General features: G+C 38.7%; 1 protein-coding gene across 1 annotated transcript; it reads right to left on the bottom strand.

The window, feature by feature from the left end:
• Positions 1-20,040: 20,040 nt before the first annotated feature.
• Positions 20,041-46,449, bottom strand: LOC132095581 (uncharacterized; the record flags this gene model as incomplete). Its single annotated transcript, XM_059500714.1, has 9 exons — positions 20,041-20,153; positions 25,453-25,592; positions 25,686-25,986; positions 31,552-31,732; positions 37,017-37,100; positions 37,404-37,492; positions 45,233-45,372; positions 45,466-45,764; positions 46,441-46,449. Coding segments are annotated over 9 exons (1,356 nt in total), but the record flags the coding sequence as incomplete, so codon positions are not given.
• Positions 46,450-72,089: the final 25,640 nt, after the last annotated feature.

Here is a 72,089-nt window from a genome sequence, read left to right as displayed (position 1 = left end):
AGGCCTGTAAATACCGGTATTCTAACTACCCCTGTACATCTTGAGAACAGATTTGAAGCATTAATGAATGCGGGTGAGGAATCCCCAAATGTGATTAAACATCTATTGGATCAGCCAGCAGCTAACACCGCTACTAACAGACACTCAAGGACGAGCAGACAGCGGCTTTCAGCTCAGAGCGCAGCCGAGCCAAGGACTCTGATAGTGGGTGACTCTGTTATCAGAAACATTAGTAGCAGGACTACAACAACATGCTGCCTTCCTCAAGCAACGGTCTCTGATGTGAACAAGGAACTTAAGAACATTCTGATGAAGCACAAGATTGCAAATCGAATCATCATCCATGTGGGAAAGAATGATATTCGGAAAGAGCAGCCAGACCTCCTTAAGAAGGACTTCAGTGAACTCTTTGAAACACTTTGAAGTTCAGTCGTTCATCAGTGGACCACTCCCAGCAAGGGGAACAAATATGTTTTCACGGATGCATGGGCTGAACAAATGGCTACAAAGATCTTGCAGTACAAAAGGAGTGAATTTCATAGACAACTTCAAACTTTTCTGGGGCAGTAGACAACAGTTTAAACCGGATGGCCTCCACCCAAACAAACTTGGTGCTAGAGTGCTTAAGGACAATATCTACTTCTCCCTCCATCGTCCTTCAGCAGAGTGTGTCAATCCATTCATCAGAGTGTGTCAATCCATTCAGCACACACACACACACACCGGGTAAGAGTCATCATGTGGTTGACATATCCCACAAGGACACTGATAACACCATACAGCCAAAAGAAGTACTGCGGACGGACACCATCCCGGCTGAGCCCTGCCCACAGAGCTCCTCACAGACAGACCGTGATAAATCAAAACAGCTACAAGATTCAGCACCCAAGGCTTTCTGGATAACAGCCAGGGAAGCCAGGACAACATATCACAGCCACTGGAAACACCAGAGACACACCCTCTCTCCCCGGACACATAATCCCTCTCTCCAGCATCTCAACTTCTGTGCTTCTCACAGAAAATGGAGGAATTGGTGTAAGCGGGGACTAAACTCTCTCACTCATTCGCTGCTAGTCCTCAGATAACAAAAAAACGGCAGGCCCCCCAACCACCAAAGCCTGTGTGCCCTGTTCCTGTGAGAGTTCACCGACCGCTGCCACAATGCCAGGGCCCTAACCCTCTATCTGCTGAAGGTGAACCAAAAACAACTGATAACAGCTCTCAGTGATATGTGTTGGGTCCCCGCTATAATAGCAGCAACATTCACAAATTGGGAACCCAGTGTGCCTGTAGCTTTCTCTATTTCAATTTTATCACGTGATAGAAAGTCTAAAGCCTTCTCAAGCCGAAGGGCAAACTCATCTAATCTGCGGCCTATTATGCATCAAATTAAGATGTAAAAAAATAAATAAAATAAAAAATAAGGCACTTCAGTGTCTATAACTTTAAATATTTTTTGAGCATTATCAAATATGGTTGATAAAAAGTACAGCCCAAAGGTTCTTCTTTCCAAAGACACCAAAATTATTTGTGTAACACACTGAAGTAAGGAAATGTTAAAATTTTAAGTTAGGTAGAGCATTTTCAACTGCGAGTCCCATATTGGGGGGTCTTTAACCTCTTGTCTAGATGATATTTGTCCTTTCTTCTCCAGGACATCACGGGCTGCCCCTTCTAACCCCTCATTATCCGATGTTCTTCGTTAGCACCAGACCAAACTCAAGGCAGCAGAGAGAAAATGGTGCAAATCAAAAGATCTGTCAGGATGTATTAGTCTTTGCTTTCATATTTCTCTGCTGAAGCCCATACTGTAAAATCTTCATACTTCCACAACAAGATCAACAGCGCTCCAAACACAAGTAATCTCTTCATTAAATTATCTCCTCTGTCCCCCTCCACCACTTCGACAACAGATGATGATTTTGCCACATTCTTCACAGACAAAACCAGAATGATAAGTAGTCAGTGCCCACCCCTCCACACACTCAGGACTTCAAACCAACCACACCCACTGATAAAACTCCCATCTTCTCCTTCTGTCCCCTCACTGAAACAGAAATATCAAAATTTCGAATATCCAGCAATCTTAGAACATGCCCTGTACATTGAGGGAATTAATTAGTAAATCGTGCACACGATTTAGCCTTATATTTTTTCCTGTGTGTCATGTACGGGTCTCTGTAATCAACACATCTCTCCTCACAGGCACCTTCCCCACTGCATTCAAGCTGGCTTGGGTAATCCCACTGCTCAAAAAATCTACATTAAACACTTCTCTTACAGATATCTACAGACCTGTCTCTCTTTATCAATTCATAGCGAAAACCATCGAAAGAGGGCTGTTGTTTTCAACCAGATATCATTAGGTTTCAGGAGTGGCTATTCAACAGAGACTGCGCTACTGTCAGTCACAGAATCCCCCCTGATTGCAAAAGCGTATTACAAATCATCACTTCTTATTCTGGTGGAAGATTTTCCTGTCAGGATGGACTCACCATGTGATGTTGGATCTGGTGTTAATTACCTGATCTGAGAGGATCTGATTCATCTGGAGACAAGATTTCATTGCTGAGTATTGAATGAGATCAACCTACCAATATTCAGGTGTCAGTTAAATCAAAATAAAACTATTTAAAAACAGTTTTGTTAATTAAAATAAATGGTAACAAAAATGGTATAAGTAGCAGTGCTATATGGCTGCTGTAGGTAATGTAGGTACTGCTGTAGGTAATCATATTTGTGCTGATATTCAGCCATATCGCACAGCTACAATTGTGATATTGTGTATATACAACAGTTTGACGGCACAAGTGTGTAAATGAAAAAGAGACAACTAGAGTATCTTTAGATCATCCTTACAAGGGAGTGGTCTTCAATACATGCAGTTATGCTCATTGAATATAAACACACCACTCAGATAATTTTATACTGTATATTTAATACATAACAGTATTTCACTAGCTAGCACCATGCCACAAACAAGCTATGAAACTGTTAATTGAATAGGGAGTTGAGGAAGAGTAGAAAGAGGATGAAGGGGTTGAAGGAATGGGATGAAGGGGTAGAGGGAATTGGATGATGGTCAGGTTGATCATGGCATCTAGAATTGATGGCTCAGAGAGACTCAGGGTGGAGGTACCATCTCGAACATATATTTAGGCCAGACAATTAGAACCCCCCGATACAACCTCATAGAAAGATAATGTGGGATAAGGTTGACTAAATGGATGAGAAAGGGAGTGAAGGGTGGGTTTGAGAAAACAAGACTAGCAGTATGGTATGAGGTGGCTTGATATATATGGAGGTTTCAGGAAGTCAGGTGATTGTTTGGGGCATGCCCCTGCTCCTGAACATCTGTTAACCAATTAACTCCATTTGACTAGCTAAGACCACGTTACAAACAAGCTATGAAACTGTTAATTGAAGAGGGAGTTGGGGAAGAGTAGAAAGAGGATGAAGGGGTCAAGGGAATGGGATGATGGTCATATTGATCAGAGCATCTAGAATTGATGACTCAGGGTGGGAGTACCATCTCTAGCATATATTTAGTCCAGACAATTAGGATCCCCAGAATTAGGACACAATTAGGAAGTTGGAAAGAGCTGATTTAAGCGTAAGCTTGGAATACCTGATCTTAAGGAGAGGATGCAGAGGCAGAATAGTTCAGTTGCAGGTTCTTGTTTTTGTAAGCCTTTATTAGTACTAATGTGTGGAATGAGAGAAGCTGGGCAATTGTAGCCAGTGGTTATTCATAGGAATAGTTGATCCCTCACAGGTAGGTTTAGAAATGCGCATGGGGATCTTAGGAAGGAATGAGAGTAAGATATTGTGAATGGAATAGGGATATGGAATATGAATTATTCCATGAATTATTCGGACCATTCACCCCCCAATGGATGATTTATGACTATGGGATATATTTCATTATGCTGTGGAGACTGCTCTTGACTGTGGATTGTGGGAACTGAATTCCGGAGGCTGTTCAGAATCAACCCAGCAGCCACCATATTAACTGCTTAAGTCTATTTAGGTTGTTGAATCACTGTACAATTGGATGCAACCGGGACTGCAGCTGCCATTAGAAGCATCCCGGTTGTTGTAGAAACAGTCAGCGGTCTCAGACATGCGCTTAGGACTGCGCATGCGCACTGACTGATCTAGCCTGAATAAGTTGTGCTGTTGTTAGCTGCAGGCTTTTCCAACTGAATTGGTGTCGTGGTGGTGCGGTTAGGCGCGGGCTCGTCTGCTGAAGTGCTTCCGTGGTGGTGCTGTTGTTAGCTGCGGGTTCGTCAACCTGAGGTGCCACCGTGGTGGTGTAGGTAGCTGTGGGATCATCTGCCTTAGGCGCCGCCGTGGTGGTGCGGTTAGCTGCGTGCTCATCCGCATGTGGCACTGCTGTGGTGGTGCTGTTGTTAGCTACAGGATTGTCCGCCTGAGATTCCGCCATGGTGGTGCGGTTAGCTGCGGGCTCGTCCGCATGATGCACTGCCGTGGTGGTGTGTTTAGCTGTGGGCTTGTCCAGATGGTTATCCAGACCAGATGGTGGATCAGCACCTAGAAAGGACCTCTACATCCCTGAAAGGTAAAGTAAGAAATTACTGCTCATTTTTAGGTAAATTAATTACAGTTACTTATAAAGTATTTGTGTTACATACAGTAAATAATTTCAACAGTTCTGAAATCAATATTGAATTTGAAATCTAAATTTACCGTCTAAAGATAAAATGTAATGCAGCATCTTTAACCCTCTGCGTATTTTCCAGAATTTTCCTGATTCACAAATAAACCTTTAATACTCAGATACAGATAAGACTAAAATCAATCTAATGTAAAAAGGGGTTACTTTTATTTGTGTACACTGAAAATAACAACTAAACATTGTGCTTTTGTGAAATACAGAAGACACACAGGGAGCACTTTCTGCCGTCTAGGTCTCTGTGAGCAACTTTCTACACATCACAAACTCAGTGAATATTTGATGGAAAGATATAAGAAATATGTATATAAAAAGCTTGTGTCTACATTTTAATGAATTCAAATCGAAAATGAATATTCTCTGATTATGTATGAAACTAAAGCGAAGTACAGTCTTTCCCGTTTCCAGGGGTGGACTGGCCACCTGGACATTCTGGAAAAGTCCATCCAACGGCTGTCGGCCTGCTGGTTCATCATCAAAGAAAAAGTGTCAGATAAAGTGACGTTGACAGCCGACAAAAGGGGGTGCTAATGCATTCTTATTTTGCTTTTAAGAGACCGAATCTGCTGTATACGGCCAGCAATGTCTTTAGTACTTCCCGCTGGATAATTTTAGATTCGGATGATCAATTTTCAAATATTTGAAATTTAAGTCACATAAAGATTGCTTTCAGTTTATAATGTTCATACTATCTCCAACCAGTAGAGGTCGCTAGTTTCCAGCCGCTCCCCATATTTATTTCAGCGTAATAATATCTGCACTCTAATGTAAACATTCACTAACATTAGCAAATAATGAAAAACTGACAATAAATACAGCATTTTCCAGTCAAGATGGTAAACAGATTAGCTCTTTTTTTTTTTTTTTTTTTTTTTTTTTTTTTACAAGTTCAAGGGGATACTTATATGTTTGGAGTGTTTGGAAACCTGTTATTTAAATTGCCATCACATCACTATGCACAGACAATGAGGAAGCCAGAGTTGCACTTGCCTCAAATATCAAAATTAAAATGCATTGTCATCAAAAGCTTTTTGCCAAATGCATGACAGAACTGTTTGGACTGAACTATGCTCTTAGGGTTTCCACTGGTCCTTAAAAGACTTCAGTTAAATCGTTTCAATTTAAGGCCATGTAAACGTTTATATGATACAGCAAGTCTTAATTATTAGAGGTCTTAAATTTGGGGACAGAAAGACAACAATTGCAATATAGATTAGTGTGTAGGTTACATTTCAAAAGGCTATGATTTCACTGAACAAAGTTGAGTACTGCACGTTTTAATGTCATGCACGCTGCTAGTCTGCTAGTTCTGAAAGTGACACCTGCTGGCAGAGAACAAATTTGCTTTTTCAATAAGCCCGTCTACTATTTTTGCTACATATTTTTTAATGTGAACCGGTGGTTCGACAGAAAGCTAATGCATTATAAAAATCTAAACAATTAAGACACTAAGATATATTTATGTATATTTATTTAGTTTAATATAATAACTGTGTAATAATAGCTCAATTGTTTAAATTAATATAATAACTGATACTTTTGACTCTTTCCTTTTCTTAAAAATTGTTTAAAGGCTGAAATGTGAAGTGCAGGTCTAAAATGGTCTTTAAAGCTCTTACATTTTTTTTTTTATCCTGCATTTATCTGGTAATTTTATGGTACCATTTGAAATAATAAGAATTATTATTTTTATTATTATTAGTATTATTATTAATAAGCCCTTTTTAACTGTCCTCTTAAGTTGTTTTGAGAATTCTTTGTAGGACACTACAAACATTCGTTTGTTGCAAATTTACAGACAATGCAATTGAGATGTTTATTTGTTGGGGTGATATTGCTGTCAAATGACAAACAAAGTTTCCCTTCTCAATTAGCTTAACTGCACAAGATTTATAGTTAATAAGTTCTTTAAAAAATTACTTTATACTTGAATACTTTAACATACTTTAATTTCCCCCAATAATAAGGAAATTTAGTAAAATGATGTACTGTACATGAACTAACTACGCGCAGTTGTATTTTATTAACCAACATTAACAAAGATTATTAAATACCATAAGTTGTGTATTAGTTAATGTCAGTTTATGCATGTTAACTAATGGGACATTAGTTACTACTTTTTACCTTTCAAGTTTTCTGAACTCCCCTGAATGGAAAAGACACCTGTTACAAAAAAATTTTTTTTTCCATTGCTTTCTGGGATGTCCATCAAGTTTGTGTTGTATTTGATTCTTTAAGTATTTTTTATAAGAATAGCTAAACAGCATCTATAATTGTACATCATCTGACTGATGTGTGTAATTTATACTCAACCAAAAGTAAGAACAGATAAGAGAGTCCCTCCATCTTGTTTATTAAAGACCATTAACCAGATACCTGTGATGGTCAGATATGACAAGGGCATCCATCCCTGCTTTTATTTGTGTTTCTCTTATAAGCTTTTTCTCCACCCTTAGGAAGTTCTGACTGACAGCTTGCTGAATATATTTCACACATCATAGATCCTCCAAGATTGCTTTTCTCAGAACACCTCTCAGGTCAAGTCTGATTTACTAAACAAATCTTGAAAAATGCAAATGAAGATGAGGACTTTAAGGATTTTTAGTTTGTTTGTTTTTGTTTTTTGTTGTTATTATTATTATTTATTTTTTTCTCTGGCGCCTAAATAAATAAATAAATAAAAATACATGACTGGTACTTAAAGTTTATTTTCACACAGTTTTTCTTCATCTAAAATAATTATATACAAGTTAAAGAAAACATCATCATCCTTGGAAAGTTTCACCGCTCCATGAGTTTCATTATTAGTGTTAATTCAAAATAAGATCAGATCCTAAAAGGAATCATCTAAAATAAGTTGAATCAACATAACTATCTTGTGTTGTCCAATGTGAGGCAGTTTTCTTCTTGAGCATCTTTTATCATTAAAGTGGTTTACTCTGAATGAGAAAAAAGTAGCATAAATTAATAAATTGTAAAATATCATAAAATCAATATTTCGAACATCTGAATGAAAGCAATGGTATAAATAAAAGAGAAAATCATGTGCCATAAAAAGAGATTCAAAAGAAAAAAGAAAAAAGGAAAAGATTTATATATCACTGGCAGCTTGACATGGACATTAAAGGTCCCATATTGTACACTTTTCTGGAGTTTTATTTAGGCTTTGATGTCCTTAACAATATATATTTACGGTATAATTACCAAAAACCATCTTATTATATTTTTACAGCTCCTTTCTCAGGAGGTCTGCTAAGAACAGGTCGGTTTTAGCCTGTCTAATTAATATTCATGAGCCTCTCTTCTGATTTTTTTAATTCTCTGATGTATATATTTTCTTGAATGTTTGTTTATCAGACACTAGATTATCAACAACAACATCTGGACAAATGACAATGTAGACAATGTAATCAACATTTCTTTACACTAACCAATTATTCTCTTTTCATGTTTTGTCCATTTTAAACCCCTTTTTATTGCTTTGTCAGGTGCGTCCAGGAGATTGTGTTTTAGTCTCTGGTGGAAAATTGTTCAATCATTGAAGATTCACTGAAAAAAGAGGGATTTATGAGGTAAACTTAAGATTTTCACTGATCTGATATCGTGTAGAACAGGTAAAACTCAATAGAAAACACATTACAATATGGATGGGCCAGTGGAAATTCTCAGAACAATGCAAATCACCAGGAACATAGTGTGAAAGTACAGCTGTACAAAGTTGTTTTTGTACTTGCTTTTGTTCTTTATTGCAGCTCCAGATGAACTCCCCAAACCTTTAGGGCATCTCTCCTGATTTCCATTCCATCAGTCTGATCGCTGATCATTTCCATGTTGTTTTGTGTGTATTTGAATCAAGTAGAATGTAAATCAAGAGCTCCACAGGAGTCCACCATCTGCTCAAACCTCAAACAAAGACCTGTCACTTCATACAGATCTCACACGGTACACTTGTTTGGCTGTTTTGCCTCAAACAAAGACATAAGCACCACTGTGAGCTATTAGTGTCCAGAAACACACTTTTTTGTGACATGGATCAACTGGAATGTTTTCCTTCAACAATATTTTCCTTTTTATTTTTCTTCTTTTGTGAGGTCAATCACCCAACATTCCAAATATGTATATAGATTTAACAAACAAACTAATAAACATTTCATTTTTTTTCTTTTTCTTTTTTTCTTTTTTTTTTTTAAAGGGGGCATCGGATGCTCATTTTTCACAAGTTGGTATGATTCAAGATTAAAGACTTTTATTTGTCACATACACAATTATATAGAGCATATATAACCAGCAGTGAAATGAGAGTCAGGTCCGCTCCATGGACAGTGCAATTATTAAGAATACAACACAGATGAAAATATACATAAATATAGCTATGAAAGATTGAAATAAAAGTAAACAATAAAAATAAGAATAAAATATAAAAAAGATGTATACTGTAGAATTAAATATAGAATGGAAATAATGTGCATGAAAGTAAACTGTAGTCTTAAATATTAAGATACACAGGGATGTACAATGTGCATATGTGCATTATACTGTACAGTAGTCTTAAATACTAAGGTACACTGGAATATACAAGAGGCAAATGGGGAAACAGGTTGACACTTTCAGTGTGTCAATGTGAGGCCGTGAATGATGAATATCTTACTAATAAGTGAATGTTAAGTGGAGACATGAAGATGTTAAGAGGCTGTTTTGAGTTCAAGAGCCTGATGGCCTGGGGGAAGAAACTCCTCCTGAGTCTCTTAGTTTTTGCCATCAGGCTACTGAAGCGCTTACCAGATGGCAGCAAAGTGAAAAGATGGTTTCTGGGGTGAATAGAGTCCTTGATGGTTTTAACAGCTCTGTTTCTGCAGCGTTTGAGGTAGATGTCCTGCAGAGAGGGGAAAGCAGACCCGGAGATGCGCTCAGCTAAGCGCACAACTCTCTGCAGGGCTTTGCAGCCTTGACTGGAGCTGTTCCCATACCACACTGAGATACACTGAGTCACACTTTCTATGGCCCATGAATAGAAAGTTTTCAGGATTGCTGGTGAGACCCTGAATTTCCTCAGCTGCCGCAGATGGTACAGTCTTTGCCTGGCTTTATTAACCTGTGTTTGAATGTGAGTTGTCCAAGTCAGGTCCTCGGAGATGTTTACACCGAGGTACTTGAAGCTGCTCACCCTCTCCACAGGGGTCCCGCTGATCATAAGAGGAATATAGGGCTGCTGCTGTCTCTTCCTGAAGTCCACAATCAGCTCTTTAGTTTTGCTCACATTCAGAGAGAGACAGTTGTCCTGGCACCATGATGTTAATTTCTCTACCTCATCAAAGTATGCGGTCTCATTATTGTTGGAAATGAGTCCCAGAACCACAGTATCATCAAAATCATCAGCATCAGCACAGTATCATCAGCAAATTTGATTATAGATGTGGAGCTGTGCGAAGACACGCATTCATGTGTATAGAGAGAGTAGAGCAGGATTCTTTAGGGTCTTCATGAAATGTCTGCAACATACTTTGGTTAAAATTCCCCAATGGCTGTGTAAATCCTTTTTACCATGTCAAAAACACCTCCATTCACAGAGCTCAAATATATGAGACTGAAACAAAATATTTGATCAAAGTTAGTACTATTAAAGAAATCTGATCTATGATTTGAAGCAGGGCCACCCAGAGACCTTTGCGCTCTCATACAGAAAGTCCAAAACAGATTCATAGAAGTAATAACACATAGAGACAGAGTGACACGAGTCATAATCTGAAAACCACACCCACCGGGAGGAAAACAATCCAATTCTCCCCATTGACTTTTCATTGCAGGAAACTGCCTACTTGTAATTTTTCTGACTTTTAACAAAAAAAAAAACATTACGATGTCTAAAAGCTACTATGTGACAAGGTGTACAGTAAATAAGCTAAAAAAAAACAGAACTACATTTTTATAAGCTGTTGACCCAAAAAACTAGCATTTAAGGACAATGGCACAATGTGTCATATTACTCTGAGAACTGCGCCCACTGGATGCAAATTGTTACCGGCAACAGGAAACATTCATTATCTGTAACCATGCCAAAGGATTATTTCACCACCCTTTGTGAACATCAGAGGAGGAGATATATATAGGAGCGTTCTGAACAAAACTGTAAACACCCAATAGATGAACTATTAGCTTAATAATAAAGTGAATTACACTAGTCAAGACGTGTTGTAATGAATGCGTGGATAACGGTTTCGAAATTCTTGAGAGAGAGAAAAGTTTTAACCAGGACCACTGCTGGCAAAATGGATGCCCTAAGCAGGATTGTATTGTTGTGCCCCTCTTCCATAAATATTACAAAAATAAAATAAAACACCTACTATAGGGGTCAAAATATAACTTTAATAAAATAAAAAAAGTAAATAAATAAATTGTATTATTTACAAATTACAATTGTAGCTCTCTTACCTATGGCTATGACTTTATTAATACAGTTGTCTAATTTATTTTGTAGTCTCAAGCATTCATAAATCATGCAAAAGAAAAATAAGCATTTTTGAAAGAACCATGGTTTATTTTTGCAAATAGTTTTTGCAAGAACGATGATTTTTGGTGTTATTCTTGTTAAAACCATGGCTAATTTTTGTAAGGGAACATGTAAAGTCAGACAATATTATGCAATGGTGGTGGCAAAATTATTTCTGACATTAATACACGTTATTAATGTCAACAGCCAAAAAATGTTTCACAGGATTGTACCTGGCAGTGATGCTTGGGCTTCAATTTTACATATAACAAATGATCTACAATTTATTTAATTAAATATAAAAAGAGCAGCCAGTCCTCCCTGCATTTAGATGATTGTGGAAAGCTAAAGAAAGAACAGTTTTGCTAAATAAGTTCAGAGAAGGGATTAAAATCCCCCACTTTGGTACAGGTTTCTGTCATGAACATGAAATCCAGTTCCCGTGAGGTAAACTAGTTACTTGAAATAAAAGTCTTGGTTACCACAGACCGCACGCTGAGTAAGGTCATACAGAGTGACAGACGGCAAGTCAAATACCATCTTGAAAAAAAGTCTAGTTACAAAAGTGATTTAGTCAAGAGGAGAATAAATGACAGACCGGAGCGATATTAGGCATCTTCCGTAATCTCAAGCTTCTACTTACTGTCGTATGTGCATTCATTCCTGCTGATGACATATTCGTAGCGTAAACTCCGAAACTAGTGAGAATATGCTCATATGTCTCGTGTGAACCGATGTTTGTTTACAGGAGCAAAGGAAGTAAAGTTTCCTTACTTTAGCAAAGGAAAACCAGTCTCCTCTTAGCTAACATCGAAATCCTCCCACATTTTTCTTTACAAATCTTCGTGTATCAGTAAGCGGAAGCTAGAGATCACTGTTTATAAAGTTTTAAATATGGATATTTTTCTTACAAAAATGCAATGATTCAATACAGTAGGCCTTTATTCACCCATCCCACTTTCTATTTTATTTTTTTTAATAATAAAGTTACAATTACATAATAATATTTCTACTTCAATTAGTTTTTTATATAAACATAGTATTGGCTGTCATTAACATTAACATAAATTAAACATTGAGGAACAGTAAAATTTATACTGAATATGTTATTTGGAGCATATATTTAACAAAATGCCCTCTTTTTTTTAAGAATCAACATCCTTCTTTAAAAATGACTACCCGCCAGCGCTCTGCCCCGTTCTTCCCTGAGGTTCATGATGAGCTGACAAAGTCATGGCGCGCCCCCTACTCGGCCCGCCTACGCACTTCCTCTCAGTAGACGGCTCTCAGGAGAAGGGCTATGAGCAATTGCCGCCCCTGGACGAGGCCGTGGCTGCTCACCTCTGCCCCCCGGGGGGGTGATTCCCACCTTGGTAGAGCTGGACGACGCTCAGGTCCTCCGCACCGAAGTGATGATGCTGTTAAGGAAGGCAGCCATAGAGATAGTTCCTCCCTCAGAAAGCGGATCGGGGGGCTACAGCCGTTATTTCCTTGTCCCCAAAAAAGATGGCGGTTTCAGATCCATCTTAGACCTCAGACACCTGAACCCCCCCATTAAACGGAAGTTCAGGATGTTGACATTGAAGCAGATCCTCACGCAGATTTGCCCCGAGGACTGGTTCTTCTCGCTGGACCTGAAAGACGCTTACTTTCACATCCAGATAGCCCCCCATCACAGACGATTATTGAGATTCGCGTTCAAGGGTGTGGCTTACCAATATACAGTCCTTCCCTTTGGGCTGTCTCTAGCTCCCCGCACTTTCACGAAGTGCATGGACGAAGCGCTTTCCCCTCTGAGACAGATAGGAATCCGCATTCTGAACTATCTCAACGACTGGCTCATTCTAGCCCAGTCACGAACCGAGCTAGACCACAACAGATCCGTGCTCCTGAGCCACTTAGAGTGCCTAGGACTCAGGGTCAATTTCGCCAAGAGCTCACTGCTCCCCAGCCAACGTATTACGTTCTTGGGAGCGGTTTTCGACTCAGTCAATATGAGGGCGGTCATATCACCAGAGTGCGCTCTGGTACTTTAGCAGCTCACCGCCTCTGTCGGGAACAAAGCCTGTATATATATATATATATATATATATATATATATATATATATATATATATATTTGCAGTTACCATGGCTACAAGAACGATGATTTGTGGTGTTATTGTTAAACCATGGGTAATTTTCGTAAGGGAACTTGAAAAAAAAAAAATTCACAGGAATGTGCCTGAAAGTGATAAACGGGCCTCATTTTTCCCTAAATGTTTTATAATTTATTTTAATATATATTAAAAATGTATAAGGTGTGCATTGTAAATGAACACATTACAATTGTTTTATGACTGCAAGTCTTTCTCCTCAAATACTATTGAGCTTCAAATTTGTGTTTGAGCCCATGTGAAAAAGTAGCACAATTTACATATGATTTACAGTTTATTTTAATAAATATCAAACATTCAATTCAATTGTTCATTATAGCTGACAACAGCGTTCGAATTGGGTGGGGGCAAGTGGGGGGGGGGATCCGGGGCCCCCCATAAGCATCAAGGACCCCCCATAAGGCCCAAAAAAAATGACCTTGGGGGCTCCCCTGGTTTTCATTAAAACTAAAATAGAAACAATATTTGACATAGCCCTATCTATTTTTTTAATCAAAATATTGCGCTGCCGCTCCCATAAAAAGCTACTTCAAATTAGATGTGCGTCTGAAAATACGCTCAAGTGCCACACACACTGTTTTCTGAAGGAATTTACAGCCTGCGGGCGCGACATCACTCTGTGATTGGCTGACAGGGTAACCCTTCCTCGTTATTTTACCTCACGATGACGGTAAGATATTTATTTGTTTTATGTTTGTTTGGTACACCTAATTTACTGCTAGTGAATAAGTGTTTATCTTAGAATCGGACAGTCACTTTTATTATAATCTTGGTCTGTCAATTGTTTATTTTTTTTATTTTATGATGCTAGCTCACTATCAGATTGTTAGTTGTAAATTAGCCATATAACGTAATTCTGAGGAAAAAAAGTAGCATTACACCCATTCTGAATTAAAAATTATTTTAAATCTATTAACCTTAAGGCCGCGTGTCCACCAAAGAGTTTTTCCCCGCAGCTAGCGTATTTTTTTCAGTTGTTCTCAATGGGAGCGCGGCGTTTTTTAAAATGCCATGAGCTTGCCAAGCGATTAGTGTCTTATTCGCGGTGAGCATTGGGCTTTTTTTCTCTTTTTTGAAGTTGAAGAATGTGCTCATCACTGTCACTTTCTAGTCAGCTGACCAATCAGAGTGCAGGAGGGGCATGCCAAATTACACACCAATCAACTGCCACAACTGTTATTTGTTACATCGACGTGTCAATAAGCGCAGCAACGAGAAAAATGGAATATAAATTAATATTGCTGGTTTCTGAGCATCCAGAGCATTTAAGTAAGAAAAAAAATTATTTACCAAATCAGATACAAGTAACAGTTTAGCGGTTATTCTGTATCATAGCAACCAAAGCGTCTCAACCACTGATCTATAATATAGATATCATATATAGATCAGTGGTCTCAACTGAAACAACGCAGCCCACAAAAAGCGCTCTCAAGCGCTCACAGGGGGGCGTTTTCAGCAGAGCGAATGGTGCCTAAAAACGCTTTGGTGGACACAGGGCCTAACTGCTCAAAAACAGTGTTAATTTAATTAAGGCCATTATTACTGATGAACATGTTCATCAGGTGAAGGCTTTTTTTGTGTCAACGATGACAAAGCAAGGTTGCTAGCTCTCACAAATTGAAGGCAAGAGCTTTGACACAATTCGAACACTGGCTGACACCTACATGAACAATTACAGTTGTTTTTATGACTGTAAGTCATTCTCCTCAAATGCTACTGTCGTTAGAAAAGTGTATACCAATATCACATGTAAATTTAGAGACGGCCCCTAAATTTGAGACTCTCGAACGTCCAGCGTCAAGCCAACTTAATTTTTTCATAGTTTTCTTTTCTCTGCGCCGGATTGGTGATGTCCTTTACCCAGACACAGATGTCCATCCATCAATTATGAACATTCAGCTGCAAACATGAGGTGCGAGCGGTCGCGAGCGGGGATGGGAGAATGGTGCAGGTTAAAACCTGATGATTACATTATTTTAAATGAGTCCACCCCCCAAGATTACTGTTATAAACACGAGCCGTGTCTAAAAGGCAAAAGGGGGAGGTGTTGCTTCAATTTATAACAACGTTTTCAGGATTTCTCAGAGGGAAGGCTTCAAGTATAACTCGTTTGAAGTAATGGTGCTTAATATAACATTATCCAGAGAAACAAATATTAATGATAAATCCCCTGTTATGTTTGTACTGGCTACTGTATACAGGCCACCAGGGCACAATACAGACTTTATTAATGAGTTTGGTGATTTTACATCCGAGTTAGTTCTGGCTGCAGAGAAAGTTTTAATAGTTGGTGATTTTAATATCCATGTTGATAATGAAAAAGATGCATTGGGATCAGCATTTATAGACATTCTGAACTCTATTGGTGTTAGACAACACGTTTCAGGACCTACTCATTGTCGAAATCATACTCTAGACATACTGTCACATGGAATTGATGTTGATGGTGTTGAAATTATGCAGCCAAGTGATGATATCTCAGATCATTATTTAGTTTTGTGCAAACTTCATACAGCCAAAATTGTAAATTGTAAAATACTTCTTGTTACAAGTATGGTAAAACCATCACTTCTACCACAAAAGACTGCTTTTTAAGTTATCTTACTGATGTATCCAAATTCCTTAGCATATCCAAAACCTCAGAACAACTTGATTTAACTTAACTTTTATTATCCAAATCCGTTTAGGTAAACCGGAACCGGAAACACTTCCCATAACACCCTATGTACTTGCTACATCATTAGAAGAATGGCATCTACGCTAATATTTGTCTGTTTCTCTCTTGTTCCGAGGTCACCGTAGCCACCAGATCCAGTCTGTATCCAAATCAGAGGGTCACTGCAATCACCCGGATCCAGTACGTATCCAGACCAGATGCTGGATCAGCACCTAGAAAGGACCTCTACATCCCTGAAAGACAGTGGAGACCAGGACAACTAGAGCCCCAGATATACATCCCCTGTAAAGACCTTGTCTCAGAGGAGCACCAGGACAAGACCACAGGAAACAGATGATTCTTCTGCACAATCTGACTTTGCTGCAGCCTGGAATTGAACTACTGGTTTCGTCTGGTCAGAGGAGAACTGGCCCCCCAACTGAGCCTGGTTTCTCCCAAGATTTTTTTCTCCATTCTGTCACCGATGGAGTTTCGGTTCCTTGCCGCTGTCGCCTCTGGCTTGCTTAGTTGGGGACACTTCATCTACAGCGATATCGTTGACTTGATTGCAAATAAATGCACAGACACTATTTAACTGAACAGAGATGACATAACTGAATCCAATGATGAACTGCCTTTAACTATCATTTTTGCATTATTGACACTGTTTTCCTAATGAATGTTGTTCAGTTGCTTTGACGCAATGTATTTTGTTTAAAGCGCTATATAAATAAAGGTGACATTGACATTGACATTAACAAAAACTATGGACTCTCTCTTGTCTAGCACTTTAAAATACAGTTGCTCTTTTACGCTTAAGGAAGGTTAAGGAAAACAGTTTGACACCATGGTATAATGAGCATACTCGCACCCTAAAGAGAGCAGGCCGAAAAATGGAGCGCAGCTGGAGGAAAACAAAACTAGAGGTATTTCATATTGCTTGGCGGGAAAGTAACCTATCCTACAGAAAAGCATTAAAAACTGCTAGATCCGATTAATTTCCTTCTCTTTTAGAAGAAAACAAACATAAACCCAGGTATTTATTCAATACAGTGGCTAAATTAACGAAAAAAAAGCCTCAACAAGTTTTGAAATTTCCCAACATCACAGCAGTAATGACTTTATGAACTACTTTACTTCTAAAATCGATACTATTAGAGATAAAATTGCAACCATTCAGCAGTCAGCTACAGTATCGCATCAGACAGTGTACTATAGACCCCCTGAGGAACAGTTCCACTTATTCTCTACTATAGGAGAGGAAGAATTGTATAAAATTGTTAAATCATCTAAACCAACAGCATGTATGTTAGACCCTATACCATCTAAGCTCCTAAAAGAGGTGCTTCCACAAGTCATAGATCCTCTTCTGACTATTATAAATTCCTCATTGTCATTAGGATATGTCCCCCAAACCTTCAAACTGGCTGTTATTAAGCCTCTCATCAAAAAAACCACAACTTGACCCCAAAGAACTAGTTAATTATAGACCAATCTCGGATCTCCCTTTTCTGTCCAAAATACTAGAAAAGGTGGTATCCTCACAATTATATTCCTTCTTAGAGAAAAATGGTATATGTAAGGATTTCCAGTCAGGATTTAGACCGTATCATAGTACTGAGACTGCTCTCCTTAGAGTTACAAATGATCTGCTCTTATCATCTGATAGTGGGTGTATCTCTCTATTAGTTTTATTGGATCTTAGTGCTGCGTTTGACACAATTGACCACAACATTATTTTGTATAGATTTGAACACTTTGTTGGCATCAGTGGAAGTGCATTAGCATGGTTTAAATCGTACTTATATGACCGCCATCAGTTCGTAGCAGTGAATGAAGATGTATCATATCGATCACAAGTGCAGTATGGAGTACCTCGAGGCTCAGTACTTGGGCCGCTACTCTTCACGCTTTATTATTACCCTTGGGAGATATCATCAGGAAACTTGGTGTTAGCTTTCACTGTTATGCTGATGATACTCAGCTCTATATTTCTTCACGGCCCGGTGAAACACACCAATTTGAAAAACTAATGGAATGCATAATCGATATAAAAAACTGGATGATGAGTAATTTCTTACTGTAACTTCTCTTACTGTATTTCTTACTGCTAAATTCTGAAAAAACAGAGGTGTTAATTATAGGACCTAAAAACTCTGAATATAATAACCTAGAACACTGTCTAAGACTTGATGGCTGCTCTGTCAATTCTTCGTCATCAGTTAGGAACCTGGGTGTGCTATTTGGTCGCAGTTTTTCCTTAGAAAGCCACGTTTCTAGCATTTGTAAACTGCATTTTTCCATCTCAAAAATATATCTAAATTACGGTCTATGCTCTCAATGTCAAATGCAGAAATGTTAATCCATGCATTTATGACCTCAAGGTTAGATTATTGTAATGCTTTATTGGGTGGTTGTTCTGCACGCTTAGTAAACAAACTACAGCTAGTCCAAAATGCAGCAGCAAGAGTTCTTACTAGAACCAGGAAGTATGACCATATTAGCCCGGTCCTGTCAGCAATGCACTGGCTCCCTATCAAACATTGTATAGATTTTAAAATATTGCTGTGTGTCAATATTGCTTTATTAGAGATTTATTAGAGATTGCTAGATATTAACTTATTATATGTATTTTATTATATGGGGAAGTCATGGCCTAATGGTTAGAGAGTCGGACATGCAATCGAAAGGTTGTGAGTTCATGTCTCGGACTGGCAGGAATTGTAGGTGGGGGGAGTGCATGTACAGTTCTCTCTCCACCTTCAATACCACGACTTAGGTGCCCTTGAGCAAGGCACTGGGCCCCCAACTGCTCCCTGGGCGCCGCAGCATAAACGGCTGCCCACTGCTCCGGGTGTGTGTTCACAGTGTGTGTGTGTGTTCACTGCTCTGTGTGTGTGCACTTTGGATGGGTTAAAAGCAGAGCACGAATTCTGAGTATGGGTCACCATTCTTGGCTGTATGTCACGTCATGTCACTTAGACTGTCAAGATTAAAAATCTGTATGTAAGTGTCTAGACAAAGTCACAGAAAGCTCCAACTATGAAGGATGTACTGTAGCTTGTCAAACAGACACACAGAAAGGTACTGTAGTTTACTATGCAAAACTGTTATCCAATCACAGCAGTGGGTATTTACTTCCACATCTTCAGTGTGGCATGCCAATAAAAACTGAGCATTTCTTGAGAAAATAGCATATTGCTTATTGATTTGGATGTTTTTAAATGTAAAAACCACACAAAAGTCATACATTTCAAACAACAGAATCAAATAATAAAAAAGCCAGTTCATAACTCTTTAATGGTACAAACAATCAAGGCAAATGTTATTTCTCATGTCATGATCGCTTTAAGTGTTGAAAAGTGTTTAATGGGCTGGTGCTTTTTGCTTCATGCTTTTTTAAAATGCATTTGTGAGAACATTTGATGCATTTTTTTGGCAAATCTAGCAGTTAAACCTCAATGCTAAAACATCCTAACATTTTTTCACTCATATTTAGGTGTACATATCTTAATAAATGCAAAATGAATATATGTAACTATTTTTGAGAAATTAATATAAATTGTTAGCCTAATGTAATAATCTAATGTAATAATTCAGATATCTTTAACTAAGAATGAATTGCATTAAATAAAATTTCACTTCAAAGAAGAACAAACAGGAGATTGTTCCAGTACAGTCATGTTCTTCTGGAAGACTTTCCCGTTGGGTTGCGTCCTCAATGTCAGTATGATGTCCTGATCGCTCAGCGTCTGATTTAACTAAACACAGAAACAGTCTTCAGTTACTCACTGGATAAATCCCACACAGACAAGTTTGAGGCATTTCAGCTCAAAATGAGCATATTTTACTTTACAAATCTTACAGAAAGATCACAATTTGTCAAAACATTGTGTTTTGTCTTTACATAAAGACTGACTGAGGTGGGTTTTTGTTCACACTGGTGGGGAAATCTGATCTGATTTTCTTAAATCTTATTTTTTAGAATGATGTCTAAACTGACCTGATGTTTTCTGTTTGCTGTATGTTCAACAATCAATTTTAGTCAGATGAGTATTAGAAAAACCACCTTGTTTAAGACGAGCGCCTTCAGTTCAGCTTCATCCACATTCTCAGCAGCTTTCACCTGCACTCGGATCATCTGTTTCTTCCTACTGACTGTGGGAAAAAACATATATGTTACTTAGTTTTACTATATCTTGCATAATGAACATATAAATCAGGGATTCATGAAGATTTGTGTAACTTTTGTTACATTTACATTTAGTCATTTTGCAGAAGATTTTATCCCAATCGACTGGCAATTGAGGAATAAATAAAAGTGATTTAAAGAATTTGCCACTGATGATTCAAACACGCAGCAAGATATGCAACACAATGCATGAAAAAACAGTATAAGTCATTATAATCAGTACTTATGTCTCTTCTGAATGCAACCAATGCCTCGTTTGTAATGGGTTTTTACTGGTTTTGTCTTATCGCACATCACGGGACACACATCACAATATGGTAAGGGCCATAACATTTCCGTCACACACTTGAGGTATTCAGCCAATCACAATGCACTGGATTGCTGGCCACACCTCACTTTTCAGAATGATGAGCTTTGTAAAAATCGACATGTTTCAGAAAGGCAGCCAATAGAGGAGCAACAATAATTTACAGCCCGTGGAGATATATAATTATATATATATTATTATTATTATTATTATTTTTACTTTAAACCGCGTAAACACATTACATTACTTCAAATATACAAAATAATTATATTTTTAGCAATGTCATATGACCCTTTTAATAATTGTTTGTAGATCTGTTGTTTAAATTATTAATTGCTGCTAGGAAGGAAAATTTAGTTTTCTACTTTTTATTGTCACTGTACTTTGTATTTCTGATTGCACTTACTGGTAATTATAATAATTGCTATCGGCTAAGAAGAAGCCTGTGAGCTGTCCACACAGTCGTCATCAATGGAAAAACCTCACACCACTAATCCTAACCATTGCGTATCATATATAATCCAAACCAAAGTCAATTTTTGCATGTAAATAGAATGCCAAATAGAAACAGAATTTGTGATATTGATTCGCATTTTCATAATTTATGATATAGAACAGCATAGATTTTTATTTTAAGAGAATCATACACTCTGGCGGGCCACAGAAAATTATGTGGTGGGCCGGAATAGGCCCGCAGACCTTGAGTTTGACACATGTGCATTAGATGGTGTCGAGAGACAACCGGAATGTTTTGGAATGATAGAGGTAGAAGAGAGAACAGAAAAGGACAGTGTGTATAGGAAAGATTAAAAATATACTTAAGTGTCTTGCCCGTTTCGTTGCTCGGTGAAGTTGCGAAGGTAAAGTCGCAGGTCTTCACACAAGGAGGGCTGAACGCTTCCCCTGATGCTTCCGCATCAACGCACAGACATCAGATAAATCCACAGTCTAAGACACTAAAGTGCAATTCCTCAAATCGAAACTACAGTTCGCACTTTAATGCCAGAAGGGCACAATGCAAATTACACAGGCTCCTTCTTAGCTGAGGGCAATTATTAAAATTACCAGTAAGTGCAATCAAAAATACAAATGCCAACAAAAATGCAAAGTACTGTAGAAATAGGCAGGAAATGAAATATTTCTTCCTAGCATCATAATTCAAATAGCAGATCTATAAACAAGTATTACGCAAAACAATCAAGCGCAGTTGTCAGTCTCTTCTGTTGACTAATCACTTGTAAATATTTAAGATTTACAACTTTTACATTTTTACAAGACTTAAGACAGATTTGGGTAACACTTTAAAATACTGTTTCTTACTGCATAACTGATAAGGAATTATTGAATAACGAACAGGTAATTATGCATTAAAACTTAACTCATAACAGTTAACTACTGAGGAAGATGTGTTAACTAATCAGTATGTAATATAATTTTATGATTGTGTTAAGTAACAGTTAGCTAATCAATAACTAATTATATCTCCTGAAGAACTACTATTAATTACCTCCTAGTTAAGTTTCAAGAAATATAACTATGAAATAACTACTACTGAACAGTACTTGAGTAAAAGTACAGAGACCCCAATAAAATGAGCCCGTGACATGAGTCTTGTCACGGCATATACCACCCACCAGTATCTTGAAGAGTTGCATCACCATCTAAGAGCAGCCTTTGCCTTTACCCAACAACAACTACAGAAAAGTGCAGAAGGACGCAAAGCCTATTATGACCAGAAGGCCTCTCACCAAGAACTCAACATCGGAGACAAAGTGTGGTACTACAGTTTTGTGCAGTCACAACAATCGGGTCCGAGTCGTCTGTCTAAAGAAGTTCCTGCCTCTCTGGACAGGACCCCATGAAATCGTGGAAAAGCTCTCACCTGCCCACATTGTCCACCAAAAATGTAAGATTAATAAGGGAATTAAGATCAATATAACTCAAAGGGGATTGAATTACAGTGAATAAGAACCGAATTAGTATGCAAATTATTCAGGATTAATATTTAACACTTTACCAACTATTCATCCACCGATAAATTGAGATTAGGGTATTTTATCAATTCTGGACAAAATATTATCCCGTGGCCTATGGTAATAATATCATGAAATTACGAAAACTGATTATGAGCAAGGTAACAGAATCTACAGTTTAAGGCAGTAACTTATAAGCACACAGCACAAGACACTGGTATGTAAAATCAAACAAGGCTTTATTGAACTACTCTAATACACACAAACTAAACTAACGAAAACACACAAACATTCATTCAAACAGTGACAGAGAAAAGTGATGTTATTAACAGAGGGTGAATGGAGTCCCAAGTGTCTAGCGTTAGACACTATTTCTTGACCGCAACCTGAGAGAATCAATCTACTAGCACTTTAATCTTAGTTCGTTTTCTTAATAAGATTTGCACCAGTTCAGCCAGAATTAGGAGATATTGTGTACTTGTGTTTGGACGCTCCTGTGGGCGCGTGTTGCTGGACATTACTGGAGAGGAAATCTCTGGCGTTGATTGGCTGGCAGTCGGTAGATGGTGCGTTCTGAGGGACAGCACTCGATGGTGAGTGGTTGGTTGGCTCTGCCGGGTGGCGCTTCGTTCGCAAGACTTCCTGGATTGTGGGTTGCTATGCAAAGGAGTTTCCTCTGGAGCGAATCTGAGAAGGTTTTCTTTGACGAAGTTCAATGAAGGATCTTATGGAAGAATTGATGAGTTTTGAGTGAGCTCTTGGTGATTTGAAGAGTACACGCTGGATGATGGAAAGGTCAGCACAAAACATAGGCAAGAGCCAAAGTCACTGCAAAAAGCAAGGCAAAAAGCAAGCATAGCTGCTTGTCATGGGGTTATAAGCGTGTCCATCTGACCCGTCCTTCCTAGTGTGACTGCCAATAGGATATTGTCTTGGGCGGGAACTACGCCCCGTTCTCCGGTTCTTGCATGTAATTAGTGTAATGTCCACGTGATCGCGTGTGTCCAAACTCCTGATCATTTAGTTAAACGCTTTAATAAGCAAACTTAATAGTTTAAATATGGTGCATCCTACACACATCTTATTTTCCGCACTATAAGGCGCACTTAAAAGCCTTTAATTTTCTCAAAAAACGAAAGTGCGCCTTATAATCCGGAGCGCCTTATATATGGATCAAGGCACTCTGTCAAAATGTTGACATTCCTATTAGCACAGTTCCATCTAGTGGATGCATAACACAAACCCCGTCAAACGTTTGACTGCAGTATCTTCTATTCTATACGCCTTATAATCCGGTGCGCCCTATATATGAAAACAGTTCTAAAATAGGCCATTCATTGAAGGTGCGCCTTATAATCCAGTGTGCCTTAGTGCGGAAAATACGGTACATCTAAATTATAGAAATCATTTACCATGTTTAATTTAACCAAAATTTATCAAGTAGGTACCAAAATACATATACTTCCCATAGTTGAGGTGGAAGTAAATAAGGATTTAGCCGTGATAAGTGTTTAACACACAAAATTAACTTGAGTAATATAAAGCATGCATAATACAGAGAATACACATGTATGAGGCAACTTCTAGTGATTAGTTCCTATAACTGAGGTAGAAAACCATACGAATAGGCTGTAATGAAAGTTAAACACACAGAAAGAATTCCACAGGTTATATAAAGCATGCATTATACTTAAGATATATGTGAGGTAAATACTGGTAATCAATTCAGCTTATTGGAAGCAATTTTGAGATTGTTGTTTGTATTAACCTACAAGTGGGTTAATTTCAGTCTATTGGTTTTGGAGACAAAGTCTCTGGAATTTACAGCTGCAGAAAGGAGGTGTTCCCTGGTTTAAGGTTTGTGCTGATTCTGGGCCATAGGAATGCCTTAGCATCCTTTGTTTCCTGATAAGGCTGGGGATTTATGCATTGGGGTCACCACGGGGTTTCTTGGTCATTTGGTTTTAAGTTTGGGGAACAAAGAGTAATCTTTTCCTGCTGTCCTGACGTCGCTGGTATGAGATTAGACAGGCACAAAAAGGGAAGGGGGGGGGGGGGGGGGGGCTGACATCTCCTTTAGCCATCTTAGCACCATGACTGTGTTTTATGATGCACTAATGGTTCTATGGGGAATTGTTCCGAATTGTGGAATGCGGTGTTGGGTTCATTTAATGAAATGGACTGTTCAAGGATAATCCTACACTATAATGGAAATTAAATATGCATTTTGTTTGCTTATAAATGTTTAACTTTTAATTATAAAATGTTTGTTAAATTAGTTTAAATGTGGGCAGTATACAAGTTCAAATCGAAAAATGTTCTCATCTGAAATAAAGATCATAAATGTTGTGTCGTGTATTCTACAAAGATTATGATTACCTTTATAGTTTTTTTAGAGTGTATGTTTGATTTGAGTCAACATGATGTAGTAATTATTATTTACTAATAGCTTTACTTTAGAATACTGTTTCAGGTTCTAAGTAATTCCTGCAGCATTATCTGATAATTCTTTATTTATTATTGAAGGGTTCACTATAATTTCACTTTAGAATAGGCCTACTCTTTCAGGTTCAAAATAATTCCTGCAGAATTATTTGATATTTTATTTATTTTTTTATTACTAATGGGTTCCCAATATTTTCACTTTAGAATACTGTCTCAGCTTCTAAGTAATTCTTGCAGAATTATCTAATAATTCTTTATTAAATACTAATGGGTTCCCGATATTTTCACTTTAGAATAGGACTACTTTTTCAGGTTTGAAATAAGTCTTGCAGAATTATAATTATTTAATAATAATTCTTTATTAATTAATATTTGTTTACCTGTATTTTCACTTTCCCTCAGTCCTTGCCTTACATACAGGAATTGAATGAATGGTTCATGTGGTATGCGCTGAGGAGGCACACATACAGTACTGTATATAAAATATGAAAACTAAGGTAAGTTATTGCAAGGCACAGGAGTGGTCGTGTCAGAAATTACCTGTTCCATAAACCTCCACCTCACACAGCACGAGATACTCCTGGATATTAGGAAGGTACATGTTCACATAACGACCTTCCATTCCACCACAAGAGAAACTGAAAGAACTGCCTGCTGGGACAAGTGAAGTGACACCACATCTACAGAGAGAAAGAGAGAAACCACGACACAATCAGCTGACCTGCTCAAATCCAGTTCTCCTGACACGTTCATAACTGTTTTCATTGCTTCACCTGGGATTGTTGTTGCCGTTGTTTTCCAGAGAGTTTCCGATGCGGATCTCTATTCCAGTCGTTCGCTCCGGACAGCAGTCGCCTCTGTTGGTGACGGTCACGTTGTAAATGGAGTAATAATCCAGCAAGTCCAGCCTCCACCACGGGCTGAGCTCGTATGCTGTGTGGGAGCAGTATGTATAGGTTTCGGCTGGATGGGGTGTACCTGAAGGAGAGTATCTGATGCCATCAATGGCGTTTGCAGCTCCACAGGTTGAATATGTGGTCGACTGTACAGCCTTTCCTTTTAATGCCAAATTCTCTAAAAACATTTAAAGAGACAGAGGATCAAGACTCAAATGTGTGAAGTTTCAGTACATTTCATTTGGGTGAAAATAATAGCTTTTAACCCAAAACACTCAATTCCATTTACTACAACATTCAAGTCTGAAGTTAATATTTTGAATGGATCTGTGCTGACATTAACTAACAACAAGCAGTTGTATTTTCATTAACCAAAATTAATAAAGATTAATAAATGCTATAAGTTGTGTATGAGTTAATGTTAGTTAATGCATGTTAACTAATGGGACATTAGTTACTACTTTTTACCTTCCAAGTTTTCTGAACTCCCCTGAATGGAAAAGACACCTGTTACAAAAACAAAATATTTCCATTGCTTTCTGTGATGTGGATTAAGTTTTTGTTGCATTTGATTCTTTAAAAATGTTCATAAAGAATATCTATACAGCATCTATAGTTGTACATCATCTGACTGATGTGTGTCATTTATACTCACCCAAAAGTAAGAACAGATAAGAGAGTCCCTCCATCTTGTTTGTTAAAGATCATTAACCAGATACCTGTGAATGTCAGATATGACAAGAGCATCCATCCCTGCTTTTATTTGTGTTTCTTAGAGTAGCTTGAGTCTCCACCCTTAGGACATTCTGACTGGCAGCTTGCTGAATATATTTCACACATCATAGATCCTCCAAGATTGCTTTTCTCAGAACACCTCTCAGGTCAAGTCTGATTTACTAAACAAATCTGGCAAAATGCAAATGAAGATGAGGACTTTAAGGATTATTTTTAATAAATTAAATAAATAAAAAGAAGTGACTGGTACTTAAGGTTCATTTTTATAGTTTTTCTTCATCTTAATGCATAGTATGCAAGTGGAAGAAAACATAATCATGCTTGGAAAGTTCCACCTCTCCATGAGTTTTATTATTAGTGTTAGTTCAAAATAAGATCAGCTCCTAAAAGGAATCATCTAAAATAAGTTGAATCAACATAACTATCTTGTGTTGTTCAATGTGAGTTTTTTTTTTCTTCTTGAGCATCTTTTATCATTCAAGTAGTTTATTCTGAATGAGAAAAAAATGATTGTTGTAAAGTGTCATACAATCAATATGTGGGACATCTGAATGAAAACAATGATATAAATAGATGAGGAATCATGTGCAATAAAGAAGAAATTCAGAATAAGGATGCTTGTTTAAAAAATAATAAAAAAAATAAGGAAAATATTTAATTGTATTTATCATTGGCAGCTTGACATGGACAGTAAAATATGCAATGTGGAGGGAAATTATTTTAGAAAAAGTTTTTCCACAAGGTCAAACATTTCAGGTTTTACAATTCTTGTAGGAATTTGTTATCTTTAAATAATTCCGTAGAAAGCTAATTTGTCAGCTTTAACTTGTACACTGAGTCATTTAGTGTGATGATTAAAATACCCTAATAAATCATCAATGCACAAAAATTTTCAGCTGATTACAGCATTTCTTAAATTCTGTGATATATATTTATTCTGTCTTGAATGTTTGTTTATCAGACACAAGATTATCAACAACATCTGAAAAAATGACAATGTAGACAATGTGATCAACATTTGTTTACACTAACCAATTATTCATGTGGATTTCGGCATACTGATACCTATTTCTGATGGGTAGACATAGTTCCTGTATAAAAGACTATATCTATAACCTTTTCAGGTGAATGTAGTGTTATGGTTCTCAATCGCGATCACGTTACAACAAGATGACGCAGTCCGTCTATCAAATCCGTCAAAAGTGTACAAACAGAAAAATGTACCACTCGGTAGATGCTAATACTTCTGACCGAAGGGGTGTACACATAGACCTATGCTTTAATGTCAAGCGGGAATGTTGAATGAAACGAATACGACGAGTAAAATGTGAACATTGTCATCAGCTATCTGAAAAACAGGTCTAAATCTAGTGCCGTAAGAAAAAAAAACAAACACAAAAAAGAACGCAACTTTTATAAGAATATACCCAAATGGTCACGATCAGGGATTTCCACATTCATATGCTGATTTTCTTAGTGATTCGGTTACACAGGTATTCTGTGTGCACAACATTACTTTATTTTTATATATAGTGTCGAAGTTTAACAACCTCAAACCTGAGTTTCTAATTTTGAGCGCAATGATGAGATGTGTTTCAGTTGAAAGTGTTAAACTGCACTGAAAAAAACAATATGGTATTTACTTAAAATATAGTGCATCATTTTTGCATCCCTTTCCTTAAGTAAATGTAACATGCAATTTTAAGCAGTGTTATCTTAAAATCTTTAAATCTTTAGTTGACAATCATAACATATTTGAGTATCCCAATGAACAAATGTATTAGTTGGTGTAACACAATATTTTAAGTAGATTTTACTAATACATTTATTTATAAATGTAACTAAAAGTAATAAATTTAAGTTATTTCTACAGTAAAAGTCTTGCTAACACCATTATCAAATTTAAACTCATTTAGATTGATAATTTTAAGTTTTTGTAGGTACTGCTCAATACTTAAATTAGTTATATATAACAATGAGTGAAAGTCATGACAGACGACTGGTGAATATTAAATGAAATATATATATATATACTGTATATATATATATATATATATATATATTTTTTTTACAAATGCAAAAACAATTTTAAAAATGAAAATACAGATACGGTAAAAATACTGAACAGTAAGCATCAACATGCTTTTTTATATTTGCAGTGTTGTATGTGTGTGTGGTATATATTACACGATGTTTGCGTGTGTGTTTGAGTGCTGTGAAGTGCTGAGTATGTAATGTGCGGTGTTGTATGCTTTTTGACTTGCATGTGTGAGTTTTACAACGTACTGTGGCGATAAAAATGCATTACAGTTTGTATCGATTGCTAACCCACAATTCGTGAAACAATTCACCATTTTCTCACATTTATAAACACAGCCTCAAAACTACACACCAACTTGTGCAAACTTCAAACTTCCAGGTCAAAATCAAACAGTTTAGTCAAAACATGTTTTCTTTTGTCAGACTCAAACTTTGACCACAGACGATACACAAACCTGATGTTCAAAGTTTCAAAACACTGATACAAAGACCTACTTTTGGGAAATAGGAATCCTTTTGGTAGTCAGTGATTCTTACGGTATACAACATAAATAGAAGGATGCGGATACAGTAAAATACAACTATAAACTTTAAGAAAAGTTAACTTTCATTACACTAGTGTAAAGTGATCTTACAGTAAAAAAAAAGCACTACGTAAAAAGGCTGAAGGCCAAACAACTGATGGAAAACACATCGTTGGGGAAATACAGCCGGTTAAATATATTGTTTTAAATAAAGAATATAATATGGATAGTAAGGATACTTTTAATATAAAATAGAACTACACCCATTAGATTTACAGGTGGTCATTTTAATATTTTATTTTTGCTTTTAAATGGAGGTATTTTGGAATGGCTAAATAGAGGCCCTGCAAAATGTCTTTCCTGCTCTGTGTCTGAAAGTACCATAGATATGTGTAAGATTTATGACTGTAGCAAAGCACAGTTCTCAAATTGCATCTCTAGGATGCATGGGTCCACAAAGCCAACTGTCCTGAACCATCTTTAATGGCCGAATACAATCGAGGGTCTTTCTCTGAAAGAATTCTTCTAAAAGATCAATCAACTTCATCTAAACTTCACAGTCTATGCTGTGACAAACAAAGCTCCTCAGCATACATTTAAAGCAAAATCAATATTTTTAGTTTTATTTTTAAAACATACAGAAAGACTTTGGCATCATGTTTCATTGTGTGTGTGTGTGTGTGTGTGTGTGTGTGTGTGTGTGTGTGTGTGTGTGAGAGAGAGAGAGAGAGAGAGAGAGGGATGGTATTAAAACTTTGAAGATCATGTTAAAAATAAGAACTTTAAAGAATCTAAAATGATTAATGCATAACGCATCTAATATAATATAATCATATGATATAATATGATATAAATTATTATTTATTATATAATATATAAATAAAATACATATTTTAGGTAATATATATTATCATTTTGTTGAATTAAGAAACAACGGACATCAGATGTAGTGGGGGTACTGATTATTTAAACATTACATTAATGTTAGCTTTGAAATAATGTACCCCATTGACTTCATATGGTCTGGAGCGGTCTGGATTTCCATATTCTTTAACCCCTGGAGTCTGAGTGGGTTTTGGGGGACTGGAGATATTTTGGCATCCCCCAGACATTGGTGTTTTTCATTATCCTAAAACGTATTAATGACTAAAGTCTGAATATCCATAAATATATGAGCAGCATGATTGTGATTGTACAGTACATGTCTGTAATTTTGAGAAGGCAGCGTTTATGATCACCCCAGACTCACCAGTGGGAGCCATTTCACCATCATATCATCAAAAATCCACCGGAGGAAGCCATTTCACTAAAAGCAGTTAGCAACCGGGAAAATGGTGCTAAGATAGAACCGTGTATTCCTAACCGGGAGCGCTTAAAGCGCTTTACGTCACATTGCATAATTTATGAATATAGTGTTAAAAATATCTCTATCAGCAGATAGAATAAAACAGCATATCATAGTTTATGAATATAGTCACTAACAGCGGATAAAATACAGATGCATGTTTTATTACAGGAATGAAATTTAATATGGTTTAAAGACACCATAACATCATAGACTGTAAAAAATAGCATAACATAATTTGATCAATTAATAGAGTAGTTAAAATATCTCTATCAGCGGATAAAATAAAACAGCATATCATGAAATTATAAAATACTCACTTTTATCCATTGTCTTGGAGAGTCGTCTGGAAAGTTTTTGGGCAAGCGATTGTCTTGGAGACTCGTCCGAGAAAGTTTTTTGGTACGAGTGATGGTTTGAACGCATCAAATTGCATTTTTTGTAAAGGCGACCGTGTGAAAGAAATCGGTGTTGAGTGACCGCTAGCTGTCATCCTTGTTCTATGAATGAATCTGTTCAATACGTGGGAAAAAGAGCAGGGATCAGCTGTGTCACCATAAATTCGTGAGCACAAGAGATGCTAGACGGGGACCAACTGTAATTCATAGATGGAACCGTCAGAAAACTGTCAAAAACATGGTACTCCTGCATGAGATACGATGGTTTTAATTAACAACATCTTTAAAGATATTATGATTGTGTAGTAAATTCAGACGAGAGTGAACGGTGGCTTGCAAACACACACACACACACACACAGGGAGCAGCGCGGGTCAGAAAAGGTGATGTGAAAACACCTCCTTCAGCTCTCTAAAAAATGAATGGATTTTGTTTATCTGAAACAATCGGTTTCAGTATATTTTTTATAACCATTTCATTTATAACCTTTTAAAGAACAGAATGTTTTTTCAACCTTAGTTAAATTGCTTTAGATTATGTATATTATATAAATTATAAAAAGGATAGGATGTTTTACATATGAATGTGAAATAACTAAAATGTTTTTTCAACCTTTAATTGTTTTAGATTATATAAATTATAGAATGTTTTATATATAAATGTGAAATAACTGAATGTCACATATATGAAATAACCGATACCATTTATATACTGCTCAGGAATGTAATGGGAGTGTATGTCAGACAGAGAGGACTCGCATGCAGCCAACCACACACGCACACGCACACACACACATAACCACACACACACCCATATAACTGTGACAAAGTTCAAACAACCGGCAAAAACATCTGTTCTCTTCATATAGCGCAAAACTACCCATCAAAACTATGATTTAGGACTAACTAGGTCAATAGGGCAAAAGCTTCTGTCAAAACCACATGATCGATGCGTGGGAAGGGGTCAATAGGTTAACCCCATGAACTCATTCGGAAAGTTTAACCCATCCATCAAAAGGTCACCGGAAGTTCAACCTGTCAAAAGGTCAAAGGTCAAAGTCGTAAATCATCTTGACACAAAGTGCATGGTAAGAACTACTTATAATAACCTAGAACACTGTCTAAGACTTGATGGCTGCTCTGTCAATTCTTCGTCATCAGTTAGGAACCTAGGTGTGCTATTTGATCGCAATCTTTCCTTAGAAAGCCACGTTTCTAGCATTTGTAAAACTGCATTTTTCCATCTCAAAAATACAGTGGGCTCGAAAGTTTGGGCACCCTTTGCAGAATCTGTGAAAATGCGAGTAATTTTCAGAAAATAAGAGAGATCATACTAAATGCATGTTATATTTTATTTGGTACTGTCCCGAGTAAGATATTGTACATAAATGATATTAACATTTAGTCCAAAAGACAAAAAAAATGCTGAAATGATTAAAATAACCCCCTCAAAAGTTTGGGAAACCTTGGTTCTTAATACTGTGTTCTGTTACCTGATGAACCTCGACTGTCTTTCGGTTTTGTGATGGTTGTGCATGAGTCCCTTGTTTGTTCTGAACAGTTAAACTGAGAACTGTTCTTCAGAAACATCTTTAAGGTCCTGCAGATTCTTCAGTTTTCCAGCATCTTTGCATATTTGAACCCTTTCCAGTAGTGACTGTATGATTTTGAGATGCATCTTTTCAGACTGAGGACATTTGAGGGACTCAAACACAACTATTTAAAAAGATTCAAACATTCACTGATGCTACAGAAGGAAACAAGATGCATTAAGGGGTGAAAACTTTTGGAATTTGAAGATCAAGGTAAATTGTACTTAATTTGTGTACCGGGAAACATACAAGTATCTTCTGTTGCTTACGAAGGGCAGAACTAAATGGAAAAAAATTATATTTCAACAAAATGAGCCAAATTTGGCCATCTTCATCGTGTTCAAAAGTTTTCACCCCCAGCTCTTAATGTGTCTTGTTTCCTTCTGGAGCATCAGTGAATGTTTGAATCTTTTTAAATAGTTGTGTTTGAGTCCCTCAAATGTCCTCAGTGTGATTGGATGTATCTCAAAATCATAAAGTCACTGCTTGAAAGGGTTCAAATATGCAAAGATGCTGGAAAACTGAAGAATCTGCAGGACCTTAAAGATTTTTCTGAAGAACGCTGCTCAGTTTAACTGTTCAGAACAAACAAGGGACTCATGCACAACCATCACAAAACAGAAAGATAGTCGTGGATCATCAGGTGACCACACACAGTATTAAGAACCAAGGGTTCCCAAACTTTTGAGTGGGGTTATTTTAATAATTTCAGCATTTTTTTGGCTTGTGGACTAAATGTTAATATCTTTTATGTACAATATCTTACTCAGGACAGTACTAAATAAAATATAACATGCATTTAGTATGATCTCTCTTATTTTCAGAAAATTACTCACATTTTCACAGATTCTGCAAAGGGTGCCCAAACATTCGAGCCCCACTGTATATCGAAATTACGGCCTATGCTCTCAATGTCAAATGCAGGAATGTTAATCCATGCATTTATGACCTCAAGGTTAGATTATTGTAATGCTTTATTGGGGGGTTGTTCTGCACGCTTAGTAAACAAACTACAGCTAGTCCAAAATGCAGCAGCAAGAGTTCTTACTAGAACCAGGAAGTATGACCATATTAGCCCGGTCCTGTCAACACTGCACTGGCTCCCTATCAAACATCGCATAGATTTTAAAATATTGCTGTGTGTCAATATTGCTTTATTAGAGATTTATTAGAGATTGCTAGATATGAACTCATTATATGTATTTTATTATATGGGGAAGTCGTGGCCTAATGGTTAGAGAGTCTGACTTGCAATTGAAAGGTTGTGAGTTCAAGTCTCGGGCTGGCAGGAATTGTAGGTGGGGGGAGTGCATGTACAGTTCTCTCTCCACCTTCAATACCACGACATAGGTGCCCTTGAGCAAGGCACTGGGCCCCCAACTGCTCCCTGGGCGCCGCAGCATAAACGGCTGCCCACTGCTCCGGGTGTGTGTTCACAGTGTGTGTGTGTGCACTTTGGATGGGTCAGAGCCATATAGAGAGAGAGTTGCGACAACTCCATTGAATCCAATGGAACGCTTTTTTTTACAGCAATGGCGGCTCGTGGAGCCTCTCAATAGTTCCTGGAAGTAGCAGCAAACCGATGCCGTGCTGTAGAGATGCAGCAGAACAAACCGTTTGAGACGCACTTTTAAAAGGTAAGACGTTTAAATAATACGATTGTAAATTATTAGTACATCTTAATAACAATAAACTGTAAGTTAAAACCTTCTAGTAGATTAGAACTCATTAAATGAGTAGATTTAAGGGATGTTATCAGATAACTAACAGATTAGGCTAGGATTGTAGCTGAATAAAGTTAGGAACGAACACCCTATTAATTGTAAAATCTGTTCTCTTAATTCAGTTTCATCCATCGTGTTTGGAATTAGAGAAAAGGAGTCTAAACATTTTTTTTTTTATGCTGGGTGGGGAAAGTTAGCTAACGTTACATAGCCTATTAGTTCAATATTAACGTTTGACCGCATGTGACAGCGGTAACTGGAAGTGGTAAAATGAGGTTATAAAGTTTGTTCCTTATTACACGTATTAAATAATTTAATTCCTTAATAATAAAATGCACCCTATTGATATAAATTTAGAGTGAATTGAGTTTGCAAAAACATGGGTGGAGTGTTTTTAGTCATTGTGATTCATTGACTATTGCCTGTCTATATTATATAACCTATCTATATTATAATACTACTGTATTATATACTTAAACTTGTTAGTGTATAAAGGTAACATACTGTAACATTCTGTGGGTGCTGGTAGGTGGAGGATTAGTGTTGCCACTGGACTGTTCTGTGATGGAGCATCAGTGATGATGCAGGTCAGGAGTGCTGAGGGGACCTTTTTTTTTTTTTTTTTTGAGAGCTGCATTTTCATTCTTTATTTTTCTTAGTGCTGCCTTTGCATTGTTTGATATTTTCTTTTCTTGTCTCTTTAATTTTTTTAATAGACCCAGGTAACTGGCTGATGGTTCACTGGAATGCTGACTGAGTAGTGTCAGCTGTCCCTGTCTCTCCTCTCTAGCCATGTCCTCTATTTCTTCACTGTCACTTTCCCTTCTCTAAGTGTCCTCATTCATTTTTTCCACAACCTTTGAAACTGAATACATGGAATTGCTAATTTTAAATATTGAAAATATCACATCACTTCAAAATTAGAAATATTACTTCAACTAGTACGAGTTTGTACTTATTATATATGTATCACCTGAAATAATATAGCTGTAATCAGCAGCGATTTGCTGTATGTTTACAGGTCTAGGGGTGCATCATGGAGCAGGGGCACTCCTCTTTTTGACCACAAAGGTTGTCAGAATAGCATCTGGTCTCAGCCTACTCTTTAATTTTTTGGTCATGACAAATTGGTTTTCCTCAAAATGTGCCTGCAGAGTGACTTGAATTAATTAAATGCACAGTTATAGGTAACACTGATGACTCCCTGCAATGTCTTAGCTCCCTGGGTTTAAATAAATTTAAGTATAATTACCTAACAATTTTTTGTTGTCGTTGTAATTTTTATTTATATTTAGATTGCTGCTGCTGACTTGATCCAACCATTATTTTCTCCTCTCCATGTCAGCGGGGAAGCCATACATTCGCACACCTTCCTCTGACCGAGTGGAGCATCCCCATGCAGCACAGCAAACCATGGTGGAGACTATGCAAGGACAGCATGAAAGAAAGGACACATACAAAATGCTTGGAATGCTATTAAATTTATAAAAAAATGTATTCATGAATTGCTGTAAATAGTTAATTGCATTTATTTCAATAAAAATACAAAGAAAAAGTCATCTCGTAATATATAATTACAATTTAAAATAACTGTTTTCTATTTTAAAATGTAATCTACTCATGTGATTCCAAGCTGAATTTGCAGCATCAATACTTTCGAATGGCAGTGTACATGTTTGTATACGAGTATGCCTGAATATATTGTGTATATGAATAAGTACATAATTATATTAATATATGTAATTGTAAGAATTGTAAACAATAAGCTTCATTTTTCATTTACTTAAAATGCTTATTACTGCTGCTAACAGTATAGTGCAGTGCAAGCTGAAAATCAACTGTCACCAGGCTGTCTCTGTACTATCTGAAAGTCATCAATATGACATTAGTTAACATGAGATCAGTGAAAAAAGAACAATATGTAACTTAAAAAGGCAATCGCAACCCGTGCTTATACAACTTAACGTTAGCCTGAAATAAGTTTTTAAAATAACGGTAAGTTAATTGAACACTAATCCTCAAAAATTTCCTGATTTGATATTTTAAAAACAACATCGCTATAACTACATATTCATGCTACATACATATGTCGGTGTGTTGTATAAATATATAAAATAAATGCATTTATTGACTCCTTATTACCAGAAATCGCAGTTTTGTCACTCTACTCTATAAGTTTGAATGGCCGCCAACGCACTTCCTAGAACTATCTGAAGTCTACATGAATCACGTGACAACCAAACATTTCGAACTTCCGTGTCGCAACTCTCTCTCTCTATGGCTCTGGGATGGGTTAAATGCAGATCACAAATTCTGAGCATTTCTTGAGAAAATAGCATATTGCTTATTGATTTGGATGTTTTTAAATGTAAAAACCACACAAAAGTCATACATTTCAAACAACAGAATCAAATAATAAAAAAGCCAGTTCATAACTCTTTAATGGTACAAACAATCAAGGCAAATGTTATTTCTCGAGTCATGATCCCTTTTAGTGCTGAAAAGTGTTTAATGGGCTGGTGCTTTTTGCTTCATGCTTTTGTAAAATGCATTTGTGAGAACATTTGATGCATTTTTTTAATCCTCCCAAATGCCGTTATTTATTCTTAAAGGCAAATCTAGCAGTTAAACCTCAATGCTAAAACATCCTAACATTTTTTCACTCATATTTAGGTGTACATATCTTAATAAATGCAAAATGAATATATGTAACTATTTTTGAGAAATTACTATAAACTGTTAGCCTAATGTAATAATCTAATGTAATAATTCAGATATCTTTAACTAAGAATGAATTGCATTAAATAACATTTCACTTCAAAGAAGAACAAACAGGAGATTGTTTCAGTACAGTCCTGTTCTTCTGGAAGACTTTCCCGTTGGGTTGCGTCCTCCATGTCAGTATGACGTCCTGATCGCTCAGCGTCTGATTTAACTAAACACAGAAACACAGAAAAGTCTTCAGTTACTCAGTGGATAAATCCCACACAGACAAGTTTGGGGCATTTCAGCTCAAAATGAGCATCTTTTACTTTACAAATCACATTTTGTCAAAACATTGTGTTTTGTCTTTACATAAAGACTGACTGAGGTGGGTTTTTGTTCACACTGGTGGGGAAATCTGATCTGATTTTATTAAATCTTATTTTTTTAGAATGATGTCTAAACTGACCTGATGTTTTCTGTTTGCTGTATGTTCAACAATCAATTTTAGTCAGATGAGTATTAGAAAAACCACCTTGTTTAAGACGAGCTCCTTCAGTTCAGCTTCATCCACATTCTCAGCAGCTTTCACCTGCACTCGGGTCACCTGCTTCTTCCTACTGACTGTGGGAAAAACATATATGTTACTTAGTTTTACTATATCTTGCATAATGAACATATAAATCAGGGATTCATGAACTTTTGTGTAACTTTTGTTACATTTACATTTAGTCATTTTGCAGAAGCTTTTATCCCAATCGACTTGCAATTTAGGAATAAATAAAAGTGATTTAAAGAATTTGCCACTGATGATTCAAACATGAGTTTTGAGCAGTGTAGAGTAGCACTTGTTTGTTATTTCTCCAATCATAAATGCAGATATGGGTTTTATGTTTACGCAGCAAGATATGCAACACAATGCGTGAAAAAAACAGTATAAGCCATTATAATCAGTACTTATGTCTCTTCTGAATGCAACCAATGCCTCGTTTGTAATGGGTTTTTACTGGTTTTGTCTTATCGCACATCACGGGACACACATCACAATATGGTAAGGGCCATAACATTTCCGTCACACACTTGAGGTATTCAGCCAATCACAATGCACTGGATTGCTGGCCACACCTCACTTTTCAGAATGATGAGCTTTGTAAAAATCGACATGTTTCAGAAAGGCAGCCAATAGAGGAGCAACAATAATTTACAGCCCGTGGAGCTGTAATTAAATTATTAATTGCTGCTAGGAAGGAAAATTTTCTACTTTTTATTGTCACTGTACTTTGTATTTTTGATTGCACTTACTGGTAATTATAATAATTGCTATCAGCTAAGAAGAAGCCTGTGAGCTGTCCACACAGTCGTCATCAATGGAAAAACCTCACACCACTAATCCTAACCATTGCGTATCATATATAATCCAAACCAAAGTCAATTTCTGCATGTAAATAGAATGCCAAATAGAAACAGAAACTTGTGTTATTGATTCGCATTTTCATAATATATGATATAGAACAGCATAGATTTTTATTTTAAGAGAATCATACATTCTGGCGGGCCACAGAAAATTATGTGGTGGGCCGGAATAGGCCCGCAGACCTTGAGTTTGGCACATGTGCATTAGATGGTGTCGAGAGACAACCGGAATGTTTTGGAATGATAGAGGTAGAAGAGAGAACAGAAAAGGACAGTGTGTATAGGAAAGATTAAAAATATACTTAAGTGTCTTGCCCGTTTCGTTGCTCGGTGAAGTTGCGAAGGTAAAGTCGCAGGTCTTCACACAAGGAGGGCTGAACGCTTCCCCTGATGCTTCCGCATCAACGCACAGACATCAGATAAATCCACAGTCTAAGACACTAAAGTGCAATTCCTCAAATCGAAACTACAGTTCGCACTTTAATGCCAGAAGGGCACAATGCAAATTACACAGGCTCCTTCTTAGCCGAGGGCAATTATTAAAATTACCAGTAAGTGCAATAAAAAATACAAATGCCAACAAAAATGCAAAGTACTGTAGAAATAGGCAGGAAATGAAATATTCCTTCCTAGCATCATAATTCAAATAGCAGATCTATAAACAAGTATTACGCAAAACAATCAAGCGCAGTTGTCAGTCTCTTCTGTTGACTAATCACTTGTAAATATTTAAGATTTACAACTTTTCAATTTTTACAAGACTTAAGACATATTTGGGTAACACTTTAAAATACTGTTTCTTACTGCATAACTGATAAGGAATTATTGAATAACGAACAGGTAATTATGCATTAAAACTTAACTCATAACAGTTAACTACTGAGGAAGATGTGTTAACTAATCAGTATGTAATATAATTTTATGATTGTGTTAAGTAACAGTTAGCTAATCAATAACTAATTATACCTCCTGAAGAACTACTATTAATTACCTCCTAGTTAAGTTTCAAGAAATATAACTAAGAAATAACTACTACTGAACAGTACTTCAGTAAAAGTACAGAGACACCAATAAAATGAGCCTGTGACATGAAAGTGAAAGTGACGTGACATTCAGCCAAGTATGGTGACCCATACTCAGAATTCGTGCTCTGCATTTAACCCATCCGAAATGCACACACACAGAGCAGTGAACACACACACACACTGTGAGCACACACCCAGAGCAGTGGGCAGCCATTTATGCTGCGGCGCCCGGGGAGCAGTTGGGGGTTCGATGCCTTGCTCAAGGGCACCTAAGTCATGGTATTGAAGGTGGAGAGAGAACTGTACATGCACTCCCCCCACCCACAATTCCTGCCGGCCCGGGACTTGAACTCACAACCTTTCGATTGGGAGTCCGACTCTCTAACCATTAGGCCACGACTTCCCCCAAAGTCCCCAAAAGTCCCCAAAAGGCTGACATGAGCCTTGTCATGGCATATACCACCCACCAGTATCTTGAAGAGTTGCATCACCATCTAAGAACAGCCTTTGCCTCTACGCAACAACAACTACAGAAAAGTGCAGAAGGCCTCTCACCAAGAACTCAACATCGCTCAACATGCGCCCGTGGATGATTCATGCATCTACTGTGGGCGTATGAACATGGCAGCGCTGCGATCGCGTCTCTCACTCCTCAAGGGGAGTGCAGCAGACCCCTCTGTCGCCACCCGTCCCAGTTTCTCTGGCTCGAGCAGAGGACCGCCGGCTGGCGCTCTGGGAGATCTGAGGGTTACAGTGAGAGCTTCTCCGCCGGGCCACGCCCCACTGACCTCTCACTCCTCCCGCAGTACCTGTCCCGTGCAGCTGCCGATTGATTCTGCTGGGCCGTCTCACGGCGGTCCCAGCGTGTCTTTTGGTGCGCCGCCCGAAGATCAGATGTCGATCGCTGCATCGGGGGATGGGTTATCGACCTCTGAGGATGAGGATTCGGCGGGGCTGCCCCCCTCGGGTGTTGTCGCTGCTGCCGAATCTGACTTGGAGTTGTCGGCCATGCTTTCCCGGGCAGCTGTGAGTATCGGGCTGGAGGTGACTACACCGCCCAGTCCCGAGCCCTCGCGGCTGGATGATTGGTTTCTCGGCGCGGGACACGGCTCACAACCTCGTTCTGCTCCGGTGCCTTTCTTCCCAGAGGTGCATGAAGAGGTGACGAAGTCGTGGACGGCCCCTTTCACGGCCAGAAGCCGCTCGTCTCCCTCTTCCATCCTCACCACCCTCGATGGCGGGGCAGCCAGGGGGTACGTGGATGTTCCTCAGGTGGAGAGAGCGGTTGCGGTGCACCTGTGCCCACAAAACGCCGCCACTTGGAGGAATCGTCCGCGTCTCCCGTCCAAGGCCTGTAAACTGTCGGCCGCGCTCGCTACCAAGGCTTACAGTGCCGCGGGCCAAGCTGCCTCCACCCTGCATGCCATGGCTATCCTGCAGGTACACCAAGCCAAGGCGGGGAAGAGCAAGCTCTCCCCTGTGCGGAGAATCTCTTATCTCGGTATGAAGTTAGACTCGGTGAGTATGACGGCACGTCTCACCAGCGGGCGTGACCAGTCAGTGCTGAACTGAGTTCCTTCAGAGGCAGGGGAATGGCGACTCCATCCCCAGACGGTCCAGCTGATCTGGAGTCAATTCGGGGAAGCCCAGGTAGACCTGTTTGCTTCCCACGAGTCCTCCCACTGCCAGCTGTACTATTCCCTGTCCCAGGCCCCCCTGGGCACAGATGCACTGGCACACAGCTGGCCTCGGGCTTTACGCAAGTATGCGTTTCCCCCAGTGAGCCTGCAAGGTCAGGGAGGACGAGGAACAGGTCCTGTTGGTTGCGCCTTATTGGCCCACCCGGACCTGGTTTTCGGAACTCATGCTCCTCGTGACAGCCCCTCCCTGGGGCATCCCCCTGAGGAGAGACCTTCTCTCTCAGGGGCTTGGCACCATTTGGCACCCGCGTCCAGATCTCTGGAACCTCCACGTGTGGCTTCTGGATGGGACGCGGCAGACCTAAGTGATCTGCCCCCAGCGGTGGTAGACACTATCACTCAGGCTAGAGCACCTTCTACGAGGCAGGCCTATGCTCTGAAGTGGAGTCTGTTCACGAATTGGTGTTCTTCTCACCGAGAAGACCCCCGGAGATGCCCGGTCAGAGTCGTGCTTTCTTTCCTGCAAGAAAGGTTGGAGCGTGGGCTGTCACCCTCCACCCTGAAAGTGTATGTGGCTGCCATTGCAGCCCATCACGATGCAGTGGACGGCCGGTCCCTGGGGAGGCATGACCTGATCGTTAGGTTCCTGAGGGGTGCCAGAAGGTTACATCCTCCTAGGACACCCCTGATTGCCTCCTAGGACCTCTCTATTGTCCTGGCGGGACTTCAGAGGGGTCCCTTTGAGCCGCTGGATTCAGTCGAGCTTAAGTTCCTGTCTCTCAAGACAGCGCTCCTGATCGCGCTCACTTCCATCAAGAGGGTCGGGGACCTCCAAGCATTTTCGGAAAGTGAAGAGTGCCTTGTGTTCGGGCCGGCCTACTCTCACGTTGTCCTGAGACCCCAGCCTGGATACGTGCCCAAGGTTCCCACCACTCCCTTCCGAGACCAGGTGGTGAACCTGCAAGCGCTGCCCCTGGAGGAGGCAGAACCAGCCTTGGCGTCGCTGTGTCCCGTAAGAGCGCTTCGCATATACGTGGACCGCACCCAGAGCTTTAAAAGCTCTGAGCAGCTCCTGGTCTGCTTTGGAGGTCAGCAGAAGGGGAAGGCTGTCTCTAAGCAGAGGTTGGCCCACTGGATAGTGGATGCCATCGACTTGGCTTACCATTCCCAAGGCGAGCCGTGCCCCCGGGGGGTGAGGGCCCACTCCACAAGGAGTGTGGCCTCCTCCTATGCACTGGCGCACGGCGCCTCTCTGGCAGACATCTGTCGAGCTGCAGGCTGGGCGACACCTAACACCTTTGCAAGGTTTTACAACCTCCGTGTGGAGCCAGTTTCTTCCCCTGTGTTGGGTAACAGGTAATTGGCGGGAAGGGCTGGCTGGGTGTCACGCTTGCTGCGCCATTCCCCCTAACACGGGGATGTGAGCGCCTTTCTTCTCCCAGTAGAGTTCCCCGGTTGGCGTACCCTGGTCGAGCATCCTCCAGCACCCTCGGCAGTCAGACTTGGCGGAGCAGTCTGTCGCCAGGCCCAGTACTGGCGTTAGCATGCCCGGAGTTCCGGTCAGCCCCTGTACTGGGCTAGGTGTTCATTGGCTTGGTTCCCTACGGGTAATCTCTTCTGGCAGCCGTTCCATCCCTACTCCAAGGTAGGACCTGCTTCAGAGACCCCTTCCATATGTAGTACTGCCCCCTGGGTCAGTCCATATCAGTATATCCACATGTCACCTCCCTACGGGTAGGATGTGGTCTCCGTAGCGACCTTTTCCTAGGCTCACTTCCCCATTGTCTTGCCAAAGCTGAAAGAACAAATAGGGAAGATTTGAAGCTATCTATCTCTGAAGGTTGAAATCCCTTCCATTAACTTATGTGGGCGGAACAGCAGCGTGGCCTTCTCCAGCAGCGATGTACACGGGTGGCGCTTCGTTCGCAAGACTTCCTGGATTGTGGGTTGCTATGCAAAGGAGTTTCCTCTGGAGCGACTCTGAGAAGGTTTTCTTTGACGAAGTTCAATGAAGGATCTTATGGAAGAGTTGATGAGTTTTGAGTGAGCTCTTGGTGATTTGAAGAGTACACGCTGGATGATGGAAAGGTCAGCACAAAACATAGGCAAGAGCCAAAGTCACTGCAAAAAACAAGACAAAAAGCAAGCATAGCTGCTTGTAATGGGGTTATAAGCGTGTCCATCTGACCCGTCCTTCCTAGTGTGACTGCCAATCGAATATTGTCTTGGGCGGGAACTACGCCCCGTTCTCTGGTTCTTGCATGTAATTAGTGTAATGTCCACGTGATCGCGTGTGTCCAAACTCCTGAGCATTTAGTTAAATGCTTTAATAAGCAAACTTAATAGTTTAAATATGGTGCATCCTACACACATCTAATTTTCCGCACTATAAGGCGCACTTAAAAGCCTTTAATTTTCTCAAAAAACGAAAGTGCGCCTTATAATCCGGTGCGCCCTATATATGAAAACAGTTCTAAAATAGGCCATTCATTGAAGGTGCGCCTTATAATCCAGTGTGCCTTAGTGCGGAAAATACGGTACATCTAAATTCTAGAAATCATTTACCAAGTTTAATTTAACCAAAATTTATCAAGTAGGTACCAAAATACATATACTTCCCATAGTTGAGGTGGAAGTAAATAAGGATTTAGCCGTGATAAGTGTTTAACACACAAAATTAACTTGAGTAATATAAAGCATGCATAATACAGAGAATACACATGTATGAGGCAACTTCTGGTGATTAGTTCCTATAACTGAGGTAGAAAACCATACGAATAGGCTGTAATGAAAGTTAAACACACAGAAAGAATTCCACAGGTTATATAAAGCATGCATTATACTTAAGATATATGTGAGGTAAATACTGGTAATCAATTCAGCTTATTGGAAGCAATTTTTAGATTGTTGTTTGTATTAACCTACAAGTGGGTTAATTTCAGTCTATTGGTTTTGGAGACAAAGTCTCTGGAATTTACAGCTGCAGAAAGGAGGTGTTCCCTGGTTTAAGGTTTGTGCTGATTCTGGGCCATAGGAATGCCTTAGCATCCTTTGTTTCCTGATAAGGCTGGGGATTTATGCATTGGGGTAACCACAGGGTTTCTTGGTCATTTGGTTTTAAGTTTGGGGAACAAAGAGAAATATTTTCCTGCTGTCCTGACGTGGCTGGTATGAGATTAAACAGGCACAAAAAGGGAAAGGTGGGGGGTGACATCTCCTTTAGCCATCTTGGCACCATGACGCACTAATGGTTCTATGGGGAATTGCTCCGAATTGTGGAATGCGGTGTTGGGTTCATTTAATGAAATGGACTGTTCAAGGATAATCCTACACTATAATGGAAATTAAATATGCATTTTGTTTGCTTATAAATGTTTAACTTTTAATTATAAAACCTGTTTCAGGTTCTAAGTAATTCCTGCAGCATTATCTGATAATTCTTTATTTATTATTGAAGGGTTCATTATAATTTCACTTTAGAATAGGCCTACTCTTTCAGGTTCAAAATAATTCCTGCAGAATTATTTGATTTTTTTTTTTTAATTACTAATGGGTTCCCAATATTTTCACTTTAGAATACTGTTTCAGCTTCTAAGTAATTCTTGCAGAATTATCTAATAATTCTTTATTAAATACTAATGGGTTCCCAATATTTTCACTTTAGAATAGGACTACTTTTTCAGGTTTGAAATAAGTCTTGCAGAATTATAATTCTTTAATAATAATTCTTCATTAATTAATATTTGTTTACCTGTATTTTCACTTTCCCTCAGTCCTTGCCTTACATACAGGAATTGAATGAATGGTTCATGTGGTATGTGCTGAGGAGGCACACATACAGTACTGTATATAAAATATGAAAACTAAGGTAAGTTATTGCAAGGCACAGGAGTGGTCGTGGGTTTCCTACAAATCACACTCACAAACCAATTCACTACACAGACAAAAACTCTATCAAATGTACTGCATTTATTAATATTGCATTTTCACACTACTACTATTTATGCTAATAACATTTATATGAAAGGGTCACATTTCAATGTAATTGTATAAAACTGTTCATTAGAAGTTACTTCATAGTTTTTTCTCTTGAACCTTAACTAGTAGATAAAAAGTAGAAAAAATTTCCCACACAGATTTCACTGCATGTTCAAGTTGATCATGCAAATTCGACCAACAGAAAGATGTTGGGCTTGAAAGTGACATCTTTGTGAGCTGTGCTTAATACATCTCTACGCTATTGACAATGGCACTTTAACAATCTAGATTGAGGTGTCAGAAATTACCTGTTCCATAAACCTCCACCTCACACAGCACGAGATACTCCTGGATATTAGGAAGGTACATGTTCACATAACGACCTTCCATTCCACCACAAGAGAAACTGACAGAACTGCCTGCTGGAACAAGTGAAGTGACACCACATCTACAGAGAGAAAGAGAGAAACCACGACACAATCAGCTGACCTGCTCAAATCCAGTTCTCCTGACACGTTCATAACTGTTTTCATTACTTCACCTGGGATTGTTGTTGCCGTTGTTTTCCAGAGAGTTTCCGATGCAGATCTCTACTCCAGAGGTTTGCTCCGGACAGCATTCGTTTCTGTTGGTGACGGTCACGTTGTAAATGGAGTAATAATCCAGCAGGTCCAGCCTCCACCACGGGTTGAGCTCCTTATCTGTGATGGAGCAGTATGTATAGGTTTCGTCTGGATAGGGTTTACCTGAAGGAGAGTATCTGATGCCGTCGATGGCGTTTGCAGCTCCACAGGTTGAATATGTGGTCGACTGTACAGCCTTTCCTTTTAATGCCAAATTCTCTAAAAACATTTAAAGAGACAGAGGGTCAAGCCACAAAAAACATTTAAAGAGACAGAGGGTCAAGACTCAAATGTGTGAAGTTTCAGTACATTTCATTTGGGTGAAAATAACAGCTTTTAACCCAAAACACTCAATTCCATTTACTACAACATTCAAATCTGAAGTTAATATTTTGAATGGATCTGTGCTGACATTAACTAACCACAAGCAGTTGTATTTTTATTAACCAACATTAACAAAGATTAATAAATGCTATAAGTTGTGTATGAGTTAATGTTAGTTAATGCATGTTAACTAATGGGACATTAGTTACTACTTTTTACCTTCCAAGTTTTCTGAACTCCCCTGAATGGAAAAGACACCTGTTACAAAAACAAAATATTTCCATTGCTTTCTGGGATGTAGATCAAGTTTATGTTGCATTTGATTCTTTAAAAATGTTCATATAGAATATCTAAACAGCATCTATAGTTGTACATCATCTGACTGATGTGTGTCATTTATACTCACCCAAAAGTAAGAACAGATAAGAGAGTTCCTCCATCTTGTTTGTTAAAGATCATTAACCAGATACCTGTGATGGTCAGATATGACAAGAGCATCCATCCCTCCTTTTATCTGTGTTTCTTAGAGCAGCTTGTTTCTCCACCCTTAGGACATTCTGACTGGCAGCTTGCTGAATATATTTCACACATCATGGTACATCAAGAATTGCTTTTCTCAGAACACCTCTCAGGTCAAGTCTGATTTACTAAACAAATCTGGCAAAATGCAAATGAAGATGAGGACTTTAAGGATTTTTTTTTTTAAATAAATTAAATAAATAAAAAGAAGTGACTGGTACTTTAGATTCATTTTCATACAGTTTTTCTTCATCTTAATGCATAGTATGCAAGTGGAAGAAAACATAATCATGCTTGGAAAGTTCCACCTCTCCATGAGTTTTATTATTAGTGTTAGTTCAAAATAAGATCAGCTCCTAAAAGGAATCATCAAAAATAAGTTGAATCAACATAACTATCTTGTGTTGTTCAATGTGAGTTTTTTTTTCTTCTTTTATCCTTCAAGTAGTTTATTCTGAATGAGAAAAAAATGATTGTTGTAAAGTGTCATACAATCAATATGTGGGACATCTGAATGAAAACAATGATATAAATAGATGAGGAATCATGTGCAATAAAGAAGAAATTCAAAATAAGGATGCTTGTTTAAAAAATAATTTAAAAAAATAAGGATCATATTTAATTGTATTTATCATTGGCAGCTTGACATGGACAGTAAAATATGCAATGTGGAGGGAAATTATTTTAGAAAAAGTTTTTTCACAAGGTCAAACATTTAAGATTTTACAATTCTTGTAGGAATTTGTTATCTTTAATTCTGTAAAAAGCTAATTTGTCAGCTTTAACTTGTACACTGAGTCATTTAGTGTGATGATTAAAATACCCTAATAAATCAATGCACAAAAATTTTCAGCTGCTCACAGCATTTCTTAAATTCTGTGATATATATTTATTCTGTCTTGAATGATTGTTTATCAGACACAAGATTATCAACAACATCTGAAAAAATGACAATGTAGACAATGTGATCAACATTTGTTTACACTAACCAGTTATTCATGTTGTGTCCATTTTAACCCCTTAACTGTCACCCCATCCCGTATACTGGACGCCTATGTTTACTTCACTGAATCTTTATCTAATCATGACAAACTATATATCGTTGGAAAGTAATGGATTAATTTAAGGCAAGATTGCACCCCAAAAACCTACATCATAACAGGAGTTCTGACCTTTGTTTAAAAAAAAAAATCTTCTTTGTTGCCTTTTTCTCTATCACATTTTAGAAATCATCAGAAATTATATATCATTTGAAAACATAAAATCTCATAAATTCATCCTTTGAAACCCATTTAAATTCAAACATTGCATTACCATGAAAATGGTACATCAAAATCATGTAACAAAATTTTTTCAGTCATGAATTATAAAAATGTAGGTTTGTATCATGCACATTCAAGTCTATCTTCAAATATGTGATTGACAGTTAAGGGGTTAAACCCCTTTTTATTGCTTTTTCAAGGTTCCATCCAGGAGATTGTGTTTTAGTCTCTAGTGAAAATTGTTCAGTCACTGAAGATTCACTGAAAAAATTGGGATCTCTGAGGTAAACTCAAGATTTTCACTGATCTGACATCGTATAGAATAGGTAAAACTCAATAGAAATGCATTACAATATGGACAGATGGTTCATTGCGAGTTTGATCAAACATTGAACATCATATCTGAAGTCTTTGAGTAATGGGTCAAAGTCAAAAAATAAAACTGCTCCATTATAGTAATTCTTGCATATTTACAGATATGTATACTCATTCACATTTACATTGAAATATGAAGCTTTATAAATAATTTGAGTTGGTCTATTTACATTATCCCCATTTTACTAAAGCAGAATGAATAATGTAATGTACTGTATGGTTGAGTAGTTAGATAGGAGTATAGTTAATTCTGATTTCGTTCTAATTTCTATTACATGTTCCTCTTTCTTAGGTGGCAAGTCCAAAAATGCGAGCCCTGGGGAAACCAAAGAGCCATTGGACAGGATAAAAATTGATGCAATAATGAGTATGTATATAACTTGGTTAATTGTGCTTGAATTGTGTAAAACCAAATGTGACCGTCAAACCATCAGAATTGATCAGTTTCAGTGTGATGACACTTGCACTGGGTTCTCAATAATTCTTAAATTTCAGTAACATAAGTTTATCTACCAACAATTTGTGTTAATTTAGTGTTTTAGGTGATTTATAATTTGGCTGTCCTTAGATAAATGTTATAAAACTAAATGCTTTTCTTTGTCTTTTATACAGATGCAGTGATCCAGAAGTTTCCTGGAACCACCAGGGGCCAACTAGGAGTGGCTATTAATCAAAAGGTGACTGAGCTGCGGACGTCCCAAAAGACTCGCACTTAAATAAACCGGCTGTATTGTACCTGTTGGTGGACTTTCCAGTTCTTGTTTAGTTGTATTTGTATAATAAAGTTGAGTGTTTAGTAGTTTTCAAATTTTGCAAAGCTTAATTTCTTAAACTGTTTTAATAAATATTTTATCTGTTTTTACTGTTGTCTTTTTTGCTAACTGCACCATTTTAACATTTAGGGCTTAGGCATGTCATATTCATTGCATTGCAAGTGTTTAAGCTCATGTCCATAACCTATATTTAAAAATATGTATGAAATTAAAGTTTTTTTGTTTTGTTTTTACATTAGTTTACATCATACATTAATTCAAAATATTTAGCAGTAAATATAAGAACATAACATATATTCAAAATATATGTCTACACAACATTTTTATTTATACATTTATCAAATATATTTTATATATATTTAATTTAAATAAAAAATACATATACTATATAAAAACATATGTCACATGTATGTAGGCAATATGTTATGCATGTATGTGTAGTTTGAATATTGCACATATATATGTGTATATACAAAGAAATATATGTCATGTATATTGATAATTTTATATGTGACCTATTAAAAAATCACTATATTGCACATATATATGATGTGTATATATACAAAGAAATATATGTCATGTATATTGATAATTTTATATGTGACATATTAAAAAAATCACTATCATACATATATAAAATACATGGGCTAGTTTTATATGTCAATATATGAAATTGTTCCATTTTCGAATAGGTTTATATATGGGCATATATGTACATGTATGTTTTCACTTTCTATGTGGATATATTTAATATATGTAGATTCCATATATCTACATATATAACATTTCCGTATGGGGAGTCTCGGGCCAGTAGGAATTGTAGGTAGGTGGGGGTTTGGGTGAATGTACAATGCTCCACCCTCAATACCATGACTGAGGTTCCCTTGAGCAAGGCACCGAACCCCCAACTGCTCCCTGGGTGCATAAAGCATACAAATGGCTGCCCACTGCTCCGGGTGTGTGTTCACAATGTGTGTTCACTGCTGTGTGTGCATTTTGGATGGGTTAAATGCAGAGCATGGGTATGGGTCACCATACTTGGCTGTATGTCACTGTATGTCACATACTGTATGTTAATTCTGAATTAACTAATTTATTAATTTATTAATTTCTGAATGCAATGTAAGTCGCTTTGGATAAAAGTGTCTGCTAAATGCATAATTTTTTTTTTTTTTAATTTTAAATTTAAATTTTAATTATTAGGGGTGTGACTAGACTCTTATCCCATGAGACGAGACAAGACATGAGACTGGGTTCACAAGAACTAGACCAGAGATTAGATTTTTAGACTTTCCAAAATAAATCCTCAATGATGGAATATATAGAAACAACAACAACAACAACAACAACAATGTAGATTAATTTTGAAATCACCTTGTACTTAAAACTTCAATTTTAATGAATTACATGCAGCAATAAACAACATGTAAACTAGAGCTGCACGATTCCAGGTGAACTGAGAATCAAGTTTTTTATATATAAATTATATCAATTTATAAATCACAATTCTCTCAAAATTCTGAAGCAAAAAAAAAGATTAGAAAAAAAATTACTAGTGGTTCTGACAAAATGTTCATTGCTTAAATACTGAGGTGCTAAACCATTCAGGGCTTTATAAGTAATAAGCAATATTTTTAAATCTATACGATGTTTGATAGGGAGCCAATGCAGTGTTGACAGGACCGGGCTAATATGGTCATACTTCCTGGTTCTAGTAAGAACTCTTGCTGCTGCATTTTGGACTAGCTGTAGTTTGTTTACTAAGCGTGCAGAACAACCACCCAATAAAGCATTAAAATAATCTAACCTTGAGGTCATAAATGCATGGATTAACATTTCTGCATTTGACATTGAGAGCATAGGCCATAATTTAGATACATTTTTGAGATGGAAAAATGCAGTTTTACAAATGCTAGAAACTTGGCTTTCTAACGAAAGATTGCTATCAAATAGCACACCTAAGTTCCTAACTGATGACGAAGTAATGATTCACCTTACTGACATTGTAATGATTTTTTCTCACTGTTTATGCAACTTTGAACAGTGTTGGACATAAACAGTGCTGGAGGAACCCAGGGTTCTGACTGAGGAACTCACCTGAGGGGAATAGCACACGCATACAGTCCGCGGAGTGGAATGGCGCAGCAAGCGAATTGACACAGAGCAGGTCCTTACTGGCCCGTAGGGGCAAATACCCAGGAGGACACGGGCTCTACACGGAGATTATAAAATCTCCCGAATGTGTTAGGTGTCGCCCAGCCCGCAGCTCTACAGATGTCTGTTAGTGAGGCGCCATGCGCCAGCGCACAGGAGGAAGCTACACTCCTAGTTGATTGAGCTCTCACCCCTAGGGGGCATGGCAGGTCTTGAGCCTGATAAGCCAGGACAATAGCATCCACTATCCAGTGGGATAACCTCTGCTTGGAGACAGCCTTTCCCTTCTGCTGGCCTCCGTAACAGACAAAGAGCTGGTCTGAGGTCCTAAGGCACTGAGTTCTGTCCACGTAGGTGCGGAGCGCACATACTGGACAGATCAGCGCCAGGGCTGGGTCTGCCTCCTCCAGGGGCAGCGCTTGCAAGTTCACCACCTTATCCCTAAAAGGAGTGGTGGGAACTTTGGGCACGTACCCAGGCCGGGGTCTCAAGATAACGTGAGCCTGGCTAGAGCTATTAAGAGGCAAAATAATTTCATATTCCACTTACAAAAAAAAGAAAGAGAAAGAACAACAAGATGAAGTAATAAATAGTCATAGTAATAAATCTGGTAAATACCTGGCTAATCAAATCAAACACAATAAAGAAAAAACAACTATATCAGTCATTAAGGACTCAGCAGGGACACCCACCAACTCACCAGAATAAATAAATCAAATCTTTCAAAAAATTTTACAGTAAACTATATTCCCCTGAAAAGAACCCATCCCACGATGACATAAATCTGTTTCTTAGCAATATCAACTTACCTCAACTTAACAAACAGCAAATACATACTCTAGAATTGCCTTTATCAGAACAAGAACTTTCTAATGCTCTTAAACACATGCCCAACAATAAATCACCAGGTCCTGATGGCTTCCCTGCTGAGTTCTACAAACAATTTTGGTCTATCTTATCACCACTCTTCTTCCGGCTGATATGCGAATCAAAACAAAACTTCCAGACACCATGAACACAGCCACAATTGCACTCCTCCTAAAACCCAAAAAAGATCCAACATTACCGTCAAGTTATCGCCCAATCTCACTAATTAATGTAGACACTAAAATAATTGCTAAAGCTCTTTCCCATAGAATAAAAAAAATCATGCCAACTATAATCCATCCAGACCAAACTGGTTTTATTAAAGGTAGACAAGCATCAAACAATACCCGCAGACACATAAACCTAATTCACCACTCATCAATAAACAAAAACAAATCTGTCATAGTCACTCTTGATGCGGAAAAAGAATTTGATAAAGTTAACTGGAAATTCCTGTTTTCCACATTTGAGAGGTTTGGTTTTGGGGAGTCATTCATTAACTAAGTTAAAATTCTCAACACATCACCCTCAGCCAGTCATTACTAACGGACTAATATCACGCAGCTTCACTCTACACCGGGGAACTAGAAAAGGATGCCCACTCTCTCCATCTCTATTCACCATATTCATCGAACCGCTTGCAGCAGCTATCCGTCAAAACAACTACATCAAAGGAATTCAAACATTAAACATACACCATAAAATAAGTCTTTACGCTGATGATATATTATTATACTTACAAACCCCCCAAAAATCATTACAAGAAACAATAAAACTCATTGATACCTTTTCAAACATTTCTGAATACTCAATTAACTGGAATAAATCGGCTATACTTCCATTAAATTCTGCCAGTGTGGATGTGACATCCCAAACATCACAAATCCCTTTGTGCACCAATTACATCACATATTTGGGAATCAATGTTTCCGCCAAGCTGTCAGAGTTGTTTGTACTTAACTATACCCCATTAATTAAAAAAATAGATGACGATCTTCAAGGTTGGATGAAATTACCATTATCAATCATGGGCAGAATATCAGTACCAAAAATGTCTATACTCCCAAAAATAAACTACTTATTTTCAATGATTCCAACACAGCCCACTCGTATCTGGTTCAAATCTTTAGATTCAATTATTACAAAATTTTACTGGAAAAACGAGACCCCAAGAATTAAATTAACAACCCTACAGAAACCAAAATCACAAGGTGGATTAGAGGCACCACATTTTTATAATTATTTTCTGGCAAATCAACTCCAAAAAAACATATACAAATGGATTCAACCCAACTCTTCAGAATACACATGGCAAGATATTGAACAATCAATCTGCAAGGACATTAGCATCTCAGAATTACCTTTTCACAGTCAAACAATCAAAAAACATCATTGTTTTAAAATGCCAACAATAGAAGCAACTCTGACAGCCTGGTGGAAGTTCCATCAGATCACAAATTCCCCACTCATACCATGTAAATACACCCCAATTTGGAATAACCCAGATTTTTTAGCTAACATGAAGCCACTAAACCTTCGCGCATGGGCAGATAAGGGAATCACACAACTACAGCATATTATTAATAATAACAACCTGGCACCATTTTCCCATATAACCCAGACATACAACATTGGGAGTAATTGCTTCTTGGAATATTTACAAATCAAATCGCCAATTAAATCAAAATTACCTAACCAACCAATCAATCTAGACCTTTCCCCTCAAATCTCTGAGTTTATTAATATATCTTCCTCCAAAAAATTACTCTCCAAAATATACAAAATGATATCAAAAGCAGACAATGCATTAGCTCTACCTACCACTAAATGGGAATCAGACATATCCATTACTCCCAATGCTGATTTTTGGACTCAAATTTGCAAAAACATATACTCCATGACTAAAAATGCTAACTTACAACTCATACAGTATAAAGTACTTCACAGAACCTTCACTACTACGTTTAGTGAAGGTTTGGGTACCACCGGCCGCAGGGCCAGTGGCGGAACAAAAAGAAAATGAGAACAAAGGATTGGTCCTGAACAAAGGAGTGGTCCTGCTACCATCTCTTGACCAGCTGACTGTACCACAGTTCTTTCGTGGGAAGGAGGCGAGAACCGGTGGACAATCAAATAAGATTTTAATTACAAAATAAAGACAAAACAGTGCGTCAGCCCCTCACGGACGACTGACGCGCACAAATAAAAACCAAACACAACTTAAACCCAGGCCTGGTCCGCTCTCGTCCTTCACTGTCGTCGCTCCTGTTTTATATCCTTCCATCTCCTCTGTGGGACTCAAGACCGGTGAGTGTCACAGGTCTCACTGATTTCCAATCACTCCACCGGCCTCTCTCGTCCCCACGGCTCTCGGCCCCGCCCCACTCGTCACACTGACATCTCCAACTCCGGGTCGCCCTTCTGCGGCCATCTCCTCGTTGCGGCCGGGGTCGAAGGCTGCTGCTGTGGCCGAGCGGGAGTGGAGGAGGCCGCAGGGGGGCGCCCTCGGCGACGAGCACGAGGGCAGCTTGGGACAGCCTCGCCAAGCGGAGGCACTCTGTGGACACAGTTGCATTGCAACAGAATGCTCCACCGGGGGAATCCCAGCATACCCCTTGGCCGCCCCGCCATCGAGGGCAGTGCAGGCGGAGGAAGTACCAGAACGGTTTCGGGCAGTTAAAGGTGCCTTCCATGAACTGGTTACTTCCTGGTGCACTTCCGGGAAGAAATGAATCAGAGGGGGGTGCTGGCAATCCGCATGAGCAGCCCCCAGGAACCAATCATCCAGCCTCGAGTGCTCGGGACAGGGCGGAGGATTCCACTCAAAATCGATGCTCTCCGCTGCCCAGGAAAGCACGGCCATCAGCTCGGGATCGGACTCGGACAACGCTGGCACTCCCGAGGGAGGCAACGCAGTCGAATCCTCATCTCCCGTGGACTCAAGCCCGCCTTGTGATGCGGCGATCGACATATGGTCCTCTTTGCGAGCCCTGAATGAGATGTCAGGAGTCTGAGAGGGTCCAGCAAACTCATCCGGAAACTCAACCGGCTGCGGCATATGTGAGGGGGGTGTGGCCCGAGGAGGTTGGCTCGTCGGGGAAGCCCACACAGTAACATTCAGATCACCCTGGCCACCACCCGAAGTAGCCCTCTTAGGAGAAGAGCTAGAACGGGGTGTGGCAGAGGGGACTCTATACCTTTTAAGGTAATTGAGTCTCGATCTCAACGCCGAGATGGTCATCTCAGCGTGCTGGAAGGCCAGACACATGACACAGCGATCGTGGCCACTGCATTTAACCCATCCAAAGTGAACACACACAGCAGTGAACACACACACAGAGCAGTGGGCAGCCATTTTTATGCTGCAGCAAAAGCAGTTGCGGGTTCATTGCCTTGCTCAAGTCCACCTCAGTCATGGTATTGAGGGTGGTGAGAGCGCTGTACATTCCCCCCACTGATAATTCCTGCCAAACTTTGGATTACGAGTCCGACTCTCTAACCATTAGGCCATGACTTCCCCACACTTTGGGCATCAAGGGGAAAAGGGGCTGGTGTTCAAGCTCCCACCACACCCACCTCTGCAAGTGCCTGAACATGAGTAATTAACTTGTTAACATGAATCCTCATTATGGAACTTACAGCTGAAAATGACCTACCTAACTCAAAATTGTAATAGCTGCTGACTTAAGTGTGACTTAAGAAGACCCTCTGGGCGTTGGATCCCTCTTGCTTTCAGAAAAAAAAGTATTTCCACAAGGTCATACATTTCAGGTTTTGCTATCCTTGTAAGAACATTTCTTTAAATAATTCCCTAAAAAGTTAATTTGTTGTAGCTTTAACTTGTAAGTTATTTGGTGTGATGATTAAATTACCCTAATAATTCACAATAAATTGAGAATCATGGTTTTTTTATATATATATAAATTGAAGATCATGATTCTCTCACAGTTCTGAAGAAAAAAAAAATATTAGAAAACTAAACAAAATAACAATTTACTAGTGGTTCTGACAAAATGTTAATTACATTAATCTTTTATAAAAATATATTAATTTGAAATAAATAAATAAATAAATAATAATAATAATAAAATAAATAAATAAAAATGAAGCAGTCAGTGTCTCAATTCATAAAGCCCTGTTTCACAATTGTAATTTCCTGAATGAATGAGTCAATGACAAATATGTATTTTCAAACGTGCAGTTGTTGCCACCGCCTCTTGAAAGAGAATAAGCATTACAATAAAGACAAGCGTTAAAGGGGTCATATGATGCTGATAAAAAATAACATTATTTAGTGTAATGAAATGTTTTCATGCAGATTAAGATTCAAAAACACATAATTTTCCACATACTGTACATTATTGTTTCTCCTCTATGTCCTGCCCTTCTGAAACACATTGATTTTTAAAAGGCTCATTGGTATGAAAAGTGAGGTGTGCTGTGATTGGCCAGCTATCCAGTGCATTGTGATTGGCCTAATACCTCAAGCGTGTGACGGAAATGTTATGCCCCTTAACATATTGTGATGCCCTGTCCGGCTGGAGCGGCGAGACATAAACACTAAAACCCATTATAAATGTGATATAAACATGATTTCTAGTCATGTCTTTTAATGGAAGGCAAACCAAAGTAGTTTCGCTTTCTCAATGAAACAACCTAGACTAAGCGGAGGCCGGCTTGAGTGAGCAGAGGCATGTGGGCTTGAGAACAACACGTCCGGCGGGCTTGTGGCAACCACATGTGACGACCTTGGGCTGGACTCTGCTTTGTCCACAGTGAAAGCCGATCTGGTGATCCACCGTGCAAAATTGATGTATTTCCTCATTGACCAACATTGATCAGCTCCAGGCATAACAAAGCAAATATCATCCTCTTTTGGAAGTCCAAACAAAACAGTTTTCACTTTCACAACCAAACACACCGTGTCTATACGACTTGGCGGTGGCAACAACAATACTACAACAAGGGTAAAAGGTAAGCCTTCTTTCTTTGTGTGAACATCTGGGCAGCGTTATGCAAATTCCCACAGAAGAGATGTGGTAGATATTTGGGGACGTGTTAGAACGAACTGTTTTAGGGGTGTGTGGTTGACTCTTAACTTTTATAAATAACATCTCTTTGGATTTGAGACTTTAGTCTTTGCAACTTCATAGATATTCCTTATGCACCAAGAGCTTGTAACACTCCAAAGAGAAAGGAACAATTGAAATTGCATCATAAGAACCCTTTAAGATGCTTTTACTTTGATGGCTGCTGTAAAGATTAAGTGTTTATACCTAGTTTATTTACATTTATTCTAGTACTTATGTCATTTAAATTTCTGTAAAACAGAAATAATCATGTGTGGTTGAAAAGACTTTTTGTGTTTCTCTTTCTGGGTCAGCAGCAGCATGAATGATTCATTAACATGGGTCGCGACAAAACGTGCTTCTCATGCTCAACTGACGCATGTGATGTGCAACAGTCGTAATAAACAGCTGAATCGTTATCATTCAGGAATAAGATTGATTGGGTGTTTCAATCGATTCAATCTATAAATTATAGCAGCTCCAGATGAACCCACAGACCTTTAGTTCATCTCTCCTGATTTCCACTCCATCAGTCTGATCCCTGATCATTTCCATGTTATTTTATATATTTCGAATGATCTCAAGCAGGATGTAAATCATCGTCTGCTCAAACCTCAAACAGAGCCATCATTTAATACAGATCTCATACTGTACACATTTTTTGCCATTTTGCCTCAAACACAGATATAAAGCACCACTGTAAGCTATTAGTGTTCAGAAAGACACTTTTTTGTGAGATGGATCAACTGGAATGTTCTCCTTCAACAATATTTTCCTTCACATAGCTGACATATTTTGTGAGGTCAATCGCCCACATTCAAAATATATTTAGGCTTAAATTGAAAATATATTTATATGGATTTAACAAACAAACTAATAAACTTTTCATTTTTAGTTTGTTCTTTTCATTTATTCATTTATTTTTTAAAGGGGACATCGGATGCCCATTTTCCACAAGTTGGTATGATTCTTTAGGGTCTTCATGAAATGTCTGCAACATACTTGGTTAAAATTCCTTAGTGGTCGTGTAAATCCTTTTTACCTTGTCAAAAAAAGCTCTGTTCACAGAGTTTAAATGTATGAGACTGAAACTAAATAATTATTCATATTAGAAAATCAGTATAATCCTGATTTACCAGTGTTGTGATAATTATTTTTAAGGCACTCTACATTTTTATACAAATACTGTAATAATAAAAGTTCAAATTAATAGACCTACCTAAAAGTTTAATTGTTCCTGACTTCAGTGTTTTGGTGTCTTTGGAAAGAAGACACTTTGGGCTTTACTGACCATCATCCAGAGTTGATAATGCTCAAAAAGGTTATAGACACTGAAGTGCCTTGACAAAACTTGTACCACACTGATTGTTTTTATTTTTATTTATTTCATATACAAATACATGAAATCAGAAAAGTAATGGGTTGAAAGTCACATGTCTTATGAGTTTCTATTTCAAATCTGAAGAAGATACCATGAAAAATGAGATTCCTGCAACCATTTTTCTGAGACTTTGTCTAGTCCCACCACCCCCATTTAAATATTTACCAAAAATAAAAATAAATAAATAAAACCAAATATATCAAATGGTTCTACAAACTATTTTAGTCATTAAACATACCACTGCATAGTTTTTCAATTATAAAACAATAGACATAATCTTAGACATCGTATAAGTGATTTATTTGAGCAATACAAAAATACAATAAGAATAATTTGAGTAATAATAAGAAATAATAATAATACAAAAATTAACTATGTATGCCAATTACAGTACATCCTGAGACTGCTATAAATACAGCATTTACACTGATAGACACTCAAACATTCGGTAATCACATGCTGATTGCCTTAATACAGATGGTAATCATACAGATGCGCCATATATTCAATAATCACACTTTATTCATATAGACCGAATTCACACTGATAGCTGTCTATCACATGCTGATCAGTCACAGAGATGGTAATCCTTCAGATACAGCCACATTCCCCACAAAACACACACATATATGAAAAATTCTGAAGAAGAAAAAAAGAAAGAAATATTTTTGCAAAAAGCCAGTTGTTATGCCCCCTTCAGATGACAGGTACGTCACAAGCCATCACAAGAGGAGAGCACCAGAATTCAAATAAACAATATTCCTTGTGTGTATATGACTCACGATTACGACAAATCTGATATGTACTTTGTTTTGTATATGCATGTTTTGATGTTTACTGCTTAGACAAATTTAGCAAATACATTCCTTATAAGCTTTCCATTGAAAAAGAGCAATCTGTCATCGATGTTTGAGGCTTAGACCTTTATAATGTTTTGATGAATTTTGTCCCATTTCATTTAATCTATTTGTAAACATTGACACATGCAAACAAAGAGCGTTCAGTGCGTCGGCGTCCAGGCGTGGGTTAACAGGTTAATGACAGAATGTTTGGGTGAACTACCCCTTTAACAAGTTTAACACTGATAACCAGTTAAGTTAAGAAAGATTAAATTAAAATTAAATTAAATGTATGCATTTAGCAGACGCTTTTATCCAAAGCGACTTACAATGCAATCAGGCTATCAATTTTTACATATCATGTGTTCTCGGGGAATCGAACCCCCAATCTTGCGCTTGATAGCGCAGTGCTTTACCAATTGAGCTACAGGAAAACTAGATAATAAGATATTGCAGATTATTGTAGATGATAATAGACAATATGGTTAATACACAGTGTACACACACAAACACATTAGGGTTTATGTGTGTCACATAACCTGACAAGACCTGAAAAGAATGAGAAGTGGACAAGGAGTTCCCATCATAGATAAGAATGGCAAGGTACTGCTGACAACAGAAGACCAAGAGAGAAGGTGGGTTGAAAACTTCCAGGACATGCTCAACCAACCAATGCCAGCAGAGCTTTTCGCCTTCAACCCACCTGCTCCTGACAAAGACCTGGCCGTGAATCTGGATGCCATCACAACAACAGAGATGGCAACAGTGATCCGCCTGCTAAAGAATAACAAAGTGCCAGGATTAGACATGATATCAGCAGAAATACTAAAACATGGTGGTCACGCCATCGTTGAACAACTGTCAACTCTTCCTGAATACAAGCTGGGCAACAGCTCAAGTCCCAGAGGATTGGTGAAAGAGGAGTCTTCATCAAACTCCCAAAAAAGGAAATCTTGCTGATTGCAAAAACTGGAGAGGGATCATGCTCCTATTCATTCCTGGAAAGGTATTCTGTATCATCCTTCTACGGCACCTAAGAGAAGCAGTTGACAATAAGTTTGAGAAAACCAAGCTGGATTTCATTGTGGTCGATCCTACAATGACCAAATCTTTACTCTACAAAACATCATTGAACAAAGTTTGGAATATCAGCAATGACTATCAATCAATTTTATCAACTTTGTCAAGGCGTTTGACAGTGTGAACCAAGAATCGCTGTTGTACATAGCTCATGACTTTTGGAACCTATACTGCAAGTCAAGCTGCTACGTGCGAACTGATAGACTGGTGTATGCCAGTGTGCATTCTGTTCCCCCTCCTGCTCCTCATGGTGGTTGACTTAGTCATGCAAAAAGCTATGGATCACCCTGAATTTGGAATTTGGAAAGACTCAAGCCCATTTTAAATTTCGATCAAGACCAAGGTGTGTTTATTTAGCAGTATCATCGTACCAGCAATAGCGATGTATGCAAAGAATTCTGGGTGTGTCATACTGAGACCATGTCAGCAATGATGCGATTTATTATTGAACTGACACTCTCCCACTCCAAGAAGTTGTCACAGAATGCCAACTAAGATTTGCTGGCCATATCCTTTGACGACTATCTTCTAGACATTCAAAAACCGCACTCATATGGAAACCACACACCTACAGTAGTTTTGTTAAAAGACCCGGTACTTCGGTACCAAGTCGGTACTAAAAATTTTTAAATGTGACGGTACCAGGTTTCTTTAAGTACCGGTAGTACCGAGGTCCCGTTCAAACCCTTTTCAGCGCTATGATTTCTGTGAAGCAGAAAACGAGGACGGAATCACAAAATCCAGTCATGAAAATTAAACTTACATTTTAATATGGACAGTCATGGAATTTGTCAAAGTTAGCATAAATTAATCAAATCAAATCTCCATATGGACCAGTATCTGTAAATGTTAAGCCGTAAAAGTAGTTTGAAATATGAATCCGTGTTCTGCGCGTCTCTGTGTGAATTAATGAATGGCAGAGACGTGCGGGTTTGTTTACTATATAGACTGAAGCGCATGACGCTTGCATTAATTTCAGCATCTGAGCTTCAGAGTTCTCTCTCCATCAAGCGATCTGAACTTTTCAGTTCATCTGGACGCACAGCGCACCTGTATTTGATGCTCTGTAAACTCTTTGTGAAGGCGCACGACTCACCGTCGATTTACTGATAGCTCTGTTTCTCACACATGCAAAGAGTGTCTTACCAGTCTGAATCGACACGCTATATGTAAACTATTCTTTGTTGTCTTCTCCTGTCAAAATAATGGAGTTCATTTAGAATTATTCATATTCATTTTCGAACAAGCAGAAGACATACCGGTTTCTCCGGTAGTGGGCGGAGCTAATACGCAAATGGCAATTTCATTGGCTGGCGCTGATCTAGAACCATCCCTGTTTTGATTTCAGCAAATCAGTTTGACCAAACGCAGACAACGTGATTAATATTCATGAACCCAGCAGCTCATCAATTCAAAGTGCATTGTATATACATTAGTATGATAGTAGAATTAGTAGTAGTAGTATTTTTTTATAATAATTAGTATGATCTATTTTTTTTTTTTTTTTGAGGAAACCCTCAATGACCAAAAATATCTTAAGCATCACCACCTGTCTTAAGTTCAGTTAAAATGACAAATATGCATTCATTAGGCCTAAAAGTTCATTTTTACATAAAGGCATTGTGCTAGAAATATTACTATTATTTAGTAAAATGTATGTGATACTGCTACTACTGTTGAAAAAATTTATAAAACTTTATTTTTTAAAGAAATAAATCACAATATTTCTTCCATGTTTTAATTGTAATAGCAAATCCCCTTTATTTACCAAAAAATTAAATGTGTTTAAATTTCATAAATTAAAAGACAAATTAAATTTGGGTGAAACTTGTTTACTGTTTTTCATAATTATATAACTTGTAGAAAAACTTTAAACACAATTGTAAATAAGTATAAAGAATGGCATTGGTTTTATTTTTAGTGCTAAAAAGTTGTTGTTTTTTTAAATTAGCATATTTTTGTGTTTTGCTTTGGTACCGAAATCGGTACCGAGAACCGCTGGTATAGGGACCGAATACTGAAATCTTGGTACCGTGACAACACTAACCTACAGTATGTCCTAAGTGTGTGTGTGTGTTAATGTATTTATGAAGCCTTTATGAAGCACACATTTTGGCACTCTCACACTCTTGACATTGTTTTTCTGCACTGTATTTGAACCGAATCTGGCTGGAAAGCCTCACAGCTTCATGAAGCTTCATCTTGCCACCACTGGTATTTGCAGTTTTGTTGCTGATTGTAAATCGACTTGGAAGAGGCTAGTAGAACAGCTACCATGGCAAACAAAAAAAAGGCGTTTCTAAAACTATATTATTGTAAAATATAAATAAAATGTGTTATGTGTTTGATATGTGTTAGAAAATACATTGCAGATTCCAGCTCAAATGAATCTTCATCCTGAACATTGGTCAATGAAAACATGACTCTCCATGCAAATAACTCCTTTCTTTGATTTTTCAGTACTGACAGACATCATTAGCCTAACAAATGCATGAGCATGCAAACATGTGTGTTTGCCATGGTTACGACAACAGTAAAAACTCCAATGGTTAATAAAACATCATCTGATCTGCTAAACAGCATTACATAAACCCAGAGCTCATTTGTCACTGTCTGCTTTATATGATATGAATGAACTAAACACATAAAGAGGAGAGTTCAGTCAACATTTACTCTGGACAAAGAAGCATTATTAAATTATCAATACAGAATCATAATATGAAATAATAATAGTAGTAATTCATATAACTCATGCACTATATTCCAGATCATCTGTAATCAAATGTGGCTTGCATTGAAGAAATGGCACCTTCCCAGAAGACTTGCTGGATTATTAATGAATAGGCAAGGCTTGAAGGCATTATTGGTAATGCTAAGGTGCCTGCTAAGTGAATGAATTTGCTGGCATGGTCGACAGTAGTGTATTGCCTGAAGTATTCTTTATGGACTTTTAAATTAAATGTTCCCTCCTGGTGGAATGACCTGCCCAACTCAATCTGAGCAGCTGAGTCCTTAGCCATTTTCAAGAATCAGCTTAAAATCAATCTCTTCCATCTTTATTTGACCATCTAACTTTAACACTCACTATTCTAATTCTATTCTTAAAAAAAAAAAAAAAATCTAACTACCTTTCTAATCTTTTTGTATTCTATCTATTTTCTTTTTATTTTATTATACAATTATATAAAAAAGACCTCTAACACTAGCTTGCTCTATTCTTTTTCTATTCTGTTTTATTTTTATTTAATATATTATTTAAAAGCCCTTGCTACTTTTACTGTTTAAACTAACTGAGACTTGTTATAGCACTTATATATCATTGCTCTTTTGTTTTTGATTGCTTCCAATGTTCTCATTTGTAAGTCGCTTTGGATAAAAGTGTCTGCTAAATGACTAAATGTATTCTGGGGTTATGATGATACTCTTCTGCTAGTAGCCTGTCAACTACGGTATATTAGGTTCTTGATAGGAGTGTGGAGGTGCTTTGGAAGTCAGTCTCCTGGTGTCATAGGGTTATGAGGGCAGTTTCTCACATGGGCTCTGTCACAGGACCTGCAGTTGTGAAGGAGCCTGCAGTTAGACATGGGATGTGAAGGTATTGCTGGAGGGAGGAAAATGTAAATTGTAGACCAGTGGGGGATGAGGTAGAGTGATGGAGGGAAACAGGGAGGGAGACAGGGAGTGAGAGAGGGAGGTATAGAAAGGGGGGAGAATAAGAAGCTATTGAATAGTAGTATATTTATATATAGTATAATAGTTTTATAATAATTTATAATAGTAGCATCTTATGCTATTTTCATGGCAAACAATTAAAATATGAGTATAACAAATACAATAATACCTCTAAAAAAATCTAAAACTTTCTAAGTAGCTATTGAAAATTACAGCTTTTCTCACATTGCTGTAAATGGCTAAAAGAAGGGTGGAAAAAAATGGATGTTAGGATGAAAAGGATGTTTTTGAGTGGGGGAGTATTGAGGATGAGAGGGTATTGGTGGAGGGAGGGAGAGAGTGAGATATGATGGTATAGAGAAAGCCGAGAATAAGAAGCTACAGTATTTAGGAATAAAAGTGAAGAAAGTGATGTGACATACAGCCAAGTATGGTGACCCATACTCAGAATTCATGCTCTGCATTTAACCCATCCAAAGTGCACACACACAGCAGTGAACACACACCTGGAGCAGTGGGCATCATTTATGCTGCAGCACCCTGGGAGCAGCTGGGGGTTCAATGCCTTGCTCAAGGGCACCTAAGTCATTGTATTGCCGGCCCGAGACTTGAACCCACAACCCTAGGGTTAGGAGTCAAACTCTCTAACCACTAGGCCACGACTTCCCCATTCAAGAACAACCTCTTGAATTCTAAAACTTTCTAAAGTAGCTATTGATAATTATTAGAAACACAAGAGCAGTATTGCTGTAAACAGTTGAAGGAAGGATGGAAGAATGGATGTTGGGATGAAAGGATGGTATGATGGTATGTTGCAAGATGGCAGGGCGAGAGGGAGGGAGGGAGGGAGGTAAGGAAGGGGAGAATGGTTAGAGCATTTGGAAATAGAATTGGAGGTTGAAGGAGACCAGGCTGGCCTGTGTGAGGTGAGGTCCCAAGGGACACTTAATGGGCATCTGGAATTTAGAAGTACTGTAGCTGTAGATAATTATTAAAAGCACAGCCGTATTGCAGATTGTTAGTTGTTGATTTACTTAAGCAGTTTAAGCATATATGGCTTTATTTCATGGCAAGGATCAGTCAATACATAAATCACTCCGTACACAAGTCTGTTATACATACAAGTCGAGGGGGAACAATTAAGAATGATCAGTTTAACCAGACTGCATGTCATAGGGCTGTGGGCCATATTGCTGTAATCAGCTGAATGGAAGGCTATAGCAATGGATGTTGGGATGAAAAGATGTTTGTGAGCGGGGTTTTAAAAGCAAACGGGGAGCATAGAGAAGAGAAGAATTTTGAGAGAGATCAGATTGAGTGAGTGCAGGCAGAATTATGTCTTGCCTCCCGGTATGGGGAGCTGCTGTCTGATGCTGTGGAGGAGAATATCTCGTGGCGTCACGTGTGATGGAGATACTGTGTATTAGGGATGCAACAATACAGTTAGCCCACGGTTCAATTCATACCTCGGCTTTTAACCACGGTTTTCGGTTTGGTTCGGTTCTGATGGCTTGACACATAAGAGTGTTTTTTTGTTATTCTGTGCTTAGGCAATAGGAACAGTAAGAGTTAAGAAGAAAAAAATAAAAACAACTTATTGCAATACTCCTTTATTTTACTTAAAAGCACTTACTTACTTCCTAGTGTATTGTATAATATAAAATATTTTATTTTATTTTAAAATTAACACTGACATCTCACAGCTGCTGGTAGCCCATGTACAAACTGGGGAACAAACAAATTCCTAAAGTTTGAACTTAGTAAACATAAATTGACCATTTCAAATAAACATACATGTACTTCAGTAAACATAAATAAACCATCTTAATTAAACTTAACAGTACTCCAGTACAGTATCCTTCAGTTACGGTCCGACGTTATTCAGTGGGGTCACTGCTCTAATGTAGCTTGTCATCCAGGGATAAGCTGCACCAAGTGCTTAGTAAAGCAATGATTCTGGTGGCCACTGATGGCTCGTGACGTTCACGATTTTGTTTTGGCCTGCTCATTTTGCACCAGTGGTAAGTCGTCTAACGGACCTCCAGATGGGCTTCTTCAGCCGCTGTCTGTCCCTTTGAGACCCTGGTCCCACATCGCTCTAGATTTTGTTACCGCCCTCTAATGGCATGACGGTTGTTTTGACCGTAGTGGACCAATTCTCAAAGGTGGCACATTTCATTCCCTTGCCCAAATTATCTTCAGCCAAGGAGACAGCGGTCACTGTTATTGATCACGTCTTTTGGTTGCATGGCCTCCCGATAGACATGGTTTCTGACAGGGGATCCCAATTTGTGTCCAAATTTTGGAAAGAGTTTTGTAAATTGTTAGGAGCAATGTTTAGTCTGTCTTCAGGTTATCACCCTCAGAGCAACGGTCAGTCTGAACGGGCCAACCAAGATTTAGAGAGAACGTTGCGATATTTAGTCTCCAAGAATCCTTCTTCCTGGAGCCAACAACTGTCTATGGTTGAGTACGCTCATAACTCGTTACCAGTGTCAGCCATGGGCCTCTCTCCGTTTCAGTGTAGCATAGGTTACCAGCCACCTGTTTTTCCTAGTCTGGAATCTGAAGTCGCGGTCTCCTCCGCTCACTCTTTTGTCCAGCAGTACCACTGCACCTGGACCAGAGCCCGCAAGACTCTGCTCCAGGTGAGGGCCCGCACCAAGGCCAAGGCCGATCGCCATCGGTCGAAGCCTCCCATATACGTTGTGGGTCAAAAAGTGTGGCTTTCTACTAACAACATTCTGTTCCGTTTCTAAAAAGTTAGCTCCCAGATTTATTGGCCTGTTCCCTGTCACCAAGATCATTAGTCCGGTGACAGTCCACCTAAAACTACCTCCAGCGTACAGGAGGATTCATCCCGCCTTCCATGTATCGAAAATTAAGCCCTGTTTTATTCACAAATTAACCCGCCCACCCCGGTTCCCCCACCGCCGCGACTCGTAGATGGGGAACCCACCTATTCGGTTAATCACATTCTGGACTCTAGCCGGAGGGGGCGAGAATTCCAGTACCTAGTGGAATGGGAGGGTTACGGTCCAGAGGAGAGGAGCTGGGTACCTGCTAGGGACATACTGGATCACTCCCTGATTGATGATTACAATCGACAGGTAGGGCCGTCTGGGAACTCCAGGAGGTGTTCCTAGAGGTGAGGGTACTGTCACGGTTGGTAAACCGTGATCTCGGGTTTTGGAGTGAGGGTGGAGTGAGTGTGTGTCTTGCGTCAGCACTGATTGTTTCATGTGGGCATCTCCGTTAATTGTTCATTATCACCAGCTGCTACTCATTACCCATTCCCTACTTATTGCCCTGTCTTTCATCTTGTTTTTGTCAGAGCATTGAATGTAATCCCTAGTGTTACTTCCTGTTTCTCTGGTTTCATGTTCTTCTCGTCACTGGATCCACGGACTTCACCACTCACCTTTACGGCTCTTCCGCCGCAGTTCCTGTGTCATGCTCTTCTGCTGCCAACTCAACACCACGCCCTGGATCACCCGTGAGCATGGTCACTTCCCGGATCGCTACCAGTCCCGCAAGATTCACCCAGCCTCCTGTCTTCGTGTTGTTTGTTTGACTGTCTAATAAATATTCATAACTCGCACTTGCTTCCTCACCTCCTTTCAGTCGTTACAAGGATAACCACCTAGAAGTGCATTACAATAGTGTAACGATCGGGAACACAGGAGACGAGAGATTCAAGTGCAGTGTGAGCTTTGATAGGGTAATCCAAAATAAGAATCAAAACAAGCAGGGGTCATAACCAAACATCAGTCCAAAACAAACAAACAGGGAACAAGAAACTAGAACACAAGGAACGCGAGGAAACTGGGTGACGGAAAGTAAGGACTCCATGAAACAAACAGAAACAGACTGGTTTAAATAGGCAGGGTAATGATTATGAAGTGAAGACACCTGAGTGCAATTAACAGGAGTGCAATTACTGTGATGAAGGGACAAGGCCTTGTGGGAATTGTAGTGCCTGAGGTGAGGTGCCTATGGGGAAGTGAGACCACTAATGGATACCCGGGGAAACACAGACCAGACACCGTGACAAATATTCAAGTCTAGAGGTCATGAATGCATGAATTAGCTTTTCTGCATCAGAAACAGGTAACATGTTTCGTAGCTTGGCAATGTTTCTAAGATGGAAGAATGCTGTTTTTGTAACATGGGAAATATGGTTTGCAAAAGACAAGTTGCTGTCTAGTATAATACCCAGATTATTGACTTTAGACGAAGTAACAGTATATCCCATGCAAATTGTAATCTACAAGATTATTTGTACAGATTTATTTTGGTCCAATAATTAATATCTCTGTCTTATGAAAAATTTAATAGGAGAAAATTATTGGTCATCCAATCTTTTACATTTTAACACACTCTTTTAGCTTAGATAATTTAGAAGTTTCATCTGGTCTCGTTGAGATATATAGCTGAGTATCATCAGCATAACAGTGGAAACTAATCCCGTTGTGGCAAGTGGGGCGCGGCCGAGAGCCATGGGAACGCAGCGAGGCCGGTGGAGTGATTGTAAATTAGCGACATCTGCTCGACCCACCGGTCTCGAGTCCCACAGAGGAGATGGAAGGATATAAAACAGGAGCGACGACAGTGAAGGAGGAGAGAGGACCAGGCCTGGGCTTTATTTATGATTCAAAAACAAAAAGTGTGCAAAACAGGCACAAAACAGACAAAAATAATCATAAAATCACTCCCACACAATCTCCGCAAGATCCAGGAGTGTAGCAGCCAGCAGTCCTTCTCTCTCTCTCGCTCCTGTTTCTCCTGGTGTTTTATACTCTCTCCACGCCAAGTACTGCAACAAGAGATGGGTGTTCGTTATTTGCACTTAACCCACTCACTCACCGCGCGTGTCCTGACGCTCTCCCCCGCTGCAGGGTTCGCTAAACCAAGCCCCCCCCCCCCCCCCCCCTTGCCACACTATATTTCATCTATGATGCTATAATAACATTAATCTAAACACAATATGAATATGACATATGTACAATTACTTAAATTAGAAAACTTTATTACAAAAACACCCATAACCACAAATCATTTTACAACACTACATTTATTGTAAATATTATAATATTAGTCTGTTCACTTAATATTCATTTTTTTTCTAAATATTCACATATAAATATAACAAAGCAGGGATGCACCAAATTAATAGCGTGTTTATATTTACTTTCTGGTACTCAGTGATTATAAAGCAAATATGACCACAGCATGCATATTTATTTCAGTTCTTAGCACTAAACTGAGCACTAAAACATTGGGAATCAAAACACATCATTGACTCATGAAGTCATTTTTACCTTAAATATTGGGTATGTTATGTTAAGTATTGTATCAGGTGGTTGAGTGTAGTAGTTGAGGAGAAGCCTCTGTGTTTTTCAGGTTGTTTGTTCCTCTTGTGTCGGTAGTGTGAAGGTCTGTCCGTCTACAGTATCTGTTGATCTGATGGAGGCGTGCGATGAACAGCAGTATTTTTGAGTACAGCTTCAAGTGTCAGTGCATCTTTACATCAGTGCATAATTTATTGTCTACATTTAGTCTACTCTCGTTCTTCTGAAAAACCTTCCCGTCTGCTGCTGCTCTCCATTCCAGCTTGCTGACGTCTGTCACTCCCAGTTGCTGCAGTCTCTGCTGGATCTGATGACAAAACACACTCGCTTATGAGTTTGATTCTCTACTGGAGGTACTCTTCTGCTCACCAAGCCTGCATTTATTTGATCACAAATACAGTAAAAATTGTGGCATATTTATAATTTCAAATGGCTGTTTTCTATGTGAGTATCTGTAAAAACATACTTTTTTTTGTGCTCAAAGCTGAATTTTCAGCATCATTACACCAGTCTTTTGTGCCACATGATCTTCAGAAATTAGTCTAATATGCTGATTTACTCTTTAAGATACATTTCTGATTATAATCAATGTGGAAAACAGTTGTGGAGAACAATATTTTTGTGGAAACTGTGATGCATTTTATTTTCAGGATTCACAGATAAAAAAAAAAAGTTCAAAAGAACAGCATTTACAGGTGCATCTCAAACAAATGCTATATCATGAAAAAATGTCTTTATTTTCTGTAATTTAATTCTAGATTCATTTCCACCAAAATGATTTTTTTTATCTGAAAAAAAAATTAATATTTCATTTTGAGCTTTATTTTGAGTAAAAATACTGGGTACCTCTTGGTTAGTTTAGAACATGCAACCACAATTATGGGAAAGACTACTGACTTTTCAGTTTTCCATAAGACAATCATCAACACCTTCCACAAGGAGGGTAAGCAACAGAATGTCACTACTGAAAGGCCTGGCTGTTTACAGAGTGCTTTATCAAAATATATTCATAGAAAGTTGACTGGAAAGATAAAGTGTGGTAAGAAAAAGGTGCACAAGCAACAAGGATTACCACAGCCTTGGGAAGATTGTCAGGATTCAAGAACTTGGGAGAGTTCCACAAGGAGTGGACTGAAGCCTCTTCGAAGTCGTCTTCGGGAAAAGAGCTACAGCTGTCACATTTCTAGAACCAAGCCACTCCTGAACCAGAATAAATATGAGAAGCATTTCACCTGGGGTAAAGATTATCTGTGAGGTTCAGGTCAGGTGAGTTGGCTGGCCAATCAAGCACAGTAATATCATGGTCAGCAAACCACTTGGAAGTTGTTTTGGCACTGTGGGCTCATGCTAAAGTCCTGTTGCAAAATGAAATCAGCACCTCCATACAGCTTGTCAGCAGATGGAAGCATAAAGTGCTCCAAAATATCCTATTAGATGGCTGCATTGACTTTGGACTTGATAAAACACAATGGACCAACACCACAGATGTCACGGCACCCAAATCATCACTGACTTCAGAAACTTCACAGTGGACTTTGGATTCTGTGACTTTCCAGTTTTCCTCCATACTCCAGACCTTGATTTCCAAATGAAATGCTAAATTTACTCTCATCTGAAAAGAGGACTGTGGACCACTTGAGCAACAGTCCAGTTCTTTTTCTCTATGGGGCATTGTGAAGAGGAAGACAAGTCACATCTGACAAACAATACAGAGGAGCTGAAGGCTGCTATCAAAGCAACATGGGCTTCAATAACACCTCAGCAGTGCCACAGATTGATCACGTCCATGCCACTGAAGCAGACAAGAAAAGGAAAAGTGTTAGTGCGTTAAGTGCAGGAGAAAAAAATGAGTCTTTAGATGTTTCTTGAAAATGAGTAAAGACTCAGCAGTACGAATTGTGATTGGGACAGGAAGGGTCTAATCTTCCTAATGTTGTATAAGGCAAACCTGCAGGACCGGGTCGTTTTAGCAATGTGGTCTGTAAAGCTTAACTGATGATCAATCACAACTCCTATGTTTCTGGCTGTCCTCGAAGGAGTAATGGTTGATGAGCCCAGCTGTATAGAGAAGTTGTGATGAAGCAATGGGTTAGCTGGAATCACCAGGAGTTCTGCCTTCATAAGGTTAAGATGAAGGTGATGGTCATTCATCCAGATAGAAATGTCACTCAGACAGGCTGAAATGTGAGCAGCTACCGTCGGGTCATCTGGCTGGAATGAGAGGTAGAGTTGGGTGTCATCAGCGTAGCAGTGATAAGAAAAGCCATGCTTCTGAATGACAGATCCTAATGATGTCATGTTCTGATGTTCCCTATGAGGCAGGGGGCTCGCTTCTGGCCTTCACAAAGTGGCTCAGGATTTCCCAGAGGCTGCAGTGTCCACTCACGATTTCCCCGGGACGGCAGTGTACGCTCACGATTCCCCCGAGGCGGTTGTGGCCGTTCACGATTTCCCCGGGGCTGCGGTGTCTGCTCACAATTCCCCTGAGGTGGCGGTGTCTGCCCACGATTCCCCAAAGGTGGTGGTGTCCGCTCACGATACCCCCAGGGCGACGCTGTCTGCACATGATCTCCCCCGTGGTGGTGGGGCTCACTTCTGGCCTTCCCAAGGTGGTGGAGCCCGCTCATGGTCTTTCAGAGCCAGTGGGGCTCGTTTTTGGTTAATGCAGGGTGGCAAGTACATACCCACCACTGTGATGGCCACTGGTTCTGCCCTGGGTTACCATTCCACCAGCTCTGCCTCAGTCCCCAGGTCCCCCACCGGCACATGAATATGGACCCCAGTCCCTCCCCCTGCTCCGCCCCCGCATAGCTGTTCCCCTGGATGGGAGCTCTGGAACGTCTAGAATCCGTTCCTTATGAGGAGGGGTACTGTCA

The sequence above is a fragment of the Carassius carassius genome, chromosome 2 (genome assembly GCF_963082965.1).
Source record: "Carassius carassius chromosome 2, fCarCar2.1, whole genome shotgun sequence".
NCBI lineage: Eukaryota > Metazoa > Chordata > Actinopteri > Cypriniformes > Cyprinidae > Carassius > Carassius carassius.
This window is presented reverse-complemented; position numbering and strand designations above follow the sequence as displayed.